At 35.8% G+C, this 72,089-nt stretch overlaps 1 protein-coding gene and 3 pseudogenes across 1 annotated transcript in view; 1 reads left to right on the forward strand and 3 right to left on the reverse strand.

The window, feature by feature from the left end:
• Nucleotides 1-16,978: 16,978 nt before the first annotated feature.
• On the forward strand, nucleotides 16,979-18,289 carry LOC104451844 (annotated as a pseudogene).
• Nucleotides 18,290-18,439: 150 nt separating this feature from the next.
• Nucleotides 18,440-57,331, reverse strand: LOC108957802 (annotated as a pseudogene).
• A 2,538-nt stretch (nucleotides 57,332-59,869) lies between these two features.
• On the reverse strand, nucleotides 59,870-62,102 carry LOC104451908 (annotated as a pseudogene).
• Nucleotides 62,103-69,655: 7,553 nt separating this feature from the next.
• Nucleotides 69,656-72,089, reverse strand: part of LOC104431220 (4-hydroxy-tetrahydrodipicolinate reductase 1, chloroplastic-like) — a 3,952-nt gene continuing 1,518 nt past the window's right edge. Inside the window, 5 exon segments of the mRNA XM_039310576.1 lie at nucleotides 69,656-70,026; nucleotides 70,028-70,047; nucleotides 70,415-70,502; nucleotides 70,594-70,703; nucleotides 71,214-71,315. Coding sequence (XP_039166510.1) covers nucleotides 69,981-70,026; nucleotides 70,028-70,047; nucleotides 70,415-70,502; nucleotides 70,594-70,703; nucleotides 71,214-71,315 — 366 coding nt within the window. The 3' untranslated portion in view covers nucleotides 69,656-69,980.

The following is a 72,089-nucleotide window of genomic DNA, read 5'->3' on the forward strand; positions in this document are numbered from 1 at the left end:
TCCCATGATTTGTGGGATTTTTTTTTTGGTCGAAAGAGGTAATATATATAACTCTAATGTGGAAAGAACATACAACCCTTTACAAGGGCATCGGTACAAATGATATCCAGCATCGCTTGAGGAGGAAATAAAGCCCAGTTGGACGGAAGAAGGCCTTGTTCGTGGGCTTTCGCGGCCCAATCGGCTAGGGCATTTGCCTCGCGTCGAACATGCTGTACAGAGAGATTGGGAAAACAAAGGATTAGGGCTTCACATTCAGCGAGCAAGGCACGTCACTCCCATGGTGGCAGACGATTCCAATTGATGGTCTCGACGAGGACAAGGTTGTCTAATTCGATCTGCAGTAGGCATCTGTGTTGCCCTTATTCATGAAATCCTTCAATGTATGTAATAGTGCTTGGATCTCCATCTCTAGCGTTGTTGAAGCATGAATGCTTCGCGTGAAACCGTCGGTCATTCAACCTGTGTGATCGCGTGTGATGCTTACAATCGCCCTTATATGATTTGGGCTGCGAAAAGCACCATATAAATTCACTTTTATAACTCCTTTCGCTGGTGGTTGCGAGCTGCTGTTAGGGTTCTGCTGTATGAGCTCTGCAGGCATCTGCTACTGGTGAGATTGGAGACATAGTTTAGCTAGATTCAATGCTGAGTCGATGAGAATATCCAGATGGGTCCGTTGATTGCAAAAGAGGAAATGATTTCGAGCCTTCCACAGTTGCCATAGCAGAGTAGCGATGACCTCAAAACCTGGTATGTTTCCCTTATGTTTTATGATGTGTGTAAGCCAGATCTCTATTCGATGTGTTGTTTGACTGAAAATTTTAATCTGAACTTTAGAGTGACGCCAAATAGGATGTGTTGATGGGCAGAGGAGAAATAAATGTTCTAGGGTTTCAGGGTTATCAGATGAGCAGAGTTTGCAAAAAGGATCATGGATTATCCTTCGTTGGAATAGGTTGGCTTTGGTAGGTAATGCATTTCGGCATAATGCCCATAGAAAATTGCGAATCTTTGGGGCTGTCTTGGTCTTCCGATCTATTTCCAAAGCTTTGTTGGGGGGGGGTGTAAGAAGAGGATGCTTGAAAATGTAACTTACTGGGTGCTGATTGTTTAATGCTATGATATCCACTCTTAACAGTGTAGTGGCCATCTTGTGTGGCTGTCTAGCAGAGTTTGTCCTCAGATGATGTTGTCCATAAATTAATAGCTAGAATTTCCTCAACTATCTGTGGTTGAAATGTCTGATTAAGAAGCTCTACATTCCATGCATTCTGCTCAAGGAGAATATACCCTACTACCAACTTTGGTTCCTCCTTGTTAACTGGTCCACCAAGAATACCCATGCTAAGCCATTTATCCTCTCTAGCACTGATTGATTTGCCATTGCCAACAGACCATTGAAGTCCATCTAGAATAGAATCTTTGCCCATAAGGAGACTTCTCCAACCCCAAGAAGGTCTAGTTCCCTTATCCGCTTTCCATAGGGTTGTAGATTGAAAATATAGAGCTTTAAAGACACTACCCCATAAAGATTCAGGATCATGGTAGAGTCGCCAGGCTTGCTTCCCCAGTAAAGCTTTATTAAAGGATATTAAGTTTGTAAAGCCCATCCCTCCCTTCTCCTTACTCTCTTTCAGAAAATCCCAATTTTTCCAGTGAATTCCAGCTCTGTCACTGTTGTTTCTCCACCAAAAACAAGCTATCTTTTTCTCAACAGCTTTACATATAGAAACAGGAACTTTACAAGTCATCATAGCATACTGAGGTAAAAGCCTGAACGACAAATTTCAACAGAATTTCTTTCCCACCTTTAGAAATTAGGCTTTCTTTCCAGCCCTCCAACTTAGCATTGACTCTACCTAAAATCCAAGCAAACATATCCCGTTTTGAGGACCCCTAATCAGAAGGTAGCCCTAGATATTTGCCAGTTTTATTCATCGGAGGTACTCGGAGTTCACTGGCCAGGTTAGTCTTTAGAGTAGGAGGGCAAAACTTAGTAAGAAACAAACCTGATTTATTCCTATTTATAGCTTGACCTGTGGCTAGGCAATACTAATTCAGAATACTTGCTAGATTTCGACATTCTCAGGTCGTTCCATCAATGAAAAAGATAGCGTCGTCGGCAAAGAATAAATGGGATAAAGTGGGACACCAACGATTAAGTGTGATCCCTCGTAGGTTACCCATATCAAACCCTTGATGGATAAGGTTGGACAATAGGTTAGCCAACAGAATAAACAAGTAAGGAGAGAGGGGATCACCTTGCCTAAATCCCCTTGATGGTTGAAAATAGGTAAGGAATTCACTGTTGAACTTAACGCATAAAGAGGTTGTAGTAACGCACTGCATCAGCCAATTAATCCAACAATCATTAAAGCCTATTTGATCAAGATAAGCTTTTAAAAAATCCCATTCCACCCTATCGTATGCTTTCTGCATATCCAATTTAAGAATCCCCTGAATCATTTCTTGCTTTTTCGCACCTTTAATTGATGAATAACCTCCTGAACGAGTAGGACATTGTCTTGTATTTGCCTCCCAGATACAAAGGCACTTTGTTCTTTAGAAATTAATTCTGGCAACCAAGGCTTTAAGCAATTGGCCAAAAATTTGGAAATGATCTTATATATGAAGTTGCATAAGCTGATAGGGCGAAATTGATCTAACCTCTCGAGGTTTGGGACCTTTGGGATAAGAGATATGGCAGTTTTGTTTAATTTTGATGGCATTTTCCCTGTGATGAAGAAATTTTGGACAGTGTGGAAAACATCTTCCTGAGTAAGATCCCAATAATTATGATAGAACAAACCATTTAAACCATCGGGTCCAAGGGCTTTAGTGGCTCCTAATTGAAAAGCTGCATACTTGACTTCCTCTCGAGTAACGGCAGCTGTTATAGTTGTATTCATAGCTTCTGTTACCACCTTAGGACATTGCGATAAGATCGGTTCAAAGGCTCTCAGACCACAGGAAGTATAAAGCTTTGTGAAAAAGGAAAGAGTCATATTTTTCAGTTGAGCTGGGTCTCTAATCCATTCTTCATTCTCAGCCTTCAACATACTAATTCTATTTTTTTTCTTCTTTGTACTGTAGTGGCATGAAAGAATCTGGTATTTCTGTCTCCCCATCGCATCCATTTGATTCTGGAACGCATCCCCCAATATTGTTCCTCCTGTGACCAACTCTGTTGTATTTGTTTTTTCAAGTAGTTAACCTGCTATTCATCATAATTACAAATAGGTTGATTTGTGTAGTATTGAAGTTGCTGCTGTAGAAGATGAAGTTTTCGATGACCCTCTTTGAAAGTTGAGTTACTCCACTTAGTCAGAGCTATTTTAGTTGCCTGGATCTTCCGATAGATTGAGGAAGATCCAAGCAACTAAAATAGTGCAGACCAAGCATCCCCCACCACTTGTCTACACTCTTCATTTTCAATCCAAAAGGCTTCAAAGGTAAAAGTTCTTTTGCCTTTCCCTGTGTTGAGATGAGTAGTTAATAGAATCGGACTATGATCCGACCCTATAGCGGGTAACGCCACAACTTCAGCTTCTAGATAAGCTAGACGCCATTTTGGATAGCGGGTACACACTGCTTGGTACAATCTCTCCCTAACCAAGTCCTGCCCAATTCTATTATTGGCCTAAGTGTAAGCACAACCCTTAGTTTCTAAGTCCATAAAGGCACAGTCATCTAGTAAATCTCTAAAGGATTGCATACAATAAGGCTCAGCAGGTCTCTTGCTAATTTTCTCCCAGCTGTATAAAATTTCATTGAAATCTCCAAGACACACCCAGGGTTGAGTGTTAGAGTAACTAAGTTGTCTCAATTCTGCCCATAATAGTTGTCTTTGAGTAAAAGTCGCCGGAGCATGTAAAGCAGTAAGGCACATAGAAGTGATGCCACTATTTTCATAACAAACAGTGTCAATAAAATAGGGAGTATAAGCCGTGACAGTAAGTGAAATTTGGTCAGTCCAAAAGAGCACCATTCCTCCAGCCAAGCCCTGAGGATTAACCACAAAACTTTTGTTATAATTCAGCCTTCGTTGTACTTGCTGAATAACTAGTTCCTGGTTTCGAGTCTCCATAAAAAATATTAGGTCGGGCTTATCTTGAGCCACTATGGCCCTAAGAGCTCAAACTGTCATGGGATTGCCCAGTCCCTGATAGTTCCAGCTTAATATCTTCATTTTTCACTTGGTGGCTTATTTGGGCAAGCCACCACAGCCCCTTCATAGGCCTTTTCAGCCTGGAGCACAGGAGTCTCCATCAATGTGCTTTCATCTAGAGTGTCAAGCAAAATGGAACGTCTCTTGGCTTTTTTCAATGGAGTCATTTTAGGTTGTAACCGAGGGTTTTTGAGTTTTTTATTTTTATTATTTTTTTATGAAGATGCTTCAATATGATAGACATTAACCTCTGTGGTCGTGACTGGTGCAGGGGAAAGAAGCACTTCCATCTGGTGTACCGCAGCTCCTTGGGAGGTGTCTTTCATAAGGTAGTTGAGCAGAGATTTGCCTTCGAAGTGTGTTGATGCTGACTTGTTGAATTATCCAGAATAGCTGGTTGTGTTATAACTTCAAGTGGTGCAGCATGGAGTAGCAATAGCCCAGGCTAGGGTGTTTCAGGTACACATTCTTCTATTGCTGCTTGCTTACTATCAAATTCATAAAAAGCCTGCCAATACGGGCTATGTTCTCTTACCTCAGCTCTTAACACTATCCATGATACATCTTATCCGCCCTTCGAACTTGGCCTCCTCATAAGGGATAGATTTACAATAGGATGCATAGTGTCCCAAAACACCGCAAGAATAGCAATAATGGGGCAAACGTTCATAACGAAAATCGAGCCATATATGTTTCCCTTCCACTCGTATGAGTTTATCCGGCTTTAGAGGTTCTCTAAGACTTAGTTCAACCTTAGCTCTCACTGCCTTAATAGGTGATCCCTCTTTTGTGTCGATATTGACTTCCAAAGGCTGACCGACATCCTTAACGACCTTTCTTATGAACTGCTTAGTACTTCGTTTCAGAGGTAATCCTAATATTTGCATCCAAAACACACACGTAGTAAAACTATAGCAATACAAAGGTGTGTTAGGGACCCAGGGTTTGATCATAAGTAGATTATTAGAAAGGAACCATGGTCCATTCTCAAGAACACGCTGCTTCGCCTCCTCCGAGGTAAATTTGAATACATACATGCATTCTTCTTGCTGAGAGATATCCACAGTATCTAGGCTCCAAGCTTTTTTCATCGTTTGTTGAAAAGCTGAGAAATTAACAAAGGTATTGGCAAGAAGTTTGCCAACCAGAATCAACTTAAATTCTGCGACTTTTTCTTTAGGTGGTGCTTCATACCACTCGTCAATTTGCTGGGGAGACCAAAGACGGCCCGGCCTACTACATAAGGCAGATAGCCGAGCTTCCTCAACCGACTCCACATGTTCCATCGGCCACAGCTTCAAGAAGAAACCTAGCTAAGATGGGTTACTAAAGGTGTTGCATGCAGAATTCAGGAGAATTAGAAGGGAAATCCAGTGACAAAACATGCGAGTACCATCCAAAACTAGCGAAGAAGTGATGGAAACAAACCGTATAGAGAGAATCGAGAATTCTAAGATAAAGGGTCCTCGCACTAAGAGGAGAAATGTAATTTCGAATTGCCCAAAGGATCACTGTAGGAGAAAACTGATGTGGGAACCAGAATTGAGCGGACAAATCGAAGCTAAAGAGAGAAATTGGAGTTACGGTTCAAGTGGGAAGAAAAGACAAACTACCAGTTCAGTAGAGAAAAACTCTACATCGTGAGAGAGCTTACATGCATTTTTTAGGAGTTCAATTTGAAAGTTTTGTGGGATTTAATCAAAATCAAATCAGAATAAAAAACCTTCTAAAAATCCTATGTATTTACACCCATATAATCTGTCTATTTACAGCTCAACACTCCCCCTCAAGCTGGTGAATAGATATCTTCTATTCCCAGCTTGGAAATTAGCTCATGAAAACTTCTACCATTAAGCCTTTTGGTCAAGGCATCTGCCACTTGCTGTCCTAAAGAAACATAAGACAAACAATTCAATCCTTCTTCAAGTTTCTCCTTGATGAAGTGCCTATCAATCTCAATATGACAAACATTTCAATCCTTCTTCAAGTTTCTCCTTGATGAAGTGCCTATCAATCTCAATATGTTTTGTCATGTCGAGTTGTGCAGGATTATGAGCAATATTAATTGTAGACTTATTGTCACAAAATAGCTTCATAGGACTCTGCCACTCAACCTTCAAGAATAATCTCGATCCATAATAACTCACATATTCCTTGAGCCTCTGCCCTAAACTCAGATTCTGCACTTGATCTTGCCACCACATTTTATTTTTTACTCCTTCAAGTTACCAAATTACCTCCAAAAAAGGTACAATAACCAGTTGTAGACCTCCTGTCAACCATTGATCTTGCATAATCCGTATCTGTATAAGCCTCGAGCTTAATATTTGGACTCCTCTTGAAATGTATTCCCTTTCCTAGACTACCCTTTAAGTAGTGTATGACTCATTGAACAGCCTGTAGATGTGATTCCTTTGGATTATGCATGAATTGACTAATTAAGCTGACGGCATAGGAGATATTTGGTCGGGTATGAGTAAGGTAAATTAACTTTCCCACCAATCGCTGATACATTTCTCGATCCACTGCTGCCTCATCTTTTGCTTTTATTAGCCTTTGGTTCGACTCAATTGGAGTAGCTACTGGTTTGCAACCAAGCTTCCTAGTTTCTTCCAAAAGATCCGTCACGTACTTTCATTGTGAAATAAAGACCCCTTGCCTGAAGTACAAAACTTCAATTCCCAGGAAATACCATAGCTTTCCTAACTCCTTTATTTCAAATTCCCTAATCAAACACTGTTTCAGCCGCTGTTTCTCCCTTTCATTATTGCCTATGACTATTATGTCATCAACATACACCAACAATGCTGTAACTCCCCCATGTTTGAGTGTTTTGTGAACATTGTATGATCTCCCTGGCTTTGTGTATACCCAGATGCCTTCATGACTCTAGCAAGCTATCCAAACCAAGCTCTAGGTGATTGCTTGAGCCCGTATAATGCTTTCTTAAGTCTACAAACCTTTTTTGTTGTTTCATTTCCTTCAAAACCAGGTGGGATGCTCATGTAGATTTCCCCTTCCAAATCTTTGTGTAAAAACGCATTCTTTACATCATACTGTTGAAGTTCCCAATCAAGATAAGCAGCTAAAGACAATAAAATTTTTACAGTATTCATTTTAGCTACTGGTGCAAATGTCTCTTGGTAATCCATTCCATATGTTTGAGTGTAACCCTTCACAACCAATCTTGCCTTGTGCCTCTCCAAAGAACCATCTGCCTTGTACTTTACAGTGAATACCCACTTGCAACCAACTAGATTTTCCCCCTTGACTTGTCAACAATTTCCCATGTTTTATATTTTTCGAGTGCTTCCATCTCTTTTTTCATGGCATTCCTTCATTCCTCTTTTGATAGTGCTTCAGACAATGTGTTAGGGATAGCAATTGTGTTTAAACTCAAAATAAAGTTTCTACATGGTGATGCTAACCTATTAAGGGACACATAATTTGATAGTGGATATACCGGTTTCTTGGTGCACTCTCTAGTCTCTTTTCTAACAGCAATAGGTAAATCAAGATCACTCTTAAGTGTATCACTAAGCTATTCATCCAAAGGAGATTAAGAACTTACTGTGCTTTCATTGATAGTACCCAGAGTGGTATTTTGGACCTATTCTTGTGTTGGAATGGTTGTCCTCCTTCGATACATCTGAGAAAATCTCTTAAAATCATGAATATGAATTGGACTAGTGAGAATAGGAACATAGACAAGTTGTGTGGGAGATTGTGGTGGACAAGAGACAGGATTCAAGATAGGTTCATGAGCAACAGTGGACGAGTTTTGGTTGATAGGGACATTGGACGATAAATCTAAGTTATCAATGACACCAAGGTTCTTATCTTCCATGACTGAAAAATCCCCCTGAAGATAAGATTGTGAAAAATAGGGTTTATTTTCAACAAAAGTGACATTTGCAGAGAGATAGAATGTTTTAGAAGGAGGATGGTAACATTTATAGCCTTTTTGTGTTTGTGAGTAACCAAGAAACACACATTTGATTGCACGAGCATCTAACTTTCCTCGTTGATGATGATGAATGTGGACATAGGAAGTGTAACCAAAGACTCAAGGTGTAAGACCATTAGATGTACGAAGGTGAGAATAGAACTGAGAAAGAACTTCCATAGGGGTCTTGTGGTCTAATGTACGTGAGGGTAGTCTATTGATCATATATGTAACTGTAAGAACAACTTCCCCCCAATATGCTTTAGGAACTTGTCCATGAAACAACAAGGCACGAGTTGTGTTAAGGAGATGGCCATTTTTCCTTTTAACAACCCCGTTTTGTTGTGGTGTATTCACACAAGATGACTCATGGATAATGCCTTCCTTTTGAAAATAAGGGGATAATACTTGATTGAAGTATTCTCTAGCATTATCTGACGGAAAGACCTTGATCTTGACCCCAAATTGAGTTTGAATCATGGAATGAAACGAATGAATAATGCTACTCACATCAGATTTATGTTTGAGTAAGAAAGTCCACATGAGCCTAGAGCAATTATCAATTAGAGTGACGAACCAACGAGCTCTAGAGATGTTTGGAATTGTGGAAGTTCCCCAATGTCATTGTGGATTAAGTCAAAAAGATTAAAACTATGGTGATTGCTAATAGAAAATGGTACACAATTATGCTTGGCTAATTCACAAACATCACAATGGAAGTCTTTAATATTAAGATCTTTAAACAAGGATGGAAACATAATACTCAAGACTTGATAGGATGGATGACCAAAACGAAAATGATGAAGCCAAATGGCTTCTTTATTTGAAGTACTAAGAAATGACGAAGAAATATTATTCATGATCCTTCTTGTAGTGAGAGGTGTCTCAAGGTAGTATAGCCCATTTCGTTCCTTAGCAAGTCCAATCCTCCTCTCCGAGTCCCGATCCTGAAAAACACAGTAAGATGGGTAAAAAATAGCTTGACAATGATGATCTTTTGTGTTTTTGTATTGAGATAAGACTGGCATATAGTTTAGGGACATGAAGAACATCTTTAAGGACAAGATTAGGTGTGATAGGAATATTTCCAACCCCTGCAACAGTAGCAAGAGACTCATTTGCCACAATAATCTTCTTATTGCTAGGACAAGGTGTATAAGTGCTGAAATGGGATGAGGTGTGAGTCACGTGGTCAGTAGACCTTGAATTAATAACCCAAGAATTACCTGAGAGTGCTAGTGAGCATGCACCAGAGGGTTTATTAAGAGACCTAACAAACCTCTTAATTTCTCAATTTCTTCACTCCTGAAGGTTGCTTTCTCCTGAACTTCTTCTTGACTAGCTTTCTTAGTTAAGTGGACTCGAGGCCTTGGCTATGTTGCCCGATTCACCCACTCTCGGCCTGAAGTAGTTGGTCTACAATTCAATTTCCAACATTGCTCTTTTGTATGTCAGGGCTTCTTGCAGTAGGCACACCACAACTTGTCTCGGTTGTCTTTCCTTGGTAGGTCACCCTTTTCATCAACCTTTCTAGTTGTCAAGGCTGACCCTTCTACAGCTTATGGTTCTAGCATGATAGATTGACGGCTTTCTTCCGCCTGAATCAAGGAAATTGTTTCCTCCAATGATTGCACTTCCTCCTTGCCAAGTATTTGAATTCTGACTTGGTCAAATTTAGAATTAAGCCTAGCTAAGAAATTGTAGACCCGATCATTTTCAATAAAACTCTTTAGAATGGCTGCATCATCTGGACACTACATCTGAAATACTCGATAATGATTGAGTTCTTGCCATAAGTTCTGCAGAGAATTAGCATACTCGGTAACTGTCTTACCTCCTTGCTTTGTCCCACTGATTTTCACCTTAATTTCATACACTTGGGTTGCATCACGAGCCTTTGAGTACGTCCGTCGAATGGAATCTCATATCTCCTTTGCGGTTGGTAGAAACATACAAGTGTCGCTTATGGTTGGTTCCATGGAATTCTATAGCCACGACATGATCATGGAATCAGCCTCATCCCACGCATCAAAATCAAGATCTCCTTTCTTGGGTCCCATCCCAAGTAAATGGCCGAGTTTTCCTTTCCCCTTTAGATATATCTTGACAAATTGTGACCACTTGAGGTAGTTCTTCTCATTCAATCTATAGGTTGGCTTGATATTCTGAAGATCACCTGTCATGTGTGTTGAGGCGACCTCCTCAGATTGGCTCGTGGTAGGATCTATGGCTTTGGGTGTGATTTCAGATGTGGCCATTTTGGAGAGTGAATGTTAAGTAGAGAACAAGGGCAATAGTGCAGCTATGAAGTGAATGTCAAGAAGAGAACAAGGGCAATAGTGCAACTATGAAGACTATGTAAAGAAGAAAGAATTTTTGGCGAATAATAGATAGCAAAGAAAACATAAAAGCTGCAGCAATGAAGGTTGCAATTGAAATCCATAAATCTATTTATGGAGAATAATAGATAGCAATGAAGGGTGAAAAACGTAGCAATGAAGACTACAATTTTAAATTCAGGAATCTAGCCTAGAGCTCTGATATCATGTTAAATTTTAGATAGAGAGAAATTGTTATTCTCATTCATATCTTCTGGTGCTTTACAATGTTGTATTTATAGGCTAATACATAGATAAATCCTAGCAAACAAAAATAAAGGAAAGAAAGCCTAAAAAAGGGGAAAAGCTAAAATCCCATGATTTGTGGGATTTAATCATAATCAAATTAGAATAAAAAACCTCCTAAAAAATCCTATGTATTTACAGCCATATAATCTATCTATTTACAACTCAACACTTCCAAATACAGATGTTCCAAACAAGTGTTCCCTAACTAGGGTTTGTTTTTGGCTCAACGATATTTCATATTATATTATCTTGTGGAGTTGGTAATGGAAAAGCTTTTATATCTTATAAATTGTGATTGACTTCTTTTTATGCTTTTGGGTTGCATCATATACGCATGCACATCCTTGATGTGAAATGGGAAAAATAGTGTTTCTTTGTCTTAAAACCAATGGGCACCACCTTACTTCCGAATAAGATAACAACTTCATCTCCAAGATCATACCCCCATAAACCTTGAATTTGTGGGTATAGGTCCACATCAAGAAACTACATAACTTGGTTAACAATTTTTGCTCTTGCGTACCCGCACACGTCAAGTACATTTGATTTGTCGTCAAATGAGGTTAGGATGCAGCTGAATTTACGAGGAAGTCCGAGGCCATGTAGAATATTCCAATAAATCTACAGCTTTCAGTCCTAGGCCGACAAAGGTTGCTTATAATGATTCGTAATTCATTTCCTAGGGTTAATACTTGATCAGAACTTCATGAGAAGGCAGATACAACGAGCTCTAGCAAGGGTTTACTCACCGGCAAGCTATAGCTAGTGTGATGAGCTTTTGTGCTCTTTTTGCTGTATCACTTGATAGCAGGAACTAATATAAGCGTTCATAGATTACACATCTACATAGAATGAATTTTAACATCCTTAGGTCACACTTACAAAAGGTGGCAAATATTGTTTGCATTCTCACAACAATAACACCTCGACTTCTAGAAGTGGGATTGGATCATACATCATGAGAAATCGACTATATACTTAGCATTTTCAGAGATAAATAAGTTTTTGTCAACCTCTTGTAAGGAAATATCAAATTTTGATAGTCCTTTTCGATTACAATCCCATGCTTTGGAGGACTCCCTTTAATTCTCTAATCATCCTCCAAAGGACAGACTTTGATGTGGAAGATGAATTTCAAACAATATGCTAATGCTATCCATTTAAGGTAAAAGAAACAAACATATAGATACCCCAAGTGTTTTTGTTTCTCTTTCCAAGGGATTGATTGCAAATTTTGCTTGTATTTCACCGCTTCAAAACCGTGTGTTGGTTGGCCATGAGAACTCACGTGCAGGCACCACTCTTGTATATGCGTAATCCACTCACATATGTGCTATGGGCTTTTCGAATGATACACTTCTTTATGGGTATCTCCTTAAACTATGAAGTGATCAACTCATTTTTTTTTTGGTTGGTGATCAACTCGTTTCATTTAGATAAAATTATCAATTTTTCTGAAAGTAATGATGTTAAGATAATTTGGATCAAAATGAGCTTCTTTTAAGCTCATCCAAAATATTTTTCCTATAATTGATTCTATCGTGCAACAACCGGGATTTATAAAGGGAGAGAGTGGTTATTAGTCACAATATAAGGCAATAACACCTCATAATTGAAAGGCAGAGAGTGGTTTATTTGCCTTGAGATAATTTGTGAATCAACGTTTCCTCATACCGGGTTCATTTGCCAAGTGGGGCTTTTATGAACTTTGCCAATTCTAGGGCAAATTCAAAACATGGAAAGAAGACCGAGTTAGCAGGAATGGAAATCACAGCTACCAAAGTTTCCAATTTTCCAAACGGTAAAGTACAAGAATTTGATTTGGTAGTGCATGTCAAGCTTCAAGAAGTGGGATTAGATCAGACATTGTGAGAGATCGACTATATACTAAGCATTTTCAGAGATAACCAAATTGTCGTCCACGTCTTGCAAGAAAATACGAAATTTTGAAAGTCATTTTCGATTACAATCCCATGCTTTGGACTCTCTTTAATTCTCTGATCATCCTCCAAAGGTGGGACTTCGATGTGGAAGAGGAATTTCAAACAATATGCTGATGCAATCAGTTTAAGGCAAAAGGAACAAACCTAAAAATACCCTAGGTGTTTAAACAAAACCATATGTTGGTTGCCCATGAGGAGTCACATATGTGTAGGCATCCACTCACATATTTTTGAAGTCAAGAACCTAGCCGATTCTTGTTTGAACCAGCCTCAAACATAACCAATCAGGCTGGTCTTTGTCAATTCTAGTGTCTACCCCGAATCATCGCTGACCCTAAGACCTTATCTTTATCATAACTTCCCTTCCAACATGCAAATATTATCTCGATTTGCTTCTAACATCCCAATATTGACCACATAATAAAGGATATGATGCCCTGAACCCGGGCACGCGAACATCTCTTGGTGGTTGACTAAAATATGATGTTCCTAGGATGTGTCACCGATCCAATCGATTTATGCACATGCGGAAGCAAACTAATAAACTCCAGACAACAATCAAACATGTGATAGAAAAGCAAGACATCCAATTTTCACAAAACACACTTTATAAACATATTAGGTTTATACACAGGAGTTTATATCTAAAAGAAGCTACCGAGCCAACTCTATCCTGGACCCTACCTACTCGGGATCCAGGTCTACTACGACACCATCTGGGATATTGATGTCCAATGGGTTAGCTGCCTCTACTCCAGGCCCTTCAGCCTCGGGCCTCGGGTTCGCCGCGATATCTTCCAAAATATCGGCATCATGAATAGGGTTGAGTACAACCTCATAATCGATATCGATGGTAGGTCCGTCAAAACCTTCCAAGGGGTCCTTCCGAACCCCGTAAGGCCCGTTGCGGGACCACGCTTTAAAGCGAAAAGGTACCAACTAAGGTAGCCCTCGTCAACCCAAATGGTGGTCACTACGAGTTCATGGGTCTAGGTAGTCTCGTGGATAGGGAGAAGGGTACGCTCGGTCTCCGTCTCTCGTGGCCACCTAAAATGGACATGCCAAACCTCCATCTAAGGACCTGAAAAATTTTAAACCACGACGGGATGAGACAAAGTCTCAGCGAGTCTACATCCTAAGCCCTGGTTAGGACGAGAATTCACCTTAAGGTAGCCTAAACATGCACCATATAGGACTTACCTCGCCTCAACACATTCTTGCATATTATTAGTACATCTCATATATCATATGCATACAGTAAATGCATTCAATGACTGGAACACCTCAATTCATTTCTCAAACAATCACATCGGTTTCGATTATAAGGCCAAACCATTATGACACGTCACATTCTGTGCCACACAATTTTGTCCCATAATCAAGCGCGGCTATCTCAATCACTCACACGTGTTTGAGTTATTATGACCCAACGACCATAGCCAACTCAATAGTTGGCTGTCATCCGGTATAATCGGGTATTGTCTCATCTCATCGAGCATGGCAATGTCCCGTGTATATGCATCAAGACGACATTCCCTAAAGAGGATCGGTTTGGTCTCTACCGTGATCCGGCATTCGTTGTCAACAGCATCTGAACTTAATTAGGCATCGTCCCGCGTAAGCGCATTAGGACGAGTTCACTACCCCGCGTAAATGCATCAGAGTATTAGGTGATCACACTAGCACAAAGTTGGTCAAGAACATCATATTTTGCACTCAAATATTCATATTTCAAATAATGGATTTGGCCAATTTTGTTCGTATTAAAAACACCCGGTAAAATAATTGTGCATGGTCACACGATCAAATTGAACCATAAAATGTGGTACTCTCTCATTCCAAAATTTAATGATTTTATAGAGTACCTAAAATATTTTTGGCGTCAAAAACTGACACCCGGTATTTTTCTGATTTAATACCCAAAAATCACTTTTTGCAATAATAGTCCAAATCAACAATAAGGCACTCAATTTCACAAATCAACGCATCCACAACGATTGGCATAAAATTCCGATAACCGGCTATCCCGGCATAATTTACGCTAGTTATAAATAATTAAATTAATTACAATTAATTAAATAAATTGCAAATTATTTAAAGGAAAACACTTAATTAAATTAAATAACCTAACCGGACTAATCTAATTGAACTAATTAAACTAACTTAGCTAGACTAACTAATTAATCTAATTAGGCTAACTAAATAATCTAACTAACCACCTAACTACTAGTTGGCCTAACTAACTAATCATAACTAATCTTGTTATGCTAACTAAATCCCATAATCCTAATTAATCTTAAATTAATCCCCCTAAGTGTAATTAACTTCATAATCAAAGATTAGGTTGTTAACTCACTGGATTAGCGAGAAACGAGTTCACAGCGACGGCGGCGCAACGGTGATGAGATCTCGTGCCTACGGTGACTCCAACAGAGGCTTGGAAGAGGTTGAAAAACAACCAACAAGCTCCCAGCTCACTGCTGGTTTCGGTTTTGTGAAGTTGGTCAGGGTTGCTGGTTGAGGAGTTAAGGTGGCTAGAATGGCGCGGATAGAGACGGTAGATGGACAGGTTGGCAGCTGGAGTGGTGCAGACAAGTGGCAGACAGCCCGACTGGAGCAAGTCGTGGGGCTGGACAGAACGGCGGCCAGGCTTGGGATAGCATGAGGCAAGGCTAGTGGTCGGGCGGTCGAGCAGGCTATGGGACAGTGGTTTGGCTAGCTGCTTACGGTAGGGTTGGAGGTAATGGTTCAGTGTGGGGGCGGCAGCAAAACTAGGGAGGGAAAAAGCTTGAGAGAAGAAGATGAGATGAAGAAAAAGCTGAAGCAAAGTAGAAACATAAGTGGTTGGTGGGTTGGTTCATGTATGAAGCAAGGAGGAGGGAAGGAGGGGGAACAAGGGGGACAAGGAGGCCAAGAAGTCCTCCTAGTAGCCAATAGCTTTCCAAGGGGAAATATCTATCACTTGAGTGTTCTTCCTTAAAGTCTTCAGCCACCATTTTGTCAAACCAACAACCAATGGCCAATTTTCCCTCAAAACTCCACAATTAACTTCAATTTAGTGGCCAAAATTCCCCTAAACACAGCCCATACGAGTTTCTTTTCTTTTATTCACATTTCAATCCATTTTGAAGGCCAAAAGTCCCTTAATTATGCCCACAAAGTCCATAGGTCCTCCAATGGTTGATTTCTTCTAATTTCTTCACAAAACAAAGTCTTTTTGGAGGCCAAATAAATCCCATGAGCAGCCCCAACGAATTTCCTTTCAACTCTTCACAAACCAACTCAAATGGGTAGCCAAAATTGCCAAGTAAGGTGCCCATCCGAATTTCTTTCATTTTTCCAATTTGTGAAATTGGTTTTCCGTAAAAATTCCCGGCTCGCGGAATTTTCTCAAAAGATGAGATGAAACCCTAAAAACAAATTGTGACACTTTCAAATGTTTGATTCCCAAAATTGAATTCAATTTCATGGTGAAAATCAACTGGACGCGATTTTAGTATAATCCAACCTGTTGGGTAGTTTTTAGGGATTTTATCGCGATTATATCCCTTAATGGCTTCACCTAATAGGTTAGTTAACTCGTGAGTGATCAGCTCAAAGAAAAAGGACCATAGGAGCATCGATGAAAAGCCAATTTCATTTTATTGAGACAAGGTTGAAATTCAGGATATCACAATATCCCAACAAGAGCCTGATCTTGCTTTCATTTTCTAAACAAAGTCAAGTGCTGGGAAACTTCTCAAGATCCTTTTATTAGAACTTGCTTGGAAGTTTGTCCATCGTATACGTGGAGAAACATATTTGGGCAATTTTTCTTCGACCAAATTTATGTCCTCATGAGATGGCCTGCAGTCACCACTTACTTTAATCCAAACACGTGCACATGTTGTCCATATAACACTGCTTCTTTCATCTATTCTAAGCATGTACACTTAATGGATGTTGATGCAGTTGTTTGAGGTGCGATGACAACAGGCATTCCCACATCAGAATCACACGCTTTGCCACTCAAAAGATTGAAACTTTGGTAGCCGTGATTTCCATTTAGTATATAAGTAGATGAACCTCATCCCCTTCGCAACTTACTCCAGCCAAAGAGCTGACTTTGAAGCTCGACGATAGCCATTCCTACATCAGAATCACATGCTTTGCCGTTTCAAAAGATTGAAACTTTGGTAGCTGTGATTTCCATTTAGTATATAAGTAGATGAACCTCATCCCTTTCGCAACGTACTCCAGCCAATATCCTACAGTGTCTCCACTCGACACCCATCACCAAAGACCGCCCAAAATGTCCAATTGGACTCTCACTGCCACCTTCCTCCTCCTCCTCATCGCCATCACCACCACCACCCCTGAGCACGAGGCCCTTGACCATGACCACAATGGTGGCAGGAGAGGTAATCAATTGCTTTCTTTGTCTTATTCATTTTTTTAGCTTTTTATTCTGTCCAATAAATCATTTATGTACTAAAATTGTAAGGTTGTTACTCTTGTTTGCTTACAGGAGCACCATTGATGCTTGTGCTAGACCCATATAGTAGGCTTTGAGCATCGTGGAATGCAAAAACTTCAAAGGCCAACTTCATTGTGACCCATGACAATTCTGGCTCCCATGAGACCATCAATGAGGCTATGGTCGCACTCAGTACAATGGGTACAAAACGGCTCGAAAGAGTGGTAATATATGTGAAAGTAAGAGTCTACAACGAGCAAGTAAATATTGGAGAAAACATGAAGAACATCATGATCGTTGGCGATGGCATGGATCGAATCATCATCATCGGTAGCAAAAATGTTGTGGATGGTTCCAACACCATGACTTCAACTACAGTAAGAAATTAAGCTAACAATAGTCATTTAGTAGCTCATTAATGTATTGACTCTTAAATAATCTCTCAAAATTCATGTAGCTGTCTCTTGGGGAAGGCTTCTTGGTAAGAGACATGACATTCGAGAACACAACTGGTCTTAGAAGCAACAAGCCGCTGCACTTTTGGTCAGCTCAGACCAATCCGTCTTCTATCAGTGTAGCTTCAAGACTTATCAGGATACACTTTATACATACTCCAACCAGCAGTTCTATTGTGACTGTCATGTTTATGGGAGAATCGACTTTATTTTTGGCGACTCGATCGTCGTGTTCTAGAATTGTAGCATCTTCATCAAGAGGCTGATGAACCAGCAAGGCAACATGGTGACGATTCAAGGTCGAGAAAGGGAGGAGGATAACACAAGGATTTTGATCCACATGTCGCGGATCACCCCCGCCCCCGACTTGGTGCTGGTCAAGGGCTCATTCAAGACCTACCTAGGAAGGCCGTGGAAGAAGTACTCGAGGACGGTGATAATAAAGATAGTTATCGACGAGTTCATAGACCCGTAGGGATGGAATGAGTGGATTGGCGATTTCCTCATGACCCTATTTTATGGAGAGTACTTGAACTTGGGCCCTAGTGCAGCGATGGGGAGGAGGGTGAATTGGACTGGTTTCCACGTCCTCAAGAGTCCACAGAAGGCTGAGCCATTTTCGGTGAGAAGATTCATATAAGGAAATTTATGGATACCTAGGACTGGCATACTGGTTGCACTTGATATATGAAAAATACTGTAACTCGTGAATTTCAATGTAATAAACTTGAATTGGCAATTCTGTAGTATCGGCATGTTTTCGAATAGAACCAAGAATTGACCCCTCTACCCCCCTTTTTTTAATTTGTTGGACGCAATTTTTCTGTGTAAATTTTACTTGTTACTCACAATGTATGTTGTCCCTAATAATCTTAAGAACCAACCTATCTTGGATTGTGCTCAGGACAACGGCTAGAGCCCTGATCGCAAGATTGAGACCACATAGAAACAGATAGGCTAAAATTGCGAGGATTTTACTTTTGTAATTGTAAGTTTTGATTTGATTAGAAAGAGATTGGATCTGGGCTTGAGGCTAGGTGTGTGACCTTGTGTAATTGCATGTCTTTGTGGACCTTTTACTATTTGAAGTTGTTGACGTGTTAGCGCTTACTTGAGTACTGTAATTTTTTTTTTGACATTTAAATGCCATGGCTTGCCAAAAAAAAAAAAAATTCACTTAAATGTCGTGACTTACAATCAATTATTTAAGTGCCAAGAATTTTTAAAAGCGTTCACCCAAATGGCAGAAATAAAATATGGCATAGTACTTATGGTGAATGTCTTTAAAAAATTATGGCAATCAAGTGATTGATTGAAAAAAAAATTATATGACCATGACACTCAAGGAAATGCCTAAGTAAGTTATAGTACTCGAGTGATCGAAAAAAAATAAAATTATGGTAGTCAAATGAATGCCATACGAAAGTTATGACAATTGCAGTGTCCTTTTCTCATAACACGTGTTAAGAGATGATGTGAAGAATAGAAATTTCATGATTATAATTTTCTAGTTTCTTCTCTCTTGCTAATATTGAAATGTCTAATTAGTGAAGTTGTTATAATTCATCTCTACATGCATAGTTTGGGTTTGGATCGAATTGGAAATAGTCCAACTCAATTTAACCCATTTAATCGTAGTACAATTTTAGAGAATGATACCCAACCCATACCTATCCTAACCAAACTGAGCTCCATTTTCCTCATTAAATTGTGTCCTTTCAAGAATGGACGATTCCATTGGCCAGCTCGTTGATTCAATGAGAGAGCTTGGGCGTAGAATTATGGAGAAAAGGATGAAAATGGCAATGAGGCGAAGGATGATGTTAATAAGACCTCTCCTGCTACTGTAATACCCGATCATGTTACACTAAGACAATGCAGTTTTAGATCATCCCTTATCGAATGCATGCACAAATTGCAAGACAATAATTTTACCAAAATTTACTATGGAGGCGGTCCAGTTATACCCTTTCTTTGAATTTTAAGCATATCATGCCAAATTTGAATGAATTTTGCAAAGTCAATTTAGCATTGATTAACACTATTCATTCCTTTTGCGACCTGTGATTTAATATGCAATGCATGACATCAAAAGCATATGTGATGGATGCAAAGCTCTCTTCCTCTCTAATCTAACGACCACTAATTTTTTTGTTGAGAAACAGGGATCATGATCAAGCTAATTAAGTGGCCCTTAATTGAAACAAAGACTATTAATTGAACTTTGAACCATGACAAGGCTTTTCATTTGTCACTTACAATTAGCGATTTTGCATGGTCGACTAAATGAAAAGCTTGGAGTGCCACTCGAGGAATTTAATGGTCGTTGATACCGAACTCTACGAGCACCTCCAACTCTCGACGTGCTTCCTAAAACATAGATGTGCGGTTTCGAATGCCTCCAGCCAAATACCGACGCCTCTCTACCAACCATCACCGCCTTTATCCCCTTCCTGTTCTCGCTTCTGGCCTCCCTTCGCTTTTTTTCTAGGTCTCTACAAACACGACACCATCCAAAAGCCATAGCTTTCACTGCTTCCTCGTTATCTTAACACCTGAATCAATATCCCACAAAAGGATTATTGCAGGCCGTGTTGGGTCTCTTCGACTTCCACATTCAAGCGAGATAGAGAGAGAGAGAGGAGAAGAATCCCGAACCTGTGTTTTATTATTTGTGTTTGCCTTTTTGTTGAGCACTTCCTGTGCACTCTCGCCTCCACGCATGTATTACACCTGCTACAAGTTCTCCACTCTTTCCCCTCATTTCACCTTCGTCTTGGTCTCTCTTCCTGCTACGAAGAATCAGTGTGCATGGCTGCTTGCACTTTGTTGAGTGGTGGCAACAATAGCAACAACACCAACGAAAGCAGCGGTCGTCGCAAGAGCCCAAGCTTCATGAGCTCCACTAAATCCATATTTTTTTTAGGCTTTTCTCTTTGGACCCATTTATGACTTATATGCCGCATTTCACGAGACCTATCTGTAACCCATTTCAACAAACTTAAGTCAAAATATGGGTTTTGTGACCCATTTTGACAACCCTAATAATGGCATGCAATGTAGACACTGAACAAGATCAAGGGTGATGTAGTTGCGACTTTTCTCAGTCCTTGAGCAAACAATATTTCTCAAGAAATAATTTACCTAACAAAAGGTAATAATGAATACTAAGTTTTTCTGCATATGTTTTCTTATTAGGAGATGCTCCACCTCGAAGAACTAGCATTGAGTGAGGAAGCCATTCTCACACATCTAAGATTGCAAAAGTATCAACCCTTGACTTTGGCAAAACCTAATGTTGAGGCCGAAACATGTTGTATTTGTCTTGTAAGAACCACTTCAATTTCAATGAGATGGTGTATGGCAAATGGGACCGATTGTGGAGTGGCAATGGACCTCTTTCACGGATTCCCCCCACTCCATACGGTTTGAAATTGGACGATCTTTAGGGCTCCTTTCATCTTGACCCTTTTTGTGCTTTGCCATTCGAAGAGGTCAAATATTATTAAGGCTAAAAATGAGGAGACTTTCATTTTTCCCTCCTTTTTTTCTTCAAACTACCCAATACGTTTTTTTTTTTTTTGGTAAATAAAGAAGACGAGACAAATGAATTACAATAGATGCCAACATCTCTAAATTATGTTTTAAATTATTTTTAATAGTGAAAGAAACATGCGTACAAAGAGAGGTAGAGATGAGGCACATGTTAATAGCTTCCAAAGTTAATCACTAATCAAAAGGATTTTTCCTAAAAAAAATCTACATAAAAGGATGTCTACCTAATTATTATATAGTTGTTTTACGATGCAGTATTTGAAAAAGAAAAATTACTAAAGGAATGCATTTTAAAGACAACGGAAGTAAAAAAAGGCATTAAGGAAAGAATTAAAATGCAAATAGAATTAAATAAATGGCAACAAAAAGAAAATTCAAAAGGGCATTCAAGTGCCCTAAAAATAGATAATGACTAGATTGGGCTGCCACTAAATTAGTAAAATAATTAATTTATAATCATATAAATTTATAGCTAATCAGGGAATGAATAGAATACATCAAGTTTGAACATACCTAATTAGCCTTGATGGAGAAAAATGAAGGCACAAAGATATGTTATGAGGTTTATTACTGCATATGTGTGTCGATGCGTGTGAGAAAGTTTTTCCCAAAGTAGAACTATCTAAAATGGGCAAAAGAGAGTATATGATAAAATATCTTTAGTATTTCCCACGAAAAGGTCATTGTCTATGATTTGTTGCATCCATATACTTTTATTTTCTGCAACAATGTTATTATTGTGGGATTTCTGATTTCCTTCCACCAAAATTCATGAGGACAAATAATCATCTTCATATGAACCATTGACAATCATTTTATTTCAAAATTTTTTTCTTATTCTTTGCCTAAATGAAGTAGAGTTGCATTTTTAGTTAGTAATCTATATGTTATCTTGATTGAATTACATTTTTTTTTTCATTTCTAAGATGAAAATTGGAATAATCACTAAAACATTAACATCTTATGTCGTTGATGTAACAATATTGGCTTCATATACTTAATAAAAACAAACAAAATGAAATTGAAAAATCTAAAATAACCGTTAAGGGTTGCCAATGAGAAAAATATATATAGATAAGTAGATGATAATTAAGGAATTCTAACGGTATGTACAGCCAATCAATAACTAAGTTTTAAGATCCATCAATCGAACATTTTAAGAAGTCAAATTAACGAACTTAGATATATCGCTCACCAATATGATAGCAAGTATATATTTAACTTACAAATCTCTTACTAGATTCCGGACCTTAACACTGTTTACATCGGATAAGAAAATTGCTTCCATTTATAAGGAATGATATTGAAAGGTCTTGCGCTCTTTTAGGGGATTACTCTGAGAATCTATGAAAAAAATTAGATTAACTATTTTAAATATTGCGGGAGAGGGAGAATAGTAGACCAAGAAAAGAATTAATTCAATAAAATGAGACTAGTTCAAGAATGAAATACAAATACAAATGTAAGATGACAATTACAATTAGGATTTCTTAGCAACTAAAAAGAGTTGTCATATTGGGAAAACTCTACAATATGGTAAGTTGGAATTTACTCAATCAGGCATGAGGAATGACAATATAAATAGAGATGAGTTCTGCATTGACTTGTCTTCTCAAAGTCTATCTTCATTTTGTATCATCTCATCTCTATCTTAGTCTACGCAAATTACATCAAAATTCTCTTTAACTCTCACATCGGTCTAGATCTTCCAGGTTATTTTTCATTGGCTCTCATGCTCTTTTTTCCCCTTCCATATCCCTTTTTTCTCCTTAGCATATGCTATGATATATGTAATTTTTCAACGTGCGCTATGTTTTTTTTTTCCTCTTTATTTCAAATGTGAAGAAGAATTTAAAGAGTATGTATACTACATCCATTGTTCAGATGTGTTTGATGGATGAAGCATATTTCTTCAAGTGAATGTTTGCAACAATCTATATGCTTTCTCATTTTCCACGCCAAAGTCTTTTTTGCTGCATTTTACAAATTTTACTTACAACGTTAGAGAGATTGTATGAGAAGCATCGATTTCAAGGGTAAATAATTGCATTCCAAAGCCTAACAACCCGATCTAATAGATTGTCGTATCCCGGTTGGTGTAGGATATTTTACTATCAACCATATTATTTGGATGTTATAAACCCATTTCTTATAGTTGACTGTTGAGACAAACATACATGTAGGTTCAAATTCTATAATTTATTTCACGTGATCAATTCATTGATCAACTAGTGACCTTAGTTTATCTTTATTCTCAATTCGTATAATGATGTAGATGTATCTTAGATCATATGAGATATATCTTCTATTATGTTCTCTAGCAAATCTATGATTATTTTCTCACCTTTTGTCTATTTAAAAAGTTTTTACATGTATTTATCATTTTATTTTAATGAATGACCATTTTTTGCAGGCTAATTTTGATCAAGGTTTACTTCTGGTCGGTGCTTCTCAAATCAAGTATGTATATTCTCAATCTTTTTTCCATTCCATACACTATTGAATTTGTTTAAAAGCGTTAATAAATGGTCATGAGCTGTCTTTGCTTCTATGCTTGTAAAGTTCATTCCAGCTATTTTGCTTGGGGTGAGCGACCTTGGGCAAGCCTGGTGGCCCTTACTCAAATCTAAGGCAAGGGTCGCGCCCTCCCTTAGATTCGGGCCACCGAGGCCTTGTCTGGGGTGGCTAAGGCCTCGTCTAAGGCTTGCGATGGTTGCCAGGCTTCGGGAAGGCCCTAGTGACCTCCACCAATCCTTCTCGGTGGCTATGGCAATGGCCATTAGTGAGGGCTTGGCCAAACCATGATTGAGTTTGTGTTTTTCTTTCTAATTTTTTTACTTTTTATTTTTAATCTAATTTTGTTTGTATTTACAATTTTTAAGTTTTTTTTTCCTAACATGGCACTTGGTGGGCGCCACATCATTGCCATGTGTCTTAAGAAAAAAATCAAATACGACACGTTAGCATTTTCTATTAGCTAAATTGAACAAAATTAACGAAAGGACTTGATTGAATCAAATTGACTAGTTTTAAAATTTGATTGCACTTTTTACAACTTTTAGGACTTAATTACATTTTCGTGACAAGTTTTAGAACTTCTAATGAACTTATCCCTAATATTTATACTAAAATTTCATCAAAACCTTGATTCTTTTATTGCCTATTAGTCTTATCAAAACTGTCCTTAGTGACCATTTAGAAAACTATAATTTTATTATGATATAAGAATGACTGCAATAATCTTTTTTGCGTACTATTATAAATATGAAAATTAGGTCGGTTTCAAAAATTTTAGATCCTGTTTCCAAAATTTTCAATTTCAATGTCACATAGTTAATTACTTGTCTTGCTCATTCTCTAGTGACAAATCAATTAAAAGAATGTGTAGGGACTGAAAGAAAATTTATAGCAATTGAAATTTTTTTCTTGTTTTATGTCTACTACGAAAGATATTAAATTCCAACTTAGCCCCTCCAATAATTCGCGTAGGAATGCATCCCTAGACAGAAACAAACTTTCTGGACGTATGTACTACCAATTAAAATAGGATATGTACACTCCCTCTTGTATATTGATTTAAGTTTCATAAATAGTTTTAACACAAATGCAAAAGGGTCACTACATAGTCATCAAATGGTTTAGTTTTAAAAATTAAAAGAAGGAGTTCTGAGTAGGCTGATTAGCTTTGATGCATGCTTTGGTATCCATAACTTTAATATAAGATTTAAATATTTGAAATATTCATTTAACATTTATTCCTGTTAATTTATTTTTGTCAAGAAACATATTGGTTTCATATTTTTAGAGCTATTCCGCATAATGAACAACGTATATCCACACACATACTTATACAAATATTTTTATTGTCAATCCTCTAAAAATGGAATTTACATTTACAGGTCTCTACAATGGAAAATCAAGACAACAACAGAGATAATCTCATTAATAGTGTAATCGAAGAGAACAATTTTCCAAGGAGTGCTATGCGTTCCATTAGCCATACTACACCAATGGATCAATTTACTTCTGCGACATCTGGGATGCTGAGATGGGCGAGTAGAGGGGTGAGGCGAGCTAGAGCTCATCCCGAGATATCTTCTCCATCACCTTGGGCCACTATCCAAATAAGAACGCGTGAGGTATGTTTCAGAAAATGCAATATTATTATATCATTATATATTCATATTTCATCCTAGGAACGATGAGGTCGTATTTATAGTACTAGACTTGAACACCCAACAAATTTTTGCACAATTCTCAATTTGGTTCCTTAATTAACTATGATAATCCTGTTGGAAATTCATTGATAAATTTCCTAAAAAGAGTATTTGAGATTGAGAGCTTTAAATAGGGATGGATTTTTATACCAATTATGTGATGCATTTCCATATACCTCATGTTCTTGATGCCAAATGAAAATCGCATCATATTAAACTTGTGATTCTCATTTCTATATTGGATATGAACTTTAATTTATAGACCATATTATGATAATAGGTAATTAAATATACCTTTTCAAGAATTTCATAAAATATATGAAAATTCATGTCATGTAAGAAAAGGTAATGTCCTATTGAGCTTTCAATGGGATTTTGCTTTTTTGGGCAATTATTAACCACAATCTAGTAATGTCATCATTGTCATTACCTCTTATTATGTCTCCTTGGAGATTCGTACTTGCTTGCATGTATTTTAAATTTCCACCTAAATGATTGAATTTTAACTTAGTAAATGCATAATCTCTTTTATAATATCATGAACTATAAAAAGTTCATCTAAATAGAAATTGCTGCTTGCATATGACTTCAAACATTGCGGTGACGTCACGAGTTTTTATAGTGGACATAGATGTTTTCATGATTTTTGTCACCCTCGATGGTGAGTTTTGTTGTGGACATGATTTTCGAGTTTTATCTCTCACGCTTATGTCGGAATGTTTAAACTAGTGAAATTATTATAGTTCATCTCATATGTATGCTCGAGCCAAATTTGCATTGATGTAGACATTGATCGATATCAAGGGACATCTAGTTGCGATTTTACTCAGCCCTTGAGTGAGCAATGTTTTCAATACTTGATAAATAATTTACTTGAGGAGAGGTGATTATGAAGTACTTAGGTTTTCCTCATATGCTTTCTGATGAAGAATTGGTCCACCTTGATGAATAGGGTGGAGATGTATCCATAGGATTGAGTGAGGAAGCCATCTCAACACATCTAAGGTCGCAACAATATCAACTCCAACCCCTACTTCGGAAGGATCTAATGTCGAAGCTGAATCTTGTTGTATTTGTCTGGTAAGAACCACTTCATTTATTCAAGAACATATTAAGATAGAATCGAGGAATGATTTTGTTGTCCATAAGTAATTATCTTAGTTAAATTCAAACTATGCTTATGCATATATGCTACTAAATTGTACCTTTTATTTTGCTGGACTAATTGCAGGATGACTATATTGTTGAAGATAAGCTTGGACAGTTAGATTGTGGGCATCGCTTTCACTATGATTGTATTGAGAAATGGCTCATGAGGAGGAACTTTTGTCCACTTTGCAAAAGAAAAGCTATAAGATTATGAATGAGACATATTTCGTCTTTGAAGTAGTTAGTGTAATGGTTTCCGAGGAGATTGATGGAGTTTCAATTGATTTTAATATATTTAACATTATTGAATATGTAATTTCTCTAGGTCTAACTTTAAGGAACAGTTTGAAAGCAACCTGATATCATGCGCCAATAATAATTAAATAAAATAACAAATAAATTGTTATTGAAGAAAACCGTAACCCATCTCTGTTTTGACAATGAGTAGATATAAACTTTGACGATAATCAATGGCATTATAATGTTAAGTAGAATAAAAGCCAACCGATTTCCGAGCAACAAAAACCATCTGCCAAGATAATTTGGATATTGAATGCGATTCAAACCTTTTATGTGTGGTGGGAGATTTAATTTATAGACATAAAATGACAATTACAATATATAGGAGATCTTGATAATAAAATGGGGCTATATAGTGATTAGATTGGGCAAAGATGATATTAGTTATATCAACAGTAGATAATCTCTCAAAAAAAAAAATTCTTATAACCTTACCAAAAAAAAAAAAAAAACAGTAGATAATCTCTCTCTTTCAAACTCACAAATCTTTTTCTTAGACGAAATTCTTATATTTACATTCAAAACATCCACATATTTTTTACATCGTTATAAAGGGCCATCTATTTTATGCAGTGACTTTTTGGGGATCCTAAGAGAAGAAAGCAATAGGTAAACACGGATTCATTGATCCACAAACACGCACCATGACAACGCGTGCTCACAGTCACGATAATAGAGAGAAGACACCTTTTTATTTTCATTATGTGAAATATGACTAAAAGCTACCCAATGCAAAATTAATCTTGACGAAGCGAATGTCACGTTTCTGTGGCGAGGGAAGGTTCAAGACGTGACACACCATCTCCATATGTTGTTCAGGATATCAGGATTTGATGATATTCCAAACAAAAAGCATAAATAAGGGAAGAAGTACAGTACAAGTGTCAATACTTGGCACAATGGGACAATTAAGTACTAAAAGTTTCAACCCAATCTAAGCTCTATTTCCTCATTAAATTGTGTCCTTTCAAGAATATGGACGATTCCATACCAGTTTGTAGATTCAATGAGGGAGCTTGGGCGTAGAATTATGGACTAAAGCATGAAAATGGCGATGAGGCGAAGGATGATGTTTAATAAGACCTCTCTTGCTACTGTAATACCCGATTATGTTACAGTAAGACATTGCAGTTTCAGATCATGCCTTATCAAATGCTTGCACAAATTGCAAGACAATAATTTAACCAAAATTTACTATGGAGGCGGTCCAATTATACCCTTTCTTTGAATTTTCAGCATATCATGTCAAATTTGAATGAATTTCGTATAGTAAATTTAGCATTGATGAACACGATTCTTCCCTCTTGCGACCTGTGATTTAATATGGATCGCATGACATCAAAAGCATACAAGATGGATGCAAAGCTCTCTTCCGCTCTAATCTAACGACCACTTATCTTTTGTCGAGAAATAGGGATCTTGATCAAGCTAATTAACTGGCCCTTAATTGAAACAAAGACTATTAATTGAACTTTGAACCATGACATGGGGCTTTCATTTGTCACTTACAATTTGCAATTTTGCATGGTCGATGAAATGAAAAGCTTGGAGTGCCACTCGAGGAACGTAATGGTTGTTGATACCGAACTGTACGAGCACCTCCAACTCTCGACGTGCTTCCTAAAACAGAGATGTGCGGTTTCGAATGCCTCCACCCAAATACCGACGCCTCCCTACCAACCATCACCGCCCCTATCCACTTCCTGTTCTCGCTTCTCACCTCCCTTCGCTTTTTTTCTTGGTCTCTACAAACACGGCACCATCCAAAAGCCATAGCTTTCAACTGCTTCCTTCGTTATCATAATACCTGAATCAATCCCCCACAAAAGGATTATTGCAGGCGGTGTTGGGTCTCTTCGGCTTGCCACACGAGAGCGAGAGAGAGAATGCCGAACCTGTGTTTTATTATTTGTGTTTGCCTTTTTGTTGAGCACTTCATGTGCACTCTCGCTCTCCACGGATGTATTACACCTGCTACAAGTTCTCAATTCTCTTCCCCTCATTTCGCCTTCGTCTTGGTCTCTCTTCCTGCTACGAAGAGTCAGTGTGCATGGCTGCTTGCACTTTACTGAGTGGTGGCAACAATAGCAACGACACCAACGAAAGTAGTGGCCGTCGCAAGAGCCCAAGCTTCATGAGCTCCACTAAATCCATATATTTTTTTAGGCTTTTCTCTTTGGACCCATTTATGACCCATATGCCATATTTCACGTGACCCATCTCTAACCCATTTCAACAAACTTAAGTCAAAATATGGGTTTTGTGACCCATTTTGACAACCCTAATAATGGACATGCAATGTAGACACTGACCAAGATCAAGGGTGACGTAGTTGCAACTTTTCTCAGTCCTTGAGCAAACAATATTTTCCATACTCAAGAAATAATTTACTTAACAAAAGGTAATAATGAAATACTAAGGTTCTCCACATATGTTTTCTTATTAGGAAATGCTCCACCTCGAAGAACTAAGATTTAGTGAGGAAGCCATTTTCACTCATCTAAGGTCGCAAAAGTATCAACCCTCGACTTTGGCAGAACCTAATGTCGAGCCCGAAACATGATGAATTTGTCTTTCACATTTCCCTTGGATCCATACGGTTTGAAATTGGAAAATCTTTAGGGTTCCTTTCATCTTTCTGCTTTGCCATTCGAAGAGGTCAAATATTATTAAAGCTAAAAATGAGGAGACTTTCATTTTCCCTCTTTTCCTTCAAAACTAGCCCCAAACGTTCTTTTTTTTTTTTTTTCAAAAATAAAGAAGATGAGACAAAGTCTATTATACATTGTGTTTCTCTTCACACAATTTTCTTCAATGTGCACCTAAAAGCAAATGAATTATTATAGATGCCAACAACTCTAAATTATGATTTAAATTATTTTAAATAGAGAAATAAACACACGTACATAGAGAGGTAGAGATGAGGAACATGTTAATAGCTTCCAAAGTCAATTTCTAATCAAAAGTACTTTGCCAAAAAAAAAAAACATCTATACAAAGGAATGTCTACCTAATTATTATATTGTTGTTTTATGATTCGAATGTGAAAAAAAAAAAAATTACTAGAGGAATGCATTTTAAAGACAATAGGAGGGAAAAAAGCATTAATGAAAGAATTCAAATGCAAATAGAATTAAATAAATGGCAACAAAAAGAAAATTCAAATTCTAGAATTAAGAAATTCAAGGTGTCACAAAACCGCCAGGTACAACACCATTGTCCTTGCCGGTACTAAGACTGTGTGAAGAAAGTGGCTGGACGGACGGCGACGACACGGTTATGGGTGGGACAAGTGAGGATGTAGTCGTGACCAATTGGGATGGCACGCCCCGGGTGGAGCTCTGGTGTGAGGCGGCAAGCCGCAGCGAGCAAGAAGGGTCCAACAAGGCAATTTGGTAGGGGGAGGGAGGGAGGGAGATATATATAATTTTGTTTTCGTGAGAGATTATGCATATGAAAAATGGCTTCCCTCGTCAAATTTTGGAGGGAAATTTCAATATATAGTCCATGTAAGATGCAATCCTAACCATCAGAGATTAATCTCCTAAGCCTAGTAAACTCTATTTAGGTCTTAATTTTGTTTAAGATGATAACTAATCGTGCACATGCCTAGTTTGCATGGCTGCAATGTATCCAGGATGAACGATCATGATCGATTGAATGATTAAAACCTAACCAAGGGGTACTTTTGTAATTTTACAATATCCAAGGCAAACTTGAATTCAAAAAATAAAGGCACGGGGAAGTTTGCCATGTGATGGACCACCTTACGGTGGCCATCGACCACTGGAGTTCGTGGGAAAGTGGCCTAACCAGCGACTTTTCGCCGGAGCCGGTCAAACCGTTTCAAACTTGCTTTGACCGGTTCAGCTAGCTCTTGTCCATTTTTTTTTTCGGCAATCTAATCCTTTAGGACCTAATTGAAAAGAGTCTTTACTCACTTAAAAAATAAAACAAGCAAATTCTCTTAATTGTTTACCTCAAAACACAAATCGATTAAAATTGCAATTGATGTAAGGAGACATTAATTAGTTCAGTTACTCATGTTCATGATAACCTATCGTATCCAAATTGACACTAAAATGAAAGTGTGACCTTTATGTCAAAAAATAAATCGAGGGTCAATGTTGAAATTGAACCTCAACTTATCAAATTAAGCCTTATTCTAGAATGGGTCAATTTGAATTGTGCTAATCGGAATTCCTTAGCATAAATTTCTCAAGTTCAAGTAAGTTGAATCCATTGAATTGGTGAGTGCTTGAATGAAAATGCCAAAATTGACCCGAGATTTGAACTTTATTGGAGAAGATGAGTAAAATGGAAGTGTCGGTACATAAACATGAATAACCGATTTGAACCCCTAGTTATGGCTAAAAATGGCAATTTGTAATTCTACATGTCAAATCTCAAAATTAGCCACACAAGTGAGTGGGTAATGACCTCTAGATCAAATATCGTAAAAGGAACTAAGCTAAGATATGAACAAAATTAAAGTAATTTTGATTTTAATCGATTTCGAACCTAAAACAAAAAAATTCAGAAAATGAGGTTCTTAATCGATTTTTGCAAAAAATTTTATGCTAAAGTCAAATTGAAGTTAAAATAAAGTGATTTGTGGATTTTTCTATTTTCCAATTTAGTCAAACCCTTAGTAGACTTTTTCTAAAGAGTTGATTTAATGACCAAATCTTTGAATTTTTTCAAAACTAATATGACAAAGTGATATTAAGGCTATCTACAATCTTTTTATGCAAAAAGTCAAGTTTTGTTTAAGGATTGACTTTTGATTTAAAGAATTGACCAAAAAGTCAATTTGAGAGTCAAATTTTTAACTTTTTGAGTTTTTCTATGTAAATGAATTGGAAATTATTTACAAATGATTGGCCAAAAGAAGAAATAGGAAAATGACACTTTCTTTTTTTCAAAACGGGTTCCTTCATGACTAGGAACCTTAATATTGATTTTCTTACATTTAACGATGCATTGACTAAAAATTAGGTGTTAATAAAAGCCAACAATTACAAAGATTATTGTTTCAATTCACTCATGCTTATTTAGTATAAATTCAACATGTGTGTATGAACGAAGGTCTTCCCCCATAGGCAAGTGGGCCAATGGTATAGGAATTGAACCCAAAGACATCTTAGCTCTTGTAGGAAGTACATAAAATCAAAGCTTTATCAAGATTTAAGGAACAAACTAAAACAAATTCTACGGGCTTACTAACAATTTGATCTATATAAACACAGATAAATAATATGGACTTGCAACAAATATATGTATGTTCCTCAACATGCGTTAGGATAAATAAAAGAAGAATTAACAAGAATTTCCCAATGAATTTTGTCAAAGTCACAAACATAATTTCACAACTCCCCAACTTCTTGAAGCAAGAAATTACTGCCTTAGCTGTTCCAGATGTGTCCAATTTGGTTGATTGGTGGGACTCCATCACCTATACTTTAAGCAAATTCATCAATGCCTCCATCAGCACATCCAAATGAGAACTAGAAACGGTAATAACTTACTATACTATGTCTACAATATAACTTCGGCATCATTAGGTCAAGAGTAAAATAGTAGAGTGTTGCAATATTATAAATAAACCAAATTCATTGCACTCGCGTAAAAGTTCATCAATGAATGCAAAACACCAGACCAAACCATGGCTACAACGAATACCAATCTTCAAGCTATTCTTCAAAAAGCAGCATAACACCCAGTCTTCCACCACAACTCAGTGCACTAGAATAGACATCAACGATGCACCTATTCAAACTAGCGAAGAAAAAGTGAGGACAAGTAGGGAGGGTGTAAAACCACACCATGGCATTTTAAGGATGGAAGATGGCCTCCAATCGCTAAAAAAGATAAGAGTTCGGAAAAAGGGTAACTACAGAAAAGCCAGAGGGACTCAAATTGCCACAAGTTCCAGCTCTCGTGCTTCCTGAGATACTGATATAAAAAGCCTATTTCTCACCTAACAAAAAATCTTTTTTTCTCCCTCTTATTTGTTCCCTCAAACTTCAGTGAAGAAAGTGGCTCAACAAATGAGCACCCAAACTCCTATCTCATTCCCCATTCTGGTTAAAGGGTCGATTCACAACAACTGGCCAAGTACTCAACCATCATTCAACTTGATAATCAAGCAAATGAAAACTTGACGAGTTAAATGATAACAGGTAAAATACAACAAATCTAATTGAGGATAGGAACTAAATAAAGATAAGCTTTCAGGATAGAATTAGACCTACATTAGTAAGATTAATAGTACCTAATCTGCCATGGGTCCCAAATTGACTTAGCACAACAAAAATGAGCCACGTATAACCTCACTTGGCTGCAGTCTTTTTTTTTTTTCTTTTTTTGGCTTTGCGATTTAGGTAATGTGTTTTTGTATTATTGTGTTTACATTTTATCTTTGTGTTGATATAATGCAGAATATAAAGAGATCAACAATACCTATTGGACAAATTGTAGGACAAAACTCACAAGACTTCCATTCTTACTTCCTTTTTTTTTTCTTTTTTCCATGCACAATTGATCTTACAACCAATAGCTCTCTCAAAAGTGTCTAATCAAACATAGGTGAGAATTCTAATTTTAACATTAGCTACATGTGCACTTAAACATCCATAAAATCATTAATCAAGACCTAGTCAAAGGGATGAACAATACAAGACAAAGAGCAAAGTGAGGAGCATAATAGGAGAAAGTAGATATAGAAGGGTAAGGACGGAACACCTTTAGAGAATACCTAGAGAAGGCTCCTGGAAATTGCTCTTCCATAATTTCCATCGTTGCAAGAAATGCCACAACCTACCAAAAACTAGAGAATAATTAGGACAAAATAAGAAAGTGTAGAGATAGCTAAAACCAAACAAGGATCTTGGGTTCTACTGTTTCCCCATTTGTGGGAAAATTATTGCATATAAATTCGAATCTTCAACTGTTTTGTAAAGCTGATCCCTATCCCCTCCAGTAGTTCACATTACAAATGGAACTCCAACATTGCAATACAGCTCGGCATTACCTTCATAATAGAAAGATATGTTTAGTAACAAGAACTTAATTGAACTTATCAAGTGCACAGTGACATATTGCCTCGTGCAGTATCCTGTTAAGGTTTGCAGATTTCACAAAATTATCGGAGTTCCAAATAATCAGTCAATCCTCCCACCCCTATTTTAATGGAACTATAAAAAACCAGACCTCTCTTTTTGCAAATGAATTTCTATCAGTACTATCTCTTCAAATGTGCTACCTACTGTTACCGCATCAAGTCGACCACGATCATTTTCGGGTATTCATGAAAGACCAAGGCCAGAATGCTTCATCTATCTGAAGGTCCGTGCACCTTTTTTTTTTTTTTTTGGTAAAGAAGGTCCGTGCACCTTAATCTCTTTTCCACAAACCTCTATGGTTTTTCCAGCCTCTTTGACACAGCCAAACAACAAGGGTTTAAGATCAAGTCCTGCAGAATCCACTGCTTTTAAAACAGCCTTCCCCATTTTGCTCGAACAACTATTCACCTACATCAACAGGAAATATGCAATGCATCCATCAACTAAGCCGAAAAAAAAAGGCTGAGAAAATATCAAAAATTGTATTGAGATTTTTCAGTATCTTTAGATTTAAATTATTTATAATAGAGAAACAAACGCACGTACAAGGAGAGGTAGAGATGAGGAACATAGCTTCCAAAGTCAATCACTAATCAAAATGATTTTGCCAAAAAAATAAAATAAAGAATCTATAGAAAAGGATCTCCACCTAATTATTATATTTTTGTTTTACTCTTTGGAATGTAAAAAAAAAAAAAAATTAAAGGAATGCATTTTAAAAACAGCAGGAGGGAAAAAGGCATTAAGGAAATGATTCAAATGCAAATAGAATTAAATAAATGGCAACAAAAAGAAAATTTAAAAAAATAATTCAAGTGCCCTTAAAATAGATAATGACTAGGTTAAGGTACCACTAAATTAGTCAATAAGTTTATAGCTAATTAGGGAAATGAATAGAATATAGCATATTTGAACTTACCCAATTAGCCTTGATGAAGAAAAATGAAAGCATGAAGATATGCTATGAGGTTTATTGCTGGATATGGGTGTCGGTCTGTGTGAGCAAGTTGTTCCCAAAGTAGAACCTATCTAAAATGAGCAAAATAGAGTATATGGTAAAATATCTTGTATTTCCCATTAATAGGTCAATGTGTATGATTTCTTGCATCCATATATTGACCTATTAATGGGAAATACAAGATATTTTACCATATACTCTCTTTTGCATGATTTCTTGCATCCATATACTTTTCTTTTCTTCAACAATTTTATTATTGTGGGATTTCCTTCCACCAAAATTTATAAGGATAAATAATCTTCTTCATATGAACCATCACAATCATTTAATTTTGAGAAGTTTTTCTTATTCTTTGGCTAAATGAATTAGAGTTGCATTTTTAATTAGTAAGCTACATCTCATCATAATTGAATTACAAATTTTTTGTAATATAAAAATGCAAAAATCTCATACTAATTAAAAATGTATTAGATTTTTAACATACAAATCTCATACTAGATTTCGAATCTTAATACTGTTTACATCAAATATGAAAATTGTTTCCGTTTACAAGGAATGATATTGAAAGGTCTTGCGCTCTTTTGGCAGATTACTTTGAGAATCTATGAAAAAATGAAGATTAACTAAGATCAAACCATTTTCAATATGGTGGGAGAGAGAATAGTAGACTAAGAAAATAATTAATTCAAGAAAACAAGACTAATTCAAGAATGAAATACACAAAAAAGAAAAAGAAAAAAAGAATGATGACAATTAGAATTAGGATTTCTCATCAACTAAAGAGAGATATCATATTGAGAAAGCTCTCCAATATGGTAAGCTGGAATTTACTCAATCGGGCATGAGGAAGGACAATATAAATAGAGACAAGTTCTACATTGCCGACATGTCTTCTTAAAGTTTGTCTTCATTTTGTATCATCTCATCTCTATCTTATTCTATGCAAATTACATCAAAATTCTCTTGAATTCTCACATCGGTCTAGATCTTCTAGGTTATTTTTCATGTGCTCTCTTGCTCTTTTTCCCCCTTTTTTTTTATCCCTTCTTTCTCCTTAGCATATGCTATGATATAGCTAGTCTTTCAACCCATGCACTATAGTTTTCTTCCTCTTTATTTTAAATGTTAAGAAGAATTTGAAGAATATATATTCTACATCCATTGTTCAGATCTCAAATATGTTTGATAGATGAAGCATATTTCTTCAAGTGATTTTTTATTAATATTTTTAATCTATATTTTCATTAGGGTATCAATGTTTGCAACAATTTATATGGTTTCTTTTTTTCCATGCCAAAATTTTTTATCGCCTTTTACAAATTTTGCTTACAATAATAGAAAGACTATATGAGAAATATCAATTTCAAGGGTAAATAATAGCATTTCAAAGCATAATGACACGATCTAATAGATCACTATATCCCAAAGGGCGTGGGATATTTTACTAGCAACCATATTATTTGGATGTTATAAACCCATTTCTTATATTGGATTGTTGAGATAGTCATACGTGTAGGTTCAAATTCTATGGTTTAATTCATGTGATCAATTCAATAATCAACCGGTGACCTTAGTTCGATTTTAGTCTCAATTAGTATAATGATGAAGATGTTGTATCTTAGATCATATGAGATATATCTTCTATTATGTTCTCTACTGAATCTATGATTATTTGCTCACCTTTATCTATTTAAATAAGTTTTTACATGTATTCATCATTTCTTTTTTCATGAATGGCCACTTTTTGCAGGCTAATTTCGATCAAGCTTTACTTTTCGCCGGTGCTTCTCAAATCAAGTACGTATATTCTCAAAAAAGAATTTACATTCCATATGGTATTGAATTTGTTTAAAAGCCTTAATAAATGGTCATGGGCCATCTTTGCTTCTATGCTTGTAAAGTTCATTCTAGCCATTTCATTTGATTATTATTAAGGTTCATTCTAGCCATTTTGCCTAGGGTGGGCCACATTGGGCGAGGCCCAATGACCTTCACTCAGATCTAGGGTGAGGGTCACACCTTCCCTAAGATTTGAGGCAACAGGCCCTCATCGAGGGCCACCAAGGCCTCGCCTGAGGCCGATGAGGTTCACCAGCCTCGGGAAGGCCCCAACAACCTCTACCGGCCCTTCTTGGCGGTTGTGACCATAGCCACCAGCGAGGGCTTGGCCAAGCCGTGGGTGAGTTCGTGTTTTTTTTTTCTTTTTTTAGCTTTTTGATTTTTAATCGAATTTTGTTTGTATTTTTAATTTTTAATTTTTTCTAACGTGGGACTTGGTGCGTGCCACGTCATCACCATGTGTCTTAAGAAAGTAATAAAATGAGACACATCAGCATTTTCTCGTTAGCTAAATTGGACAAAGTTAACGGAAGGACTCGATTAAACCAATTTGACAAGTTTTAGGATTTGATTGCTCTTTTTACAACTTTTAGGACTTAATTGCATTTTCATGACAATTTTTAAGACTTCTAATAAACTTTTTCCTGATATTTATTCTAAAATTTCATCAAAAAAAACTTGACCCTTTTATTGCCTACAAGTCTTATCAAAATTGTCCTTAATGAACAATTAGAAAATTATTGTTTTATCATGATATAAGCTCAACTACAATGATATTTTTGCATACTATAATAAATATGATAATCAGGTTGGTTTCAAAATTTTAGATCCTGTCTCCAAAATTTTCAATTTCAATCTCACTGTGTAAGTTAATTACTTGTCTTACTCATTCCCCAGTGATAAATCAATTAAAAGAATGTGTAGGTATTGAAAGAAAATTTATAGCATTTTGAAATTTTTTTTCTTGTTTGATATCTACTATGAGAGCAATTACATTCCGACATAGCCCCTCCAATACTTCAAGTAGGAATTCATCCCTTGACAAATCAGAGTTTTTCGATGTATATACCACTAATTTGTATCGAATATGTACACCCCCTCTTGTATATTGATTTAGGTTTCATAAATAGTTTTAATACAAATTTTCAAATGGTCATTACATAGTAGATCATACATGGTTTAGCATTTTTTTTATATGTAAAATCACCAAAAGAAGGAATTCTGCGCTTTAGTGGATTGATTCCCCATTTGATCACGATTGTATGCTTTGGTATCCATGACATCATTAATATAAGCCTAGAGAAATAATTTGAAATCCATTTATTCACTAGAAAAATAAATTAAAATTTTTTCCTGAGGTAATCTTATCCTTTTTCTTATATTTAGTAAATGATTTGTTGATATTTTCTCAGCAAACATATTGAGTTCATATCTTTAGAGCTATTCCAACATAATGAACAACGTATACCCACACACACATATATATATACAATTTTTTTATTGTTAATACTCTGACAAACAAATTTATATTTACAAGTCTCTACAATGGAAAATCAAGCTAATAACACAATTGAATATATTGAAAATGAATTCGTTGAACAGAACACTTTTACAAGGTGTGCTAGGCATTCCATGGACCACATTACAATGGAGAACCCAACAAGGATACATGGCCCCGAATCTTTAACTTCAACCAATGAATTCACTTCTACAAAATCTGGAATGCTAAGATGGGCGAGTAGAGGGATGTGGCGAGCTAGAGCTCATCTGAGATATCTTTTCCATCACCATGGGCCACTATCCAAGTGAGGATGTATGAGGTATGTTCCAAAAATTGTAATATTATTATATCTTTATTTATTCATGTTTCATCCTGGGAATGGCATGGTCTTATTTATAGCTCTAGACTTGAACTTTAACAATTTTTTGCATAATTCTCAATTTGGTTCCTTAATTAATTATGACAATCTTGTTGGAAATTTTGTTGATATATTTTGGAAAAAAAGTTTTTGAGATTGAGAGCTTTAAATTGAGACTGATTTTTTCTACCAATTATGTGATGCAGTTCCATATGTGTCATGCTATTGATTCCAAAAGACAATTGCATCGTGTTAAACTTGTGATCCTCATTTCTATATAGGATATGACCTTTAATTTATAAGCCATATCATGATAATATGTAATTCAATATACATTTTCAAGAATTTCATAAAATATATGAAATTCCATATTGGGTAGAAAAAGGTAATTTCTTATGGACCTTTAATGGGAGTTTTTATTTTGGGCAATGATTAGCCACAACCTAGTAATGCCATAATTGCCATTACCTCTTATTGTGTCTTCTTGAGATTCGTACTTGCTTGCATGTTTATTAAATTTCCACCTAAATGATGTTGAATTTTGAGGAGACTTGCTTCAACCCTTATTACTATTTAAATTATTCAAAAAAAAAAAAATGTAATGAAAGCAACTCCTTTTTTTCCGGGGGGGGCATTTTTTGTTGGCTTTTACTTAGTATATGCATAATCTCTTTCATAGTACCATGAACTATAAAATGTTTAACTAAATAGAAATTGCTGCTTGTGTATAATTTCAAACATTTCATGTAGTGGCATCATGAGTTTTGTAGTGGACATAGATGTTTTCAAGCAATAATCTTTGTCACTCTTGATCTTTAGTTTTGTTGTGAAATACTTAGTTTTTTTCATATGCTTTCTAACTAAGAATTGGTCCACCTCGACAAATAGGGTAGAGATGTTTCTATAGGGTTAAGCAAGGAAGCCATCTCTACACATCTAAGGTTGCACCAATATCAACTCCAACCCTCTACTTCGGAAGAATAATGTCAAAGTCGAGTCCTATTGTATTTGTCCGGTAAGAAGCACTTCATTTACTCAAGGACATTTTAAGACAAAATTGAGGAACAATTTTGTTGTCCATAAGTAATTGTCTCAGCTAAATTTAAACTACCAATATGCATATATATTACTAAATCATACCTTTTATTTTGCTGGACTAATTGCAGGATGACTACATTGTTGAAGATAAGCTTGGGAAGTTGGATTTGGGCATCACTTTTCACTATGGCTGTATTGAGAAATGGCTCATGAGGAGGAACTTTTGTCCACTTTGCAAAAGGAAAGCTATAAAATTATGAATGATGCATATTTCATCTTTCAAGTAGTTCTTGCAATGGTTTTTGGGAAAATAGATTGAGTTTCACTAATTTTTAATATATTTATCATTTTTGAATATCTAATTTCTTTTCGTTTAACTTTAAGGGAGGGCATGATAACTACTTTTTTTTTCTATTTCTCTATTTTTCTATTCCCCATAATAGGTTTGGAACATAAATTTTTTTGGTAACGCAATTTCATTTTTCTATCTCTAGAAGATATTTCTATTTTAAAAATAGATTTGGACCATAAATCAAAAGTTAAAATTTTTAACTTTTCTATATCTAGAAGAAAAGTGAGAAATGAAAATGTTTCCGTCATTCACTCTTATCATCACCCATCACCCCACTAGCCACCAGATGTTAGACACCCGCCGCCGACCGCTAGACCTTGGTCGTCGGTTGCCCACCGTTGGTTGCCGGACTCCAACCGCCCACCGCTGCCAACTACTAGTCAACGGACACCACCTGCCCCCTCCTATCGCCAAATGCCGGACACCGGCCACCAGTCACCCGACGACCGCAAGACACTGGACACCTCCCACCACCACTCGAGAGGGAGAAATTTTGTATCATTCAGACATTTTATAAGATTATCAAATGCATATTTTTCTAAGAAACTTGTCCAGGGAATAGAAATAGAAAAATAAATTTCTAGGCAAAAAATTGATGTCTAGAATAGAATAGTTATCACGTGCGCCATAAAGATCTAAATAATAAAAAAAATAAACAAGATAGTGTCACAGGCTAGTATTTCTTGGCTATGGAGTAGCTTGTGCAATGCTTGGTAGGTTAATAACATTGGGCCAGCCTTCCTTCTCTAGTTGTACCAAGAACAGTGTGATGAATTACATCCTCATATCGGATTGAACCATACTCAACTTAGCTTGGGCATCTAATCCACCGTACCAAAAGCAAAACACTTTAGGCACAACAACTAGTTCTTGGCATCAGCTCTCGAGTTTGGCATCAGGGCTCAACCACTTTTAGGTTGCGTTTAGTTTATGATATGATTTATCCTATCCTACGGGTGCCAACCCCACTTTTAGAGCTTTGTAGAGATATAATCATAATAGGAAAGTTCTATCCTAGTACTCTTTTTACCAACTATCCAAATTCAATCACTCTCATGAATAAGTTGTGGGAAAAAAAGAAATTCATCCTTTCTACATCACTCAATCTTTGCTCGATAATAATTGTTTTATCACTTTTAGTACTCCACTCATAATAAGTTGTATTCATCTTCTCTACATATCACTCAATCTTTGCTCGATAATTCCAAGCTCCACTCATAAGGGTGGTGAGTATGGAAGAATCACGATCCATGACAATAGCATGCACCAACAATAATGATATAATATTAATGTCAATAATAATTAACTAAAATAATAAATAAGTTGGTAATGAAGAAAATTGTGAAACCTAAGTAGTGAAATACTCCGGTCTATTTTGACAATGAGAAGATATAAACTTTGATGATAATTAACGACAATATGATTTTAAGTTACAAACACCATCCATCGAGATATTTCAAATATTGAATGCAATTAAAACCTTATATATGTGGTGGGAGATTTAATTCATAGACGGGAAATGAAAATTAGACTATATAGGAGATCTTGATAATAAAAGGGGGATATATGGTGATTAGATTGGGCAAAGATGATATTTGTTATATCGGCAGTAGATAGTCTCTCTCACTTAAACACACAAATACACAAAATTTCTTATTCTTTGAGAATTCTTTTCCTTTGTCGAAGTTCTTATGTTTACATTCATAAACATCAAATTATTTTTTCATTCCTTACAAAAGGTGTCACGGCCTAACCCCTTCAATAGGGAGGGGAAATTAGATATAGGAGTATTGCCAAATTTGCCTTCAATTGACTTGGGTCTCACAAACCCATAGCTCACGTGATGTAAGACATTTGGTTTTCATTCCATCAATTCTATACAAATTTCTATGTGAGGAGTCGTGACTAGCCTATTTAGGTCAACTAGAAACCTAATGTATACAGGAGAACATCTCATTTCATGCGCTAACATATATCATGAAAAGTGGACTTGATTATATTAGTCCTAAGACTAATGCCCTTTCGGTACTTAACTCGATTACATGCTAAACAATGCCATTGCAACCTATTGAAGATTCTTTTAGATTTTTTCCCTAACCATTCTAAAAAGAAAGTAACACTCAAGATATTAAAATGTGCAACTTTAATCACCCAAAAAAAAAAAAAAAAAAAAAATGCAAGAACCTAATATTATCTTTAAAAGGAAATGACAATCTAAAAAAAAAAAAAAAAATCCTATTGTAAAGTCCTAAAGGCTTGTTCAATTTCGGATTTTAATTTTTTAAGAATTTTCCAATTTTCTGATTTTTTTTTTTTTTTCAAGGTTTTCTGAAATTTTTATGATTTTTTCTGAAATTTTTATCTATTATTTTTATTTTTTATTTTATTAAGAAAATGAAATTCCGACCTCAATTCTATTGAAATTATGAAACAAGCTCGACAGCTCTTGGGAAATAAATTCCAGGATTCAGGTGCAAAATTGTCAAGCACACTGATCGGGTTCTTTAAACAACCAAACATGTATCAATTTCCATTCCCCCAACGCCCCCCCCCAAAAAAAAAAAAAAAAAAAAAACGTAGTGTCAAAAGAAAGTGAGATCGTGACCTTCAACTTTCATGCTTTGAGAATTTTCAAATAAAGTTATTAAGCCCATTGAATTTTGTGAAAACGCATTCAGGTATTCGAGGAGAACCTGGGTGCGGAATGATTCAGCACTCTGATCAGATCCTTTTAATTATTTTAATGAGCTTCGAATTCTATGGAATTAATGTCAAAAGAAAGATTAAAATCTCACCTAAAACTTTCATGATTAACACCTTTTTAAATTTTGAACACGTGATTTTATAGAAATAAATGGAACACTCGAAGGTTAAATCAAGAAGTTCATATTACAGAATGTCACTGCAACTTTTTGACATAAACTAAAAATAATAAATGACTTTTTATTTTCTGAAAAAAATTTCAAGCTAGATCGAAGTGTAATGAACACTTTTGATGAAGACACCAATATTATATCCCAAACTAACGATTTTACGAAAATTTAGGAGCACACGAAGGTTGTTCTGGAACGCAGTTTTTATTGGCACAAAAACGTACAATTGAGAGCCAATTGTGTACTGATCAAATGAGTTTTATTTTTCATGAAAATTTTACACCAGATAGATGCAGATGTGGTGAACATTTTTCATGGGGATGTATTTCCCGATTTTGAATGTATGATTTTATAAAAATCGTATAACGCATGAAGGTCAGTCTGGAAATTAATTTCTCAGAAGCAAAAATGTCTAGTTGAAGATCAATCGTGTCTACCAAATGACTTTCAATTTTATTGAAAATTTTATATGACATAGACCTAGATGTCACAAACAAGTTTCGTGAGGGTACCAACTCTTAAATCAGATCAGAGAAATTTTTGAAAAAATCAGGAAGACACAGATGTCATTCAGAACAGAACACTCACAATAGAGCAAGCATCAATTTTCCAGATTTATGATCTGTATTACGAAGCAATTTTAGCCTAGTAAACGATGTCCGAGAAGAGCTCATAATATATAAAATCGAAGCTCAACATGTATACTGTGAAAGTCTAGAACACATCTTCACGAGAAATCACCGTTTACAAGCTCATATCATCACTCGAAAAACGCTGATAAGCACTCGATTTGCCACAACATGTCATATTCATAATGATCATTCAGAGTAGAATCTGTGCTGATGGAAAATTGGAAACCAGGGGAAAGAAGTGAATCACTTAGCTCTAATCAACAGCCTTAATCTTCAAAGATCAGCCAACGATCGAAGGAAACTAAGCTTCTTTCAATGTACTGGACTCGTTGAATAGAGGAACTATTTCGGTGATTGAGGCAGCTGGAAGCTTGGTCGAGCAAGATCTGGTCATGATGGAGATGCAGAAAATCAACTCAAAGAATTGAATCAAAAACAAAAATCAGAGAACATGAGCGAACTCAGCTGTGATTCAGAGTCACGATTTTCAAATTTTCTGGAAATCAAAGAACAGCGAGCTTGAAGTACGATGATTCGAGCTCGAGTAAACAACTAGATCTGAGATCGGCTGGACTTCACTGAAGAGAGAGTCCTGATCGCTGATGGAACAAGGATTTTCAGTGTTCACTCGGCTTCAAACTTTGATTGCGGACACTCTCCTTTGATCAAAGCGGTGAAGCTTGAGAGAGAGTGGAGAGATTATCTTCTTCCTTCTCCATAATAATCAAAATCAACCGCTTCTCAATATCTTCAAACATTTATCAAATTTGCAGTCCCGCAGCACTTGTGTTAAGTGTTGGCGCGCGTTGGTTTGCCTGAACGAGTGTGGATCAAAAAAATCTACTTTCATCGACCACAACATCAGGTGTCTGTGGTTTTCCATTGGATGCGACTACAGCCATACATGATATCATGATCACACGCTGCACAGAAGGCGCTTTGGAACTTGACTTCAGGACATTAAGAGTTCCCTTCACGGCAGGATCCAGTAATTCTGCCTGCGGATCCTTGACATCATGATAAAAGGGCGAGGCAGTGTGGAAAACCCCTTGGCCGGGCTTCCTTCACCTCCTATCTCTGGTTCTCTCCATAGCCGAAGTTCTGCAGCTCCGTCCTCCTCTTTTTACAAGCTCTCTGCAATTTGTTCTCTTCCGTGGCCGACGATTTCCCGAAAACCCCCAAAAAGAATATTGGGAGCGTGCGTGAGAGAAGTCAAGGAATAAAGGCCTCAGGTTGTTTAAGTTCTGGTGGGCTTCTTTAAGAAAATAAGAGGCAAGAAAAACAAATGGGCTTAAGAGGAAGTAAAACCATGGGCTTCTGGAATTAGAAAAAAAAAAAAAAAAAAAAAAAAAAGTGGACGTTGTATCAGAATAAAGGTCCCTATAGTAACCGATTTAGTCTCGAATAAGGGTTTCAACTTAAAAGCCAATCAAATCTTATTGGCAGCTATGGGTATTTTCGTCTAAAGACTTTTTTTTTCTATTTCCTTTTTGTTTTGTTTTTCTTTCTTTTTCATCTTGCTCACCTCCATCTTGACAAATGCATCGGACTCCTCACACACGAGCTTGCACAAGTGCATAACAATTTGAACAATTTAGGAAAAGAAGAAAACGAAAAGATATTCGAGAAGTTTTGTAGTTTTTGCAAAACTGCAAATTGCGTGCTTCAGTTCTGCAGCCTCCCCATCAGCAAACTTCAAAGCGCATGCTCTACATTATGCAATTCCGCATCCTCACCCAAGAACTCATTGATTTCAGCATAAGCCAATTTTTAAGTTATTCGCCACCACTCACCTTCTCCGATGACAATAACGAACTTGAGAATCAAGAAATATCCATCAGTGGGTTTTGTTATTATTCAATTTGCTTGTAAAAACTTATTATGGCAATTAAAGTAACAGTTTCATGCTCTCCCCGCCAATGAAATTGCCTATGCCATGATAACTTTCACTTGTAGTTTCTTGGGAATGTTTTATTGGGTCCAAGTTGGATTATTCATAACATTCATAGACGCAAGTTGCATTGAGGTGGAATATGTGGCTTCTTGAGAGGATCCAATTGTATCGTGCATGCCGGTTATTTTCAAAGGCTGCTGAATCATTCTGACCCGTGATTGAAGATACTCACCTTTGGTGGCAATTTGAATCAAATAGCACTCAATCTAAAAAACGAATGACTCTATTCAAATAAATTTTCCTCTCTAACTCTAAAATATTATCTACATAGATTTGAGAGAGAATAACAAGATAAAAAAAGTGCAAAATCGCTCATAAATTCCCAAAACCATGTATTTCACTGAACAAATCAATGCATATGAGTATCACAGAGATTCCTCAAAAAACTCTAATAAATTTGGCTTAGGCACTTCAATCTGGCTTCTCCTCGCTAAGATCGATCATAGTCTGCGTGAGCACCGATTTGAATTCAAGCATCGACAACAACAAGGGCAGCAAGCTAATGGCTTACACCTCATCATACTTTGTGCTTGACCACGAACACAAGATGTGGGGATCGAATCGAGTTGAGCATTACATCTTGTTCCACTCGAGCTCAATCTAGGGCTTGGATTGACCTCCATCTTTCAACAAAAGTACTGGAATTGCTATTGAGGGCAATGACAAATGAGGTTGAGGGCGTTGATGGCTAATTTGGCAAGGGAGATAGAGATGGCCTTTGGAGAACGTAATCTAAAGAGTGAAAAAGGTGAAGGCATGATGATGATGAAGAAAAGAAAGAGAAGGAGAAAATAAATTAAAAAAGAAAGAGAATGAGAAAATAAATAAATAAAAAGAAGGAAAAAAGTCTTCGACGAAAATACCCCTAGATGCAAATAAGATTTGGTTGGCTTTTAAGTTGAGGCCCTTAATTGAAATTAAGTTGGTCACTTCAGATTTTTATTTGAGACAATGTTCATTTTGGGTTCTTTTTTGAGAAAAAGGTTCCACTTTAGGCCCTTAATTGAAATTCCCCCCCAAAAAAGGAGCTGGGCGCATGGGCTCATCTGACCCAAAAATCTATTATTTTACAAAAAAAAAAAAAAAAAATGGGCCGGGGCCCCTACTCGAATTTGTTGTTGTTTTTTTTATTATTTCATTTTTTCATTCATTTTTTTTATCATTTTCTTTCATTTCTTTTTTATTTTTCTTTTCATCTTTTATATCTATATATATTTGTAAAATGAATGAATATTTAAAAGGTCGAAAAAAATTTAAGTCTTGACAAAGGGCCATCTATTTTTAGCAATATCCTTTTGAGATTCTAAGTGATGCAAGAAGTAATAGAAAAACATGGATTCATCGATCTACAAGCAAGCACTAAGAATACTCCCTCTCATGTGTGCAATAATAGAGAGCAATCACTTTTCTTTTTTTTCATTATGTGAAACATGACAAAAAGCAACTTGATTCATAGAATTGATCAAATAAGTACCTTGTTAAACATAAGCAACACTAGAATACCCAAAAGTTACATTAAGCAATAAAGCATTCATAAAATAGTAAAAGCCTACTATAATGCAAAAAAGGGCTTAAAAACAGAAAAGTGCTCCGAAACACCCCTAAACAATGAAATTCAGGGTCCAAAACTTATTGTGTTTGACTAAAGAGTCGCTTCATTATGTAAGAATAACGAGATAAAAGAAGAATTGGGACAAATTTCATCTCTACTTTATTTTTAAAACAAATCTAGGCCAATTTGAATATAATCAGTCAATCCTCCCACCCCTATTTTAATGGAACTATAAAAAACCAGACCTCTTTTTTGGCAAATGAATTTCTATCACTACTATCTCTTCAAATGTGCTACTTACTGTTCACCGCATCAGGCATAGTGTAGTCAACCACGATCATATTCGGGTGTTCATGAAAGACCGAGGCCCGAACGCTTCCTCTCTTTGAAGGTCCGTGCACCTTAATCTCTTTTCCACACACCTCTACGATTTTTTCAGCCTCTTCTGCACAGCCAAACGACAGGGGGTTTAAGATCGAGTCCTGCAGAATCCACCACTTTTAAAACAGTCTTCCCCATTTTTCCCGAACAATTGTTCACCTGCAGCAACAGGAAACATGCAATGCATCCATCAATAAAAAAAAAAGGCTTGGAAAATATCAAAAATGATATTGAGATTCTCAGTACCTTAAGATTTAAATTATTTATAATAGAGAAACAAACGCACAAACAAAGAGAGGCATAGATAATGAACATGTTAATAGCTTTTGAAGTAAATCACTAATCAAAAGGATTTTGCAAATAAAAAATCTATACAAAAGGATCTCTACCTAATTATTATATTTTTGGTTTACTCTTGTGAAAAGAAAAAAAAAAATTACTAAAGGGATGCATTTTAAAAACAACAGGAGGGAAAAAGAAATTAAGGAAATAATTCAAATGCAAATATAATTAAATAAATGACAGCAAAATGAAAATTAAAAAACGGAATTCAAGTGCCCTGAAAATAGATAATGACTAGATTGGGCTACCACTAAATTAGTCAATAAGTTTATAGCTAATTAAGGAAATGAATAGAATATAGCATATTTGAACTTACCCAGTTAGCCTTGATGAAGAAAAATGAATGCACGAAGATATGCTATGAGGTTTATTGCTAGATATGGGTGTACAAGTTGCTCCCAAAGTAGACCTACCTAAAATGGGCAAAAGAGAGTATATGGTAAAATATCTTGTATTTCCCATTAATTGGTCAATGGGTATGATTTCTTGCATCCATATACTTTTCTTTTCTTCAACAATTTTATTATGGTGGGATTTCCTTCCACCAAAATTTACAAGGACAAATAATCATTTTCATATGAACCATTGACAATCATTTAATTTCAGAAAGTTTTTTCTTATTGTTTGGCTAAATGAATTATAGTTGCGTTTTTAAGTAGTAAGCTACATCTCATCATAATTGAATTACAATTGTTTTGTATTATAAAATTGCAAAAATCTCATACTAATAAAAAATAAATGAGATTTTTAATGTACAAATCTCATACTAGCTTCCAGACCTTAATGCCGTTTACATCAATATGAAAACTATTTACATTTACAAAGAATGATATTGAAAGGTCTTGCACTCTTTCAGTAGGTTACTTTGAGAATCTATGAAAATGTGAAGATTAACTAAGATCAAACCATTTTCAATATGGTGGAAGAGGGAGAATAGTAGACTAAGAAAAGAATTAATTCAGGAAAACAAGACTAACTCAAGAATGAAAAAATAAATGTATGATGACAATTAGAATTAGGATTTCTCAACAACTAAATAGAGATGTCATATTGAGAAAGCTCTCCAATATGGTAAGTTGGAATTTACTCAATCAGGCATGATGAAGGACAATATAAATAGAGACAAGTTCTACACTGCCAACATATCTTCTTAAAGTTTGTCTTTATTTTGTATCATATAATCTCTATCTTATTCTATGCAAATTACATCAAAATTCTCTTAACCTCTCATATCAGTCTAGATCTTCTAGGTTATTTTTCATGTACTCTCTTGCTCTTTTTCCCCTTTTTTTTATCCCTTCTTTCTCTTTAGTATATGCTATGATATAGTTAGTCTTTCAACTCGTGCAATATGTTTCTTTTTTTCTTTTTATTTTAAATGTTAAGAAGAATTTGAAGAGTATGTATTCTACATCCATTGTTCAGATCTCAAATGTGTTTGATAGATGAAGCATATTTCTTCAAGTGATTTTTTTATTAATATTTTGTAATCTACATTTTCATTAGGGTATTGATGTTTTGCAACAATTTTTATGTGTTCTCTTTTTCCATGCCAAAGTCTTTTTTGTTGCATTTTACAAATTTTGCTTACAATGATAGAAAGACTATATGATAAGTGTCGATTTCAAGGGTAAATAATAGCATTCCAAAGCCTAACAACACGATCTAATAGATCGTTGTATCCTAGAGGGTGTGGGATATTTTACTAGCAGACACATTATTTGGATGTTATAAAGCCCTTTCTTATATTGGATTGTTGAGATAGTCATGCGTGTAGGTTCAAATTCTATAATTTAATTCACGTGATCAATGCAATGATCAACCGGTGATCTTAGTTCGATTTTAGTCTCAATCAACGTAATGATGAAGATGTATTTTAGATAATATGAGATATATCTTCTATTATGTTCTTTACCAAATCTATGATTATTTGCTTACTGTGTGTATTCATAATTTTTTTTTTCATGAATGGCCATTTTTTGCAAGCTAATTTCATCAAGGTTTACTTTTGGCCGGTGCTTCTCTGATCAAGTACATATATTCTTAGCAAACATAGTGAGTTCATATCTTTAGAGCTATTCCAGCATAATGAACAATGTATACCCACACACACACATATATAGATATTTTTATTGTTAATACTCTGACAAAAAAATTTTTACATTTACAAGTTTCTACAATGGAAAATCAAGCTAATAACACAACTAAACATATTGAAAATGAAATTGTTGAACAGAACACTTTTCCAAGGAGTGCTATGCATTCTGTGGGCCATATTACAACAGGGAACCCAATAAGGATACATGGCCACGAATCTTTGACTTCAACAAATGAATTCACTTCTACAACATCTAGAATGCTGAGATGGATGAATAAAGGTGTGTGGTGAGCTAGAGCTCATCACGAGATAACTTTTCCATCACCATGGGCCACTATTCAAGTGAGAATGTATGAGGTATGTTTAAAAAAAAATGTAATATTATTGTATCTTTATGTATTCATGTTTCATCTTGGGAAAGGCATGGTCTTATTTATAGTTCTAGACTTGAACCTCAACAATTTTTGCATAATTCTCAATTTGGTTCCTTAATTAATTATGATAATCTTGTTGGAAATTTTGTTGATATATTTCTGAAAAAGAGTTTTTGAGATTGAGAGCTTTAAATTGAGACTGATTTTTACCACCAATTATGTGATGCATTTCCATATACGTCATACTCTTGATTCCAAAAGACAATTGCATCATGTTAAACTCATGATCCTTATTTCTATATAGGATATGAACTTTAATTTACAAGTCATATCATGAAAATATGTAATTCAACATACCTTTTCAAGAATTTTATAAAATAAATGAAATTTCATGACAGCTAGAAAAAGTTAATGTCTTATGGACCTTTAATGGGAGTTTTTATTTTGAGCAATGATTAGCCATGATCTAGTAATACCATAATTGTCATTACCTCTTATTTTGTCTCCTGGAGATTCGTACTTGCTTGCGTGTTTATTAAATTTTCACCTAAATGATGTTGAATTTTGAGGTGATTTGCTTCAACCCTTATTACTATTGAAATTATAAATAAATAAATAAATAAAGCAACTCTTTTTTCTTTAGGGCATTTTTTCTTGGATTTTACTTAGTTTATGCATAATCTCTTTTATAGTACCATGAACTATAAAATTTTTAAGTAAATAGAAATTGTTGTTTGTGTATGACTTCAAACATTTCATGTAGTGGCGTCATGAGTTTTGTAGTGGACATAGATGTTTTCAAGTAATAATATTTGTCACCCTTGATCTTTAGTTTTGTTGTGAAATACTTAGTTTTTCCTCATATGCTTTTTGATTAAGAATTGGTGCACCTCAACAAACAGGGTGGAGATGTTTCTATAGGGTTTAGCAAGGAAGCCATCTCTACACATCTAAGGTCCCAACAATATCAACTCCAACTCTCTACTTCGGAAGAATCTAATGTCGAAGCGGAATCCTATTGTATTTGTCTGGTAAGAAGCACTTCATTTACTCAAGGACATTTTAAGACAAAACTAAGGAGCAATTTTGTTGTCCATAAGTAATTGTCTCATATAAATTTAAACTACCAATATGCATATATGTTACTAAATTGTACCTTTTATTTTGCTAGACAAATTGTTGGATGACTACATTGTTGAAGATAAGGACTTTCGGGAAAATTATGAATTGGATTGTGGGCATTAATTTTCACTATTTCTTCCGGCTGTGCCATTGAGAAATGGCTCATGAGGAGGGACTTTCGTCCACTTTGCAAAAAGAAAGCTATGAATTATGAATGAGGGATATTTCATCTTTCAAGTAGTTCTTGCAATGGTTTTTGAGGAGATTAATTGAGTTTCACTGATTTTAACATATTTGTCATTGTTGAATATCTAATTTCTTCCTTTCTAACTTTAGGGCGCTGTACACAACTTATGGCATGTGATAACTATTTCGTTTCTCTATTTCTTTGTTTTTTGTTCCTCAAACAAGATTAGAACATAAATTCGTTTGATAATAAAATTTTATTTTTCTATTTATGGAATAGATTTCTACTCTAGAAATAGATTTGGATCATAAATCAAAAATTAAAATTTTTAGCTTTTTCTATATCTAGAAGAAAAGTGAGAATTGAAATTTTTTTTTATTGTTTATTCTCGGTGCCCACCCGCCACTCATAGGATGCTGGACGCTCGCCGCCACCCGTCGTCCGCCCACCATTGGTCACTGAATGTCAGCTACCCACTTGACTCTAGTCGCTGGTTGCCAGTCTCTAGACACTAGCCTCTCGCCCGCTGGCGACTACCAATCGCCGAATTTTGCCTGCCTGCCTCCTACCATTGATCGTCAATTGCCAAACGCCGAACATGGGCCACCCACCGCCGATCACCTACTGACCACCAGATGTTGGAAGCTCCCACTACCACTCGAGAGGGAAAAATATTGTATCGTTATCAAACGAATTTTTATTTTAAGAACGGAAATTTTATAAGGTTATTAAATGTATATTTTTCTTAGAAACTTATCCAACAAATAGAAATAGAAAAATCAATTTCTATGCAAAAATTGATGTCTAAAACAAAATAGTTATCATGCGCGCCCTAAGGAAATAAATAGAAAACAACAAGATAGTGTCATAGGTTAGTGGGTCGATAACATCAGGCCAACCTTCCTTCTCTAGTTGTTACCAATAATAGTGCAATGAATAACATCCTCATATCAGATTGTATCATACTCAGCTTAGCTTGGGCATCTAATCCATCATATAAAATATAAAAAAAACATTTTAGGCACAACAACTAGTTTATGGATAGCAACATCAACTCCCAACTAATGTGTACATGGGGGTCAACCCCACTTTTAGAGCTCTATATAGATATAATCGTTCTACCCTAGTACTCTTAGCACCAACCATCCTAAAATCACTCTCGTGAATAAGTTGTGTTCATCCTCTCTACATCACTTACTCTTCACTCAATAAATCTAGGCTCCACTCATAAGGGTATGCCAGTATGGAATAATCACAAGCCATGACAATAGCATTCACCAACAATAATAATGTAATATTGATGTCAATAATAATTAACTAAATAAACAAATAAGTTTTTTTTTTTTTTGGGTAAAGGTAAGAAATATATAGATTTTACCAAAAGAATGTACAAGGAAGGAGGCCCGGCATCAACAAAAGCAAACACTCAAAAGACAAGGAAGTCAAAAGAGTGTAAGGATGCCGTGGATCCACAAGAAACGCAAGAAAGCCAAGAGCCACAAGGAAAGAAAAACAGCAACAAGAAAAGGAAAGAATGAATAATCAATCAAAGATTGTTGAATGCAATCCCCAGCTTATTCTTCGAGAATTTTTTTTCTTTGTCGAAGTTCTTGTGTTTACATTCATAACATCAAATTATTTTTTTCGTCCTTACAAAGGGTGTCCTAACCTAACCCCTTTGACAGGGAAGGGAAATTAGATTTAGGGGTATTGCCAAATTTGCCTTCAATTGACTCGAGTCCTCCCAAACCCATAGCTCGCATGATGATAGATGTTTGGTTTTCATTTCATCAATTTTATACAAATTTCTATGTGAGGAGTTGCCACTAGCCTATTTAGGTCAACTAGAAACCTAATGTATATGGGAGAATATCTCATTTCATGCGCAACCAAATATCTTGAAATAGGGACTTGATTACATTAGTCCTAAAACTAATGCCCTTTCAATATTTAACTCAATTACATGCTAACCAATACTATGGCAACCTATCGAAGATTTTTTTAGATTTTTGCCCTAACCATTCAAAAAAGAAAGTAACACTCAATGTATTAAAATGCGCAACTAAGTATAATTGAAAAAAAAAATACACACACACACAAGCAACCTAATATTATCTTTAAAAGGAAATGACAATCTAAAAAAAAAAAAAAAAATCATATTGTAAAGTCCTAAAGGCTTGTTCAATTTCAGATTTTAATTTTAAAGGATTTTCCAAATTTCTGATTTTCTTTTCCTGATTTTTCAAGGTTTTCAGAAATTTTATCTATTATTTTCATTTATTATTTATTAAGAAAAGGGAATTCAGACCTCAATTCTATTGAAATATGAAACAAGCTTGAAAGGTCTTGGGAAATAGATTCCAGAATTCAGGTGCTTATCAAGCACGCCGTTTCTTTAAAAACCAAACATGTATGAATTTCAAAAAAAAAAAAAAAAAAGTGTCATAAGAAAACTGAGATCGTGACCTTCAACTTTCATGTTTTGAGAATTTTCAAATAAAATCATTAGGCCCATTGAATTTTGTGAAAACACATTCAGGTATTCAAGGAGAACCTGGGTGCGGAATGATTCAGCACTCTGATCAGGTCCTTTTGATTATTTTAATGAGCTTCAAATTCTATGGAATTAAAGTAAAAAGAAAGATTGAAATCTCATCTAAACTTTCATGATGAACATGTTTTTAAATTTTGAACACTTGATTTTATAGAAATTAAGGAACACTCGAAGGTTAAATCAAAAGGTTCATATTCCAGAATGTCACTGCAACATTTCGACATCAACTAAAAATAATAAGTGACCTTTTTATTTTCTGAAATTTTTTTAAAGCTAGATTGAAGTGTGATGAACACTTTTCATGAAGACATCGATATTAGGTCCCGAACCAACGATTTTATAAAAATTTAGGAGCACACGAAGGTTATTCTGGAACGCAGTTTTTATAGGCACAAAAAGGTACAATTGAGAGCCAATCATACCGATCAAATGAGTTCTATTTTTCATGAAAATTTTACACCAGATAGATGCAGATGTGGTGAACATTTTTCATGGGGATGTATTTCCAGATTTTGAACGCATGATTTTATAAGAATCGAATAACGCAAGGTCATTCTGGAAATTGATTTTTCAGAAGCAAAAATGTCTTGGTGAAGATCAATCGTGTCTACCAAATGACTTTCAATTTTATTGAAAATTTTATACGACATATACCTAGATGTCACAAACAAGTTTCATGAAGGTACCAACTCTAAAATCAGATCACAGAAATTTACAAAAAATCAGGAAGACACAGATGTCATTCAGAACAGAACACAGAATAGAGCAGGCATCAATTTTCCAGATTTATGAAATCGAAGCTCAACATGTATACTTCGAAAGTCTAGAACACATCTTCATGAGATATCACCGTTTACAAGCTCATATCATCACTCAAAAAACGCTGACAAGATAAACACTCGAATTTCCAGAACACGTCATATTCATAATCATCATTCAGAGTAGAATCTGTGCTGATGGAAACCAGGAGAAAGAAATGAATCACTTAGCTCTAATCAACAGCCTTAATCTTCAAAGATCAGCCAACGATAGAAGGAAACTAAGCTTCTTCCAATGTACTGGATTCGTTGAATAGATGAACTATTTCGGTGATTGATGCAGCTGGAAGCTTGGTCGAGCAAGTTCTGGTCATGATAGAGATGCAGAAAATCAACGCAAAGAATTGAATCAAAAACAAAATCAGAGAACATGAGCGAACTTAGCTTTGATTCAGAGTCACGATTTTCGAATTTTCTGGAAATCAAAAAAAAAAAAAAAAAAAAAAGAACAGCGAGCTTGAAGTAGGATGATTTAAGCTCGAGTGAACAACCAGATCTCGGATCGGCTGGACTTCGCTGAAGAGAGAGTCCTGATCGGTGATGGAACAAGGATTTTCAGTGTTCGCTCGGCTTCAAACTTTGATTGAGAACACTCTCCTTTGATCAAGCGGTGAAGCTTGAGGGAGAGTTAGTGGAGAGATTATCTTCTTCCTTCTCCATAAGAAGTCAAAATCAACCGCCTCTCAATATCTTCAAACATTTATCATATTTGCTATCGCCGCCGCAGCACTTGTGTTAAGTGTTGGCACGCGTTGGTTTGCCCTGCACAAGTCTGGACTAAAAACAGAAAATTATAAGGGATGAAAGAGAGACGTAGACACCATTTGGCACTTTCATCCACCACGACATCAGGCGTCCGCGGTTTTCCTCTTTTTGAATCCGACAATGCGGCTGTTCAGCCATAGATGATGTCAAGACCACACGCTGCACAGAAGGCGCTTTGGAGCTAGTGATTCTGCCTGCGGATCCTTGACATCATGATAAAAGGGCGAGGCAGAGTGGAAAAACGCCTGCACAACCCTCAACAATAGGATTAAATGAACCCTCTTCCAGCAGCTTTGCTTTGAACGGTTGAAGTCCATCTTTCGCTCCATTAAGTCCAAGCAGATGTTCGGTCTTTTCGGATCAGGGAAATCATCTTGAATGGTTATCTTATGCCGGATTTTGAGAAGGTGCCGGCTTTGATGAACATTCTTCCATCTAAATGGCAAGTAGTGTTAGATCGGTTATGGGAGGTCAACGTGATCCCGGGTTATAGGAAGCTAGTGGTAGCTTTTGTAAGAGAGTACTATAGGATTGAGTTAACCAAAACTTCAACCCTTAGATTGAGCGCCACATGACGCGTAGAGTCAATGCACCTTGGAGGTGACATGAAAAGCTCTCAAAAGTTTTTCCATGGTTGGCAAATGTGCCTTCAAATTTCTCAAATATTTTGACTGATAGATTAGAAGGGACATTTCTTATTTATTTCTTAGATTAGTTTGAGATGTTTTTGAGTATGGATATCTCTTTCTATGTTGATATTTTTTCCTCTGTGTATATTACTTAGTGTAATGGATAATGTATTATGTGAGAGTATTATTATTCTATTGGATATCAAATATTATTTGCTGTGGGTAGTTCATAGAAGTTTTGTAACTTCATAGAATTTATTTTGCATAAGACAATTATATTAATAATAATTTTAAGTTAGGATTTTTGGAGGATGAATGGAAACATAGTGACATTTTGATTCTGAAACCTTACTTGAAATTGCTCATTGATATGATGGGTCTGTGCAAAGTGGATACATAAATGATAGGCATTAATTATTCGTGCATATATGTCTGATATGTTCAGATCGATAGTTTCAACAACTAAGAACGTAACTGCTGATATGAACGGCAACAATAGTGAAATATTGAATATGAATCTCCATAAGAAGTCAAAATCAACCGCTTCTCAATATCTTCAAACATTTATCATATTTGCTATCGCCGCAGCACTTGTGTTAAGTGTTTGCACGCGTTGGTTTGCCCTGCACAAGTCTGGACCAGAAAATCAACTTTCATCCACCACGACATCAGGCGTCCGCGGTTTTCCACTGCATGCGACTGCAGCCGTAGATGATGTCAAAGACCATACGCTGCACAGAAGGCGCTTTGGAGCAAGTGATTCTGCCTGCGGATCCCTGACATCATGATAAAAGGGCGAGGCAGTGTGAAAAACGCCTGCACAACCCTCAACAATAGGATCAAATGAACCCTCTTCCAACAGCTTTGCTTTGAACGGTTGAAGTCCATCTTTCGCTCCATTAAGTCCAAGCAGATGTTCAGTCTTTTTCGGATCATTCGGACCCCGGACTGAGGCCTTGACCGTGTAGCCGTGCTGCAGGAGGAGCTTGACAAGCCAACAAGGCGATACCAGACGCTCCGGTCATGCACACGACCTTCCCGGCACCCACCGCTGCGCTCATTCTCGTCTTCTCTGATTCGCCTCCTTCGTCCTTCTTCGTTTCGAAAAGGTGGCTCTCGCTCTGCTCAGAGGGAGAGATCTCTCTTTTTTTCCTTGGGCAAGCTTCCTTCACTCCTTCTATCTCTGGTTCTCTCCATAGCCGAAGTTCTGCAGCTCCCTCCTCCTCTCTCTCGAAGCTCTCTGCAATTTCTTCTCTTCCATGGCCGACGACTTCCCAAAACCACACCACCCCCCACCCCACCCCCAAAACACACACAAAAGAATATCGAGAGCGTGCGTTAGAGAAAAGGGAATAAGGCCTGAGCTTGTTTAAGTTCTGGTGGGCTTTTTAAGGAAAAAGAAGTAAGAAAAAAAATGGGCTTAAGAGGAAGCAAAAGATGGGCTATGGGAATTACAAAAAAGATGTGGGGCCATGGGCTCAACTGACCCAAAAAATTATTTAAAAAAGAAGAGGCCGAGCCCCCTACCCGAATTTGTTGTTCTTATTACGTTATTATTATTATTTTCATTCATTTTCGTTCATTTCATTTTTTTCTTTTTTTAAATTTTTATATATTTTTATATTTTTATAAAATGAACGGATATTTAAAAGGTTGATAAAAATTTGGGTGTCAAAAGGCCATCTATTTTGAGCAACTCCTTTCAAGGGATTCTAAGTGATGCATAAAGCAATAGGTAAACATGGATTCATTGATTCACAAACAAGCACTAACCACTAAGACAACTCTCTCTCATATGCGCAATAATAGAGAGTGACAAAAAGCTACCTAGTACATAGAAATTGATCAAATAAGTACCTTGTTGACCCTAAGCAATATTGGAAAACTCAAAAGTTACATTAAGCAATAAAGCATTCAGGAAAATAAATAAAAGCCTATTATAACTCGAGAAAGGGCATAAAAATAGAAAAGTTCTTGAAACAACCCTAAACAATGGAATTCAAGGTCCAAAACATATTGTATTTGACTAATAAGAGTCACTTTATTATGTGAGAACAACGAAATAAAAGAATGGTAAAAAATTTTGTATCTACATAATTTTTAAGACAAATCTAGGTTAATTTGAATATAATTACCACTCATTATACTCTTGTTTTTGCTAATACCATTGTAGGATGCCTATCTTGATCAAGACTAGCTTGGTAAGTTGTATTGGAGCCATTGCTTTTGCGACCAACGCATTGCGAAATGGCTCAAGGTGAATATTATTATCCAATTTGCAAAGTGGCAGCAGTAGCACTAGCAATATGAATGAGATCGATCTCAAAATTCAAAGGATTTCACACGTGATAAATTTCGAATTTGTGACAAGATCAATCGACCTTTTTTCTTGCTTAGGCAATATAATTTGTAATTGAGCAGTTCTTGTTTCCCCTCTAATCTCATTTGTTGTGAATCCGACACTCAAGTTTATAGTCTTTGACATCACGATCATCTCCCGTTTAACAAGTAGTAGTGCATTTTCCATAGAGAACTGCCATTTTGAACCATTGCAAGCCTTCAAGTTTGAACATCAAACTTCATTAATGAGAAAAGCAGGACACTTCCTATGGCTCCCAAGTCGCGAGCTCAAACAATGCAGAACTTGCCAAAGTCGCAGGAAAATTAAAAAGCTATTCTAATTTGCATCCTCCGATTTATTTATTTATTTATTTATTTTGTCAGATATCCTCCGATTTTAACACGCGTGCTTCGCATCGCAAATAATCAAATCTATCGGGACAGTGATTATCTGCAACACCAAACAGTTAGCTTTGATTAGATACAAAGAACACATTTCCTCATTCAGAGCTAAAATATTGTACATTGCATTCAGACATTATATGAATCTGATTATATAAGTTTGCCATTTTGTAATGCCATGTCTCATTTCTGGCAAGTAAAGAAAAAGAACCCTTGAATATCATAACGGGCAAGTTTTGATTAGTGTGCACAAATTTCTGTTGGAAGAATTATCACCTTCTTGGCTAAAAACAAGACAGCAACAACGTGCCCTCGGCATATATTGATTTACCACAAACATTGTGCTGCAACTCAAAAGAGACTCTGTAAAGGAGATGAATATTTTGTGATGCTCATCTCTAGAAAATCATATGAAATAAGAAGGTGGAGATATCAAAAAATAATCCATAATTATGTTTCATCAAGTGATGACAGATGATACAAATGGAAAGCATGATCCCACCATCTCCATTTGTGTTGTTCAGGATCACGGATCATCCGGATCAGATGCTATTCCAAAGCAAAAGCATAGATAAATGTGTGATTTTTTTTATTGTAGAAATACTAATAATAATCTTAATAATAGAACCGGCATTTACAAAGATTATTTTTACAATTTATTGTCTACTGGGCCATTCACTCATACATAATTTAGAAGATATACAAGATGTGAGTGCAGAACGAAGGTTTTCCCCCATAGGCAAGTAGGCCAATGGTATAAGAATTGAACCCAAAGACCTTTTAGCTCTTGCCAGAATTACATAAAAACAAAGCTTCATCAAGATTAAAGGAACAAACTAAAAAACAAAAATCATGTGTTTGGCCAAGAACTAATCTACAGCTTGCTTACTAACAATTCAATTCATATAAACACAGAAATGATCTGGACTCGCAACAAATATGTATATGTTCCTCAATGTGCCTTTTTCAGGATAAATAAAAAAGAATCAACAAGAATTTCCCAATAAATCGAGTCAAAGTCACAAACATAATTTCACAACACACCTAATCCATGTCAAAAGACACTCCCAACATCTTGAAGCAAGAAATTACCACATGAACTGTTCCAGATTGTCCAATTTGCTTGATTGATGGGATTCCATCACCCATACTTTAAAAAATTCAGCACTGCCTCCATCAGCACATCCAAATGTGAACTGAAAACAACAATTACTTACCATACCATGTCTACAATATAAATTTGGCATCATTAGGTCAAGAGTAAAACAGTAGAGTGTTATAATATTATAAATTAACCCAAATTCATTGCACACGAGTAAATGTCCATCAATCAATGCAAACCCCCAGACCAAACCACAGCAACAACGAATCCCGATTCTCAAGCTATTCTAAAGAAAGCAGCATAACACACGGTGTTCCACTACAACACAGTGCACCAGAATAGACATCAACGATGCACTTGTTCAAACTGGCAAAGAAAAAGTGAGGAGAAGTAGGAAGGGGGTGAAACCACACTATGGCATTTTAAGGACGGAAGATGTCCCCCAATAAAAAATATAAGAGTTTAACAAAAGGGTAACTACAGAAAACCCAGAGGGGCTCAAATTGCCACAGGTTCCAGCTCTCATGCTTCCTGAGATAGCAATATAAAAAGCTTATTTCTCACCGAACAAAAAATCTTTTTTCTCCCTCTTATTTGTTCCCTTGAACTTCAGCAAAGATAGTGGTTCAGTGTATAAGCACCCGAACTCCTATCTCATTCCCCATTCTGGTTAAAGATTCGCTTCACAACAATTGGCAGAGCACTCGACCATCATTCAACTTGATAACCAAGCAAATGAACATGACAAGTTAAATGATAACAGGTAAAATACAAAAATCTAACTGAGGATAGAAACTATATAAAGATAAGCTTAAAGGATAGAATCAGACCTATATCACTAAGATTAACAGCACCTAAACTGCCTTGAGTCCCACATCGGCTTAGGACACCAACGATGAGTCACCTATAACTGCACTCACCACCGTCTTTTTTCTGCTTTGTGATTTAGGTTGTGTCTTGTTTGTATCATTGTGTTTCCATTTTATCTTTGTGTTGATATAATGCAGAAAATAAAGAGATCAACAGTACCTAATTGACAAATTGTAGGACAAAACTCACAGAACTTCCATTCTTAGTATCTTATTTTATTTCTTTCATGCGTAGTTGATCTTACAACCAATGGTTCTCTTGAAAGTATCTAATCCAACAGTGGATCAGCTACATGTGCACTTAAACATCCATAAAATCATTAATCAAGACCCAGTCAAAAGGATGAACCATACAAGACAGAGAGCAAAGTGAGGAGCAGAGGGGAAAGCAGATGCAGAAGAATGAGGACTGAACACCTTTAGAGGATACCCAGAGAAGGCTCCTGGAAATTGCTCTGCCATAATCTCCATCGCTGCAAGAAATGCCACAACCTACCAAAAACTAGAGAATAATTAGGACAAAATAAGAAAGTGCAGAGACGGCTAAAACTGAACATGGATCGTGGGTTTTGTCAGCTGTTTCCCCATTTGTTGGGAAATTACTGCATATAAATTTGAATCTTCGACTGTTTAGTAAAGCCAATCCCTATATCCTCTATTAGTTCCCATTACAAATGGAACGCCAACATTGCAATACAGTTCAGCATTACCTTCATAATAGAAAGAACTTAATTGAACTTATCAAGCAAACAGTGACATATTGCCTTGTGTAGTATCCTGTTAAGGTTTGCAGACTTCAAAAAATTACTGGATTTCCAAACAATAAGATGATTCTCCCACCCATATTTAATGGAACTTTTAAAAACAAGACCTCTCTTTTGGCAAATGAATTTCTATCAATACTTTCTCTAAAGATGTGTTACTGTTCACTGCATCAGGCATATTCGAGTGTTCACAAAAGACCAACACCGCAACGCTTTCTCTATCTGAAGATGCGTGCACCTTAATCTCTTGGCCACACACCTCTATGGTCTTTCCAGCCTCTTTGGCACAGCTAAACGACATTGGGATAAGATCGAGTCCTGCAGAATCTGCTGCATTTATAACAGCCTTCCCCATTTTTGCTTGAACAACTGTTCACCTGCAGCAACAGCAATAAAATTTAAAACATCGCAATGCATTTATCGACTAAGCCAAAAAAAAAAAAAAAAAAAAAAGGCCAGGAAAATATCGAAAATTTTATTGAGATGTTTCAGTAACTTATGATTTAAATTATTTATAATAGAGAAACAAACGCGTACAAAGAGAGGTAGAGATGAGGAGCATAGCTTCCAAAGTCAATCACTAATCAAAGGATTTTGCCAAAAAAAAAAAAAAAAAAATGAATCTATACATGAGAATGTCTACGTAATCAATATATTGTTGTTTTTCTCTTTGGAATGTGAAAAAAAAGAAAAATACTAGAGGAATGAGTTTTAAAAACAACGAGAAGGAAAAAGGCATTAAGGAAAGAACTCAAATGCAAATAGAATTAAATAAATGGCAACAAAAAGAAAATTCAAGTGCCCTAAAAATAGATAATGATTAGATTGTGCTGCCACAAAATTAGTCAAATAATTAATGTATAATCATATAAGTTTATGCTAATTAGGGAAATGAATAGAATACAGCAAACCTGAACTGACCCAATTAGCCTTGATGAAGAAAAATGAAAGCACAAAGATATGTTATGAGGTTTATTGTTGGATATGTGTGTCAGTGCATGTGTGAGCAAGTTGTCCCAAAATAGACCTATCTAAAATCGGCAAAAGAGAGTATATGGTAAAATATCTTGTGTTTCCCACTAAAAGGCCGATGTGTATAATTTCTTGCATCCATATACTTTTCTTTTCTTCAACAATTTTATTATTGTGAGATTTCCTTCCACCAAAAATTCATGAGGATAAATAATTATCTCAATATGAACCATAGCCAACCATTTTATTTCCAGAACTTTTTCCTATTCTTTGGCTAAATGAGGTAGGGTTGCATTGTTAATTAGTAAGCTATATCTTGTCAATTATTGAATTGCATCTTTTTGTGTCTAAGTTGAAATTTGGAATGATCACTAAAAAATGACATCTTATGTCGCTGATGTAACAATATTGGCTTCATATACTTAAAAATAACGGACAAATTCAAATTGAGAAAATATAAAATAACTGTTAACGGTTGCCAACGAGAAAAATATATAAATAAGTAGATGAAAATTAAGTAATTCTAACGGTATGTACGGTCAGTTAGTACCTAAGTTAAAAGATTCATCAGTTGACCATTTTAAGAAATCAAATTAACGAACTTAGATATATCACTTACCAATATGATAACAAGTACATATTTAACTTGCAAATCTCATAGTAGATTCCGGACCTTAATACCATCTACATCGGATAAGAAAATTGTTACCGTTTACAATGAATGATATTAAAAGGTCTCGCTCTCTTTTGGTGGATTACTTTGAGAATCTATGAAAAAATTAAGATTAACCAAGATCAAACCATTCTAAATATTGTGGGAGAGGGAGAATAGTAGACCAAGAAAAGAATTAATTCAATAAAAAGAGACTATTTCAAGAATGAAATACAAATACAAATGTAAGATGACAATTTGAATTAGGATTTCTCAGCAACTAAAAAGAGATGTCAAATTGAGAAAGCTCTCCAATATGGTAAGTTGGAATTTACTCAATCAGGCATGAGGAAGGATAATATAAATAGAGATAAGTTCTGCACTACCAACTTGTCTTCTTAAAGTTTGTCTTCATTTTGGTATCATCTCATCTTTTTGTCTTAGTCTATGCAAATTACATCAAAATTCTCTTGAACTCTCACATCGGTCTAGATCTTCCAGGTTATTTTTCATGTGCTTCCCTGATCTTTTTTTCCCTTTCATATCCTTCTTTCTTCTTAGCATATGGTATGATATAGGTAGTTTTTCAACTCGTGCACTATGGTTTTTTTTTCTTCTTTATTTCAAATGTGAAAAAGAATTTGAAAAGTATGTATACTACATCCATTGTTTAGATCTCTGATGTTTTTGATAGATGAAGCATATTTCTTCAAGTGATTTTTTTATTATTTTTTAATCTATATTTTCATTAGGGTATCGATGTCTATATGCTTTCTCTTTTTTTGTGTCAAAGTCTTTCTTGTCGCATTTTACAAATTTTGCTTATAATGATAGAGAGATTGTATGAAAAGTATCAATTTCAAGGTAAATAATTGCATTCTGAAGACTAACAACACAATCTAATAGATTGTCGTATCTTGGAGGGTGTAGGATATTTTACTAGCAACCAAATTATTTGGATGTTATAAACCCATTCATTATATTTGATTGTCGAGACAGTCATACATGTAGATTCAAATTCTAAATTTTTTTTTCACATGATCAATTCAATGATCAATCGGTGACCGTAGTTCGTTCTCTAGGGAATCTACGATTATTTGCTCACCTTTTTATCTAAATAAATAATTTTTTATATGTATTTATCATTTTTTTCGTGAATGGTCATTTCTTGCAGGCTAATTTCCATCAAGGTTTACTTTTGGCTCGTGCTTCCCAAATCAAGTACATATTTCTCTTTTTCATCTTTTTTTTTTCCATTCCATATGGTATTGAATTTGTTTAAAAGCCTTAATAAATGGTTAGCGCTATCTGTGTTTCTATGCTTGTAAAGGTCATTCTACCAATTTCGTTTGATTATTATTAAGGTTCATTCTAGCAATTTTGTTTTCGGTGGGCAACCTTGGCGAGGCCAAATGACTCTTGCTCGGATCTGGGGTGAGGGTCACGCCCTCCCCTAGATTTGGGCTAGTAGGCCCTTGTCAGGAGCCACCAAGGCATTGCTTGGGGCTGGTGAGGGTGACCTTCACTGGCCCTTCCCGATGATTTTAGCAGCAGCCACTGGCAAGGGCTTGGCCAAGCCATGGGTGAATTTGTGTTTTTTTTTAATTAATTTTTTGCTTTTTATTTTTAATCTAATTTTGTATGTATTTATAATTTTTTAATGTTTTTTTCTGACATGGCACTTAGTAGGTGCCACGTCATTGCCACGTGTCTTAAGAAAGTAATAAAATAAGGCATGTAAGCATTTTCCATTAGTTAAAGTGGACGAAATTAATAAAATGACTTGTTTAAACCAATTTGACAAATTTTAAGATTTTATTGCACTTTTTACAACTTTCAAGATTTAATTGCACTTTCATGACTAGTTTTAAAACTTTTAACAAACTTGTCCCTAATATTTATTCTGCAATTTCATCAAAACCTTAATGGTTTTATTGTCTATGAGTCTTATCAAAATTGTCCTTAGTGACCAATTAGAAAATTATCGCTTTATTACGATATAATGTCAACTACAATAATTTTTTTGCAGGCTATTATAAATATGATAATTAAGTTGGTTTGAAAAAAAAAATTAAATCCCGTTTCCAAAATTTTTTATTTCAATCTCACTATGTGCAAGTCAATTTCTTGTCTTACTCATTCTCCTATGATAAATCAACTAAGGCATTGAAAGAAAATTTATATCATTTGAAATATTTTTCTTGTTTTATGTCTACTCCGAGGGCAATTGCATTCCGACTTAGCCCCTCCAATACTTCAAGTAGGAATTCCTCCCTCGACAGAAACAGACTTTTTCGATGTATATACTACTAATTTGGATAGAATACATACACCGCCCCTCTAGTAAATTGATTTATGTTCATATATAGTTTTAATACAAATGCTAGATGGTCATTACACGGTCAATCATACATAGTTTATCATTTTTTGTCTATGTAAAATTTTCCAAAAGAAGGAATTCTACGCACTTAGTGGATTGATTCACCATTTGACAACAAATGTATGCTTTCATATCGATAACATCATTAATGTAAGCATAAAGAAATAATATGAAATCCGTTCATTTGCTAGAAAATATTTTATATTTTTCCCTGAGGTAATCTCATCCTTTTTTCTCATGATTTAGTACATAATATGTTAATATTTTGTCAAGAAAACATATTAGGTTCATATTTTTAGAGCTATTCTGGCATAATGAACAGCGTATACCCACACACATATATATGCAAATATTTTTATTATAATTCTCTGACAAAAGAATTTTACATTTACAGGCCTCTTCAATGGAAAATGACAATAACAACACAATTGACCAGACCAATGAGAACTCAGCGGGGCTACATGGCCCGGAAAGATTATATATAAACAGTCAATTTACTTCTGCGACATCTAGATTGCCGGGATGGGCGAGTAGAGGGGTGAGGCGAGCTAGACCTCATCCCGAGATATCATCTCCATCACCGTGGGCTGCCATCCAATTGAGAACGCACGAGGTATGTTCCAAAAACGTAATATTATTATATCTTTGTGTATTCATGTTTCATTTTAGGAACGGCGACATCTTATTTATAGTACTAGATTTGAAAACTCAACAAATTTTCGCATAATTCTTAATTTGGTTCCTAAATTAAGTATGATAATCCCATTGGAAATTTCATCAATATAATTCCTTGAAAAGAGTATTTGAGATTGAGAGTTTTAAATTGAGACCGATTTTTACTACCAATTATGTGATGCATTTCCACATATATCATGCTCTTGATGCCAAAAGACAATCGCATTGTATTAAACTTGTGATTCTCATTTCTATATTAGATATGAACTTTTAATTTACATGCCATATCAAGATAATATGTAACTAAGTATACCTTTTTAAATATTTTTTAAATATATGAAACTCCGTGTCATGTAGAAAAATGAATGTCTCATGTAGTGTTGATGGACTTTTATTTTTATTTTGTTTGGCAATGAATAACCACAACCTAGTAATGTCATAATTGTCATTACCTCGTATTTTGTCTCCTCGGAGATTTGTACAGGCTTGCATGTATTTTAAATTTCCACCTAAATGATAGTCTAGATATTTTCATGAGATGAAAATATTTTTCATTCATTTATCTTTATAAACAATACATGCAATCGTTTTGAAGAAAATGTTTCCTAAATTATAACTTTCTGCAAAACAAACAGAGCATCGGTATATACATAATCTCTTTTATAGTACTATGAACTATAAAAAGTTCAACTAAACAGAGATTGCTGCTTGTGTATGACTTCAAACATTTGCAGTGGCGTCATGAGTTTTGTAGTGGACATAGAAGTTTTCAAGTAATAATATTTGTTACCCTAAATCTTGAATTTTGTTGTGGACGTGACTTTCGAGTTTTATCTCTCATACTAACGTCGAAATGTCTCAATTAGTGAAATTGTTGTAATTCATTTTCGTGGGTATATATATGCTCAAGCCCCTTCACTACATTTATGTGTATTATTGTGTATTTTGCATTCAAACAACTAAAAGCTAATCCTAACGTGCATTGATGTTAAATTGATGTAGAGGGACATCTATTTTTGACTTCGGTAGCCCTCAAGCAAGCAATATTTTAGATACTTGAGAAATAATTTACTTAAGGAGAGGTGACTATGAAATACTTAGGTTTTCTTCATATGCTTCTGATTAAGAATTGGTCCACCTCAACAAATAGGGTGGAGATGCTTCCACAGGATTGAGTGAGGAAGCCATCTCTACACATCTCAAGTCGCAGCAATATCAACCCCAAACCTCTACTTCGGAAGAATACAATGTCGAAGCCAAATCCTGCTGTATTTGTCTAGTAAGAACCACTTCATTTACTCAAGAAAATATTAAGATAGAATTGAGGAACAATATTGTTGTCCATAAGTAATTGTCTTAGCTAAATTTAAACTATGAGTATGCATATATGTTACTAAATCGTACCTTTTATTTTGCTGGACTATTTGCAGGATGACTTCATTGTTGAAGATAAGCTTGGACAGTTGGACTGTGGGCATCGCTTTCACTATGGCTGCATTGAGAAATGGCTCATGAGGAGGAACCTTTGTCCACTTTGTAAAAGGAAAGCAATAAAATTATGAATAAGGCACATATCTTCTTGGAAGTGGTTCATGTAATGGTTTTTGCGGAGATTGATTGAGTTTCAACTAAATTTGATATATTTAACATTGTTGAATATGTAATCTCTTTGTGTCTAACTTTAAGGAACTAAATAGAAGGCAACATGATAGCATGCACCAACAATAGTGACATAATATTAGCGCCAGGAATAGTTAACTAAAATAACAAATAAATTGGTATTGAAGAAAATTATGAAACCTAAGTAGTGAAATGCTCCCATGTTTGTTTTGACAATGAGAAGATATAAACTTCGTTGATAATTAATGACAATATGATCTTAACTAGAATAAAAGCCAACCGATTTCTGAAATTACAACACCATCCATCAAGATATTTCAGATATGAACGTGATTAAAACCTTTTATATGTGGTGGGAGATTTAATTTATATAAGCAAAATGAAAATTAGAATATGTAGGAGATCTTGATAATGAAATGGGGATATATATGGTGATTAGATTGGGCAAAGATGTATTAGTTATATGGGCAGTAGATACTCTCTCTCACTTAAACACACAAACACACAAATTACATTAATAACATCGAAATTATTTTTTTGATCGCTACAAAGCACCTTTTTGGGGATCCTAAGTGATACAGTTAACTATAGGTAAACACAAATTCATCGATCTGCCAACACGCACTAAGACAACACCGCTCACTTGCACACTAACAAAGAGAAATCACTTTTCTATTTTATTACGTGAAATATGACAAAAAGCTACCTCATAAATAGAATAGATCAAATAAGTACCCTGTTAACCCTAAGTGACATTGGAAAACCCAAAAAGTTACATTAACCAGTAAAGCATTTAGAAAAATAAATAAAAGCCTAATATAACGCCAAAAAGGGCATAAAACTAGAAAAGTGCTCGCAAGCACGCCTAATCAATGAAATTCAAGGCCCAAAACATATTGTATCTAACTTGTAAGAATCACTTCATTATGTAAGAACATCGAGGTAAAAGAAGAATGGCAAAAAAATTTGGTCAGTACATAACTTTTAAGACAAATCTAGGCTAAATGGAATATATCGACCACTCATTATACTCTCATTTTTGCTAACATCATTGCAAGATGCCTATCCTGATCAACCCGGAAAGTTGGATTGCAGCCATTGCTTTTGCTACCGCTGCATTGCAAAATGGCTCAAGGTGAAGATTATTGTCCAATTTGCATTGTGGCAGCAGCAGCACTAGCAATATGAATGAGACAGATCTCAGGAGTTCACATACAATAAATTTCAAATTTATGATGAGATTTATCGACCTTTTTATTTATTTATTTATTTGCTTAGACAATCTAATTTGTAATTTACCACGTTCTTGTTTTCCCTCTCATCTTATTCATTGAGAATCAAACACTTTTCAAGTTCATAGGTCTTTGACATCCACACATGATCATCTCTCTTAGTGAAAGTGGGAATGCATTTTCCATGGAGAACTTCATTTTGAACCATTGGGGGCCTTTCAAGTTTGAACATCAAACTTCATTAATGAGAAAAGCAGGACAATTCCATATGGCTTCCTAGCCTGGGGGCTCGGAACAGTACAGTAGTTGCTGACGATGCTGAGTATGAGAGAGTCAATGGAAAATTACAAAACTATTCTACTCTACTTTGCATTATCTGATTTTAAGACGTGCTTTGCATTGCAAATGATCAAAATCCTAACATCTCAAAGAGAAGCTGCAGCTGCTCAAGCTTAATGATCCATCTTCAAAACAAGTCTTGCAATTTTCTCTACTCCATTGCCATATAAAGCAACGATAAGTATAAAGAATTCTAAAACCAGAGTCCTGAGTTGGATGGAGATACGACATCTGCCAAACAATTACTAATAATAATTATTATAACAATGGTAAAGATTATTCAAGACCACAACACAGAACTAAGACAATACAGCTGACCTGAAAGATAAACGCCACACAAGAAACCTCAGCATGAAACTAGAATTAACGCATGCTAACCTCACGCAATACATCAATCATATTGTGTATACTGGTCTGCCTTCTGCTGGATCTGCAAAAAGACAACACATTGACAAACCAAAATCAGCGAGTACATTGGCTATGGGATCCATAGGGACAATAACTATCTGCAACTCCAAACAGTTAACTTCGATTAGATACAAAGAACACATTTCCTCATTCAGAACTAAGACATTGTACATCACATTTACACATTGTGTCAATCTGATTATACAAGTATATAGGGGTGAGCTGGTGTCACTTCAAAGCTTGCCATTTTGTAATGCCTTCGTTTTACTTTTGGCAAGGAAAATAACTCTTGAATATCATTACGGGCAAGTTTGGATCAGTGTGCACTTGTACATCCAGGAAAAAACTCAATTCCAAACTAAAGTGGGTTCAGTTGGAAGAATTATCACCTTCTTTACTAAAAACAAGACAGCACCAACTGTACCCTCGGCATATATTGATCTACCACAAACATTGTGCTGAAACTCGAAAGAAACTCTGTAAAAAGTAGATAAATATTTTGTGATACTCATCTCTAGAAAATCATATGAAATAAGGTGGACATATCAAAAAATAAAAACATAATTACGTTTCATCGGGCAATGACAGATGATACAAATGGAAAGCATGACCAGACAAATACTCTTCTGGAACTCCCACCATCTCCATTTGTTGTTTAGGATCACAGATCATCTGGATCTGATGGTATTCCAAAGAAAGAGCACAGATAAGTGTGAGATATTTTCAATGTGGAAATACTTATAATAATAGTAATCTTAATTATAGAACCAACAATGACAAAGATTATTGTTACAGTTTATCGTCTACTGTGCCATTCACTCATGCATAATCTAGAAGATATTCAACATGCAAGTATAAAACGAAGGTTTTGCCCCATAGGCAAGTAGGCCAATGGAATAAGAACTAAACCTAAAGACCTCTTAGCTCTTGCCGGAAGTGCATAAAAACAAAGCTTCATCAAGATTAAAGGAACAAACTAAAAAACAAAAATCATGTGTTTGGCCAATAACTAATCTACAGCATGCTTGCTAACAATTCAATTCATATAAACACAGATAAATGATCTGGACTAGCAACAAATACGTACATGTTCCTCAATGTGCCTTTTTTAGGATAAACAAAAGAAGAATCAACAAGAATTTCCAAATAAATCGAGTCAAAAGTCAAAAACATAATTTCACAACCCACCTGATCCATGTCAAAAGACACTCCCAACTTCTTAAAGCAAGAAATTACTGCCTTAGCTGTTCCAGATGTGTCCAATTTGCTTGATTGATGGGACTCCATCACCTGTACTTTAAACAGATTCACCAGTGCCACCATCAGCACATCCAAATGTGAACTGAAAACAGCAATAACTTACTAAACCATGTCTACAATATAAATTTGGCATCATTAGGTCAAGAGTAAAACAGTAGAGTGTTGCAATATTATAAATTAACCCAAATTCATTGCACATGAGTAAATGTTTATCAATCAATGCAAATCACCAGACCAGACCCCAGCAACAACAAATACCAATTCTCAAAATATTGTTAAGAAAGCAGCATAATACCTGGTCTTCCACTACAACTCAGTGCACCAAAATAGACATCAACAATGCACCTGTTCAAACTGGCAAAGAAAAAGTGAGGAGAAGTAGGAAGGGGGTGAAACCACACTATGGCATTTTAAGGACAGAAGATGCCCCGAATCGCTCAAAAATATAAGAGTGTAACAAAAGGATAACCACGGAAAACCCAGAGGGACTTAAATTGCCACAGATTCCAGCTCTCGTGCTTCCCAAGATAGCAACATAAAAAGCCTATTTCTCACCTAACAAAAAATCTTTTTTCTCCCTCTTATTTGTTCCCTCGTACTTCAGTGAAGATAGTGGTTCAGTGTATGAGGACCCGAACTCCTATCTCATTCCCCATTCTGGTAAAAGGGTCACTTCACAACAACTGGCACAGTACTCAACCATCATTCAACTTGATAACCAAGCAAATGAAACATTACGAGTTAAATGATAACAGGTAAAACACAACAAATCTAACTGAGGATAGGAACTAAATAAAGATAAGC

The sequence above is a fragment of the Eucalyptus grandis genome, chromosome 1, assembly GCF_016545825.1.
Source record: "Eucalyptus grandis isolate ANBG69807.140 chromosome 1, ASM1654582v1, whole genome shotgun sequence".
NCBI lineage: Eukaryota > Viridiplantae > Streptophyta > Magnoliopsida > Myrtales > Myrtaceae > Eucalyptus > Eucalyptus grandis.